This window comes from Phaseolus vulgaris, chromosome 4, assembly GCF_000499845.2.
Source record: "Phaseolus vulgaris cultivar G19833 chromosome 4, P. vulgaris v2.0, whole genome shotgun sequence".
Classification (NCBI taxonomy): domain Eukaryota; kingdom Viridiplantae; phylum Streptophyta; class Magnoliopsida; order Fabales; family Fabaceae; genus Phaseolus; species Phaseolus vulgaris.
In genome coordinates this window covers 41,635,901-41,707,989 of record NC_023756.2, presented here as the reverse complement: position 1 = coordinate 41,707,989, position 72,089 = coordinate 41,635,901, and the positions used below count along the sequence as shown (strand labels likewise).

The following is a 72,089-nucleotide window of genomic DNA, read 5'->3' as shown; positions in this document are numbered from 1 at the left end:
GGGGGATGCAAGTGTGTTGGCAAGGGATATATACAATACACCCATAAGGGTAAGACAAATGCGATCACTATGGGAGGCTGGGGAGTCCCGTGTGTAGCAAATATGGAGACCAAAAGGGGGTGTAGGGTCTCTTCATATGGGTATCAATTCTTCATTTAGATTGAGCATTAATTCTAATACTCTCACCGATGGGGATTTCGGCATTTGCAATGACAAATTCTGGAATGTTGAGTTCACAGACGAACCTTCTAAGTTGTGGGAGCTAGGTAAAATTCTTGGGGTGTCTTGTTGTAGGGAGGAGAATGCAGTTATTGAGGAAATTGAACGTATAGAAGATCGGGATGCTGAGGTTAAGAAGAAGGATGAGGAAGGTAACGAAGGTGGGTATTGATGATTATTGTCAACCTTAATATTAGAGGATTTTGGTAGAGACAAATATGGTTATCTCAAACAAATTCTTGCTAAGGAGGGAGGGGATATGTTATGCCTTCAAAAGATTAAAACGTCTGTTATGTCCGATTCCAAATGTTTTTCTCTATGGGGGATTGCAACGTTGGTTGGGTACATAATGAGGATCTAAATGGGACTGAGAGTTTGTTAACTACGTGGCACAAAGACATGTTTCAACTTGATGATAAAGTGATGGGAAAGGGTTTTATAGCTTTGCTCGACCAACATATCAAGTCATGCTTCAAGTGTGCATTGATCAATGTGTATGCAACTTGTAATTTGAATGATAAGGTGGACTCTATGGGAGGAGCTGATGAATATCATAAAAGAACACCAAAACTTTGCGTGGTGTGTGTGTGGCGATTTCAATGTTGTTAGACATGCGTCTGAAAGGAAAGGAACAAAGGAAAAGGGTGGACAAAAGAACGAGATTACTAGCTTCAACAACTTCATTGCTAGAAACTTCTTGTTGGAGTTCTCGTTTGTCGGTATGAGGTTCACTTGGTTCAAATCAAATGGAACTGCTAAAAGTAGATTAGACAAGGTCTTAGTTACAGAGGAGTGACTTCAAATGTGGCCTATGAGCAAGCAATATGTCCAACCAAGAGTGGTGTTGGACCACTGCACGTTAGTGGTTAAATCAATGGTCAAAGATTGGGGCCCAAAGCCTTTTAGGTCTATTGATGCTTGGCTCTTGGAGTTGGGGTTCAAGGAGTGGGTCAGCAATAGATGGAACTCTTTCTCTATACAGGGAAATAATATTTCTAAGCTTAAAGACAAGTTGAAAATGTTTAAGTTTGATCTCAAAGTGTGGAATCGTGAAGTGTTTGGATTCAAGTAAGAAGAGATTATTGAAGGATATTGAGGCTTTTGATATACGAGATAATTATAGTGACCTCAACAAGGAAGCACAGTTGAAAAGAATGGAGCTTATTAGTCAACTGAAAGTGACTGACAACAAGATTGAATCCCTATGCACGCAAAAAGCTAGAGCTTCTTGGCTTATACATGGAGATTCCAACTCTAAATATTACCACTCGGTAATAAGATGGCAAAGACTTAGGAATGAGGTCAAAGGGGTTGAGGTAGGGAATCAGTGGTGTGAGGATACCCAGGTTGTGAGGTGGGAAGCCAAAAAGATGTTTGAAGGAAGATTTGTGACTTCTAATGACCTTGGTGTTAAGCCTACTTCTGTAGACTTCAAATCTTTTTCTCTAGAGGATAGTTTGAGCTTGATCACTGGTTTTTCTAAGGAATAAGTAAAAGAAGTGGTGTGGCAATGTGATGGTTCCAAAAGCCCTGGTCCGAATGGGTTTAGTATCAGTTTTATTAAGTCTTGATGGGATACTCTCAAGTCGGATATCATGGAAGTTGTGCTTGCTTTTCATGAAACGAAGGGCTTTCCGAAAGGATATAATGCATCCTTCATTGCCCTCATTCCTAAAGTGAATGACCCTATAAGCCTGGACCAGTATAGACCTATCTCTTTAGTGGGCGTGTTGCATAAAATCAGTACCAAGGTGTTATCAGGTCGTATCAAGAGGGTTCTACCCCTGGTCATTGATGATTGCCAATTAGTTTTCTTGAGGGAGAGGATATAGGATTTTCATCTTGTATTGATTTCAGATCTGTTCTGTAACAAGTGTAATCCTTTGTAACTTTGAAAAAAAACTCTGTGTGTATACCTGAGAAGTGTTGTGTGTTCTTGAGGTTGTCAAGATCAGCATTCTTAGTGGTGTTGTGCTGAGCCAAAGGAAGTGTGTGTCTTGAGGGGATCAAAGTCACTTCTCTGGTGGTGTTGTAAGTAATCTAGGGTTGATTGCTTAGTGGATTCCCCAGTGGTTTCTGGGAAGACTGGATGTAGCTCTTGGTTAAGAGTGAACCAGTATAAACCTCTGTGTGCATTCTCTCTATCCTTAAACTCTTTAATTTCAGTTTTATATTTGTGAACTGGTATAAACAACCGATTGTTTTTCTGGTGTTGTGCTTATTTGCTTTGGGTTTTTTGCAAACTGAATTTTGATTCAAGTTTTCTCGAAGTAATTTCATTCTAGACTTAAAAGTTTACGAAAATCCTCTTTAAACCATTCATCCCCCTCTAGTTTAAAGTCATACATTCTTACAATTGGTATCAGAGCTTGGTTCTTGAAATTTATTCAACTGTGATCCTAAACTGTTTTTAAATGGCTGATAGACTACCTTTTGGGGAAGGTGCTTCAATCAACAGACCACCTCTGTTTTGTGGTTTGAACTACCAATTTTGGAAAGTCAGAATAAAAATCTTTGTAGAATCATTTGACAAAGGTATTTGAGATGCAATTGAAAATGGCCCATTTGTTCCAAAATTTGAAAAAGATGGATCTTGCATTGAAAAACCTTGGTCTCAATGGACTGATTCTTAAAGTAAGAAGGCCAAATTTGATTGCATTGCTAAAAACATAATAACTTCTGCCTTGAATTCAAATGAATTTTTTAGGGTCTCTCAATGCAAATCAGCAAAGGAAATGTGGGACACCTTGGAGGTAACTCATGAAGGTACCAATGAGGTGAAAAGATCTAGGAAGCATACTCTAATCCAAGATATGAAATGTTCAGAATGCTCAAGGGTGAGACAATTGCTGAAGTTCAGAAAAGGTTCACGCACATCATCAATCATCTCATGAGCCTTGACAAAACCTTGAAAAAGAAGAGCTAAACATCAAGATCCTCAAGTGTCTTGATAGGTCTTGACAACCTAAGGTAACTGCTATATCTAAATCTAAAGATCTAACATCATTGAGTATGGCTTCTTTGCTTGGCAAGCTTAGGGAACATGAGTTAGAAATGAATCGACTCAATGTTCAAGAAAGCGCAGACAAGCATGTAAGGAGTATTGCCTTGAAAGCTGTCAAACACAAAAGCAAGCAAGAATCCAGTGATGATAGTGATGAAGAGAACCTTAGTTTGCTATCCAGAAAGTTTAGCAAATTCTTGAAAAGGAACCGCAACAAAGACACCAACAAAGAAAGGTATGGAAACAAAAAATCCAATGATTTTAATTCCAATAACTATACCTGTTTTGGTTGTGGTGAGCAAGGGCACATAAAGGCAGATTGCCAAAAAAAGAGAGCAAGGAGAAGAAGTCAAGCTACAAAGAAAAGAAGGGAAAGACAAAAAGGGCCTACATAGCTTGGGATGAGAATGAAGTCTCCTCATCAAGTGAAGAAGAAAAAACAAACATATGCTTGATTGCTGAAGGAGATGATGAGTCTTGTAGCTCAAGTGAGGTAAGTTCATGTGCTTCTTTAAATGAACAAAATTATAGTGAACTGCTTGAAGTTTTTCAAGAAACACATGATGAAGCTAATCGATTGGTTCTTTCAAATAACCGATTGAAAGATCTTAACAACTGGCTTGAAAAGAGAGTGAAGGCACTTGAAGAAGAGCTGGAAAAATCTAAAAGGGATTTTGAAAAACTAGAAACACATTGCAAAAACTCTTCTTGCAAGTGTGACACTCTCATTTGTGAAAATTGTGAAAATCTTGAAAGGAAAGTGCATTATCTTGTAAGTACTGTGGATAAGCTTTTTAAAGGAAAATTCAACTTTGAGAATGTCTTGGCATCTCAAAACTGTGTTTTTGGAAGAGTTGGATTAGGTTTTAATCCCCAAAACAAGCAAGATAAGTTTTCAAAAAGTTTTTCAAGAAAACCAGTAAAACAACTGATTGTTAAGTCGAAACAACCGGTTGTTACATGCTTTTATTGCATGAAGAAAGGTCATTATGTTAGATTCTGCAAAATAAGAAAATTTTCAGTTCCCAGAGACTTTATGAAATGGATTCCTAAAGGTTGTGAGGTTTCAAATGAAAACAGTAAACCAAATGGACCCAAATTTGTAAGGGGCCAAACCTTGTTGCTTGAATTCATGTTTATGCAGGGAATCTAAAGGAATATGAGGAAGTCAGTCATCTGATCAAGTTCTTGGAAGAAAAAGATTAACATTGAAGCTGAATCAATATTATGTATCAGTCCAAGGCTCTCAATAGTCAAAAAAGGCTTCTTGATCAAAAGGCATATGACTCATTGAAGGAACATCACAAAGGATAAGACCTTCCTTATATCTATCTTTAATTCCTTTTTTTAATTCATATTCATGCTTAAATATCTCTTTTAAAATGCTCATATACATCTGTTTAGAATTCTTTCTGCTCATGATTAAATTTTCAAAATCTGTTTTACTGCTGCAGAAAAACAACCGATTGTTTCCTCAAAACAACCGATTGTTTTGTGTCTGACAGCACTGTGAAGGAATGAATTTAATTTCCTTTTGATTTTTGGGTGTTGCAGATCACAATTATGAAAGAATCCTTGGTCAATGAAGCAGTGTTGAAAGTTGATTATGTTCTGAAAGAAGTTACAACATGTCATAAAGGAATATATTCCAAAATCTTGAAAATTTAAGAGCTTTTATGACTAGTCAAAGATCACATGTGATGACCATGTGATTTTCTGACGTTTTCTGTGCAGGTCTTGGTCAAGTCTTTTCTCTCTGAAAAACTGAAATCCACTCACGTCATTGAATGCAGTTTGGTTCTGTTTCTTCTTTAAATTATGTTGCAGCTGTTCACTCTCACAAGAACAACGAGTTGAGCCATCTCTTGCAACATCTCTTGTTCTCCTTGTGTGAGTTTTCTTTGCCCCTTTTTCTGCTGTCATGGAATCAACTCCTCCTACATCAAAGAGGGTCAAAACCAGAGCAATGAGGTCTGGAGGGAGATTAGAGGGCTAGTTTTCTAGAGACAATGAGCTCATTGAAAGGTATAGGTTTGAAACTAGCACAAAGGTGATAAACAACCCCAAAGTTGTTTCCTTTGATTGGCTGAAAAGCCAAAAGCTAGATAATGTGAGGAAGCTGCTCAAAGATCAATCTCTAAGAAGGTTCTTGGAGATGAAGGGAAACATCTACCTTGATTTGATTCGGGTGTTCTACACCAACCTCAAGTTTGAGGGAAACAACCTTGTTTCTTATGTAAAGGGGGGTGACATGGAGATCACCTATGATGTGTGGACTGTTGTTGCTGGTCTAAAGTATGCTGGCCTAAGGATCAACAAGGGAAATCTTGGAGTAATGGAGGATTTCAACAAAATCCAATACTACAAGATTTGCTTGAAGAATCAAAAATGCCCAAGTAAGAACTTGTTCGGTTGGAGGCTTAAGGCTAGATGAGAGATTGCTTGCTCTTATTGTAACTTGGATCCTTACTCTAAGAGGGAGCAATCATTCTGTTCTTACAGAAGAAGACCTAGTGTACATCTACTGCATCATGAAGAAGATCAAAATCAATAAGATCCACATCATCAAAGAGCACATGCAAAAAGCCATGAGGTTAAGTGATTATCATTATCCCTATGTTGTTTTGATCTCTAAATTTCTACTTTATTTTGAAGTGAATCTGGAAGATGAGACATCTGACTTGGTTAAGTCAACTCAAGAGATGAACAATGGTTCTCTTAGCAAGATAGGATTTACCAAAATAGGTGGCAAATGAGTGAGCAAAGATGGTGATCATGGTGCCTCATCAAGTGCTGCAGCTGCTGATTTTGATGAATAAGATCAAGCTGCTGACATAGATTTTCACCATGAAGAGCAACCTGAAACCAATCTAGGAGTTGGAACTAGTGCATAGAATCAAGGAGATGAAATGCCATCCATGTCTTCTTTTGAAAGATACATGGTCAATAGGCTTGATGGATTTGCCGAGAATCAAAGAAATCTTCATGATTTGTGTGTAAGCAACTTCCAAAATATAGATAACAGGCTCAACAACATGGATACATGGTTCATGACCTTGGATGAACAGATAGAAGTTGTTCAGAATCAAATCTTTGAACTCCAGTATGACAAGGAAGATTAAAGGAAAAACAACCGGTTGAATTCACGAGATAACCGACTTTTTTTGGTCTTGTATCAGTTTAATTGTTTTTGTTTTAAATTTTTGTATGATCTGGAACAATTATCTCTTCATCTCTTCTTTTTGTCTATTTGTGAAGACAAATAGGGGGAGATTTATGTTGTGTTGTCTTTCATTATCCTTTAATTTCTGCAAAACTCTATGTGGTTTATGGATGTTTTAAGTAAGTCTTATTTCTGTTGGTTTTAGAACTGTTGATATACTGTTTCTGTTTTTACTCTAACCCTATATCAGAGATATTGTGCTTTGCTTAAACTTTGTCTTGCAGGAACTGCTTCAGATTCAATCAAATCCAACACAAGCAACCAGGGATTTGTCTTCATCAAATAGGGGGAGATTGTTGAATCAAGTGTGGTCAAGCTTTGAAGAATCCAAACCCTTTGAAGGTTGATGAAAGGCTGGATGTGCTTGTTGTTGATGAGTTGTCTTTAGATAGGATCTGGGGTAGATTTTATGTGTAAATCCACTCTTGATTGAATCCAAAGCTTAAGCACTCTCAAACCTTTTAATTGAAAAGTGTTTTTCAAACTAAGTGAAAAACAACCTATTGTTTTGTCGAAACAACCGATTGTTTTATACTTAGGTATTTTTAGAAAGGTTGAAAACTGTTTTTGATGGTTGACTTGCTGTCAAACCAAAGCAACCGATTGATTCGTGAAAACAACCGATTGTTTATTTTGGGACCATAACAGAAAACTGTTTTGTGCTTTGACTGAGCATTAAATGATTTTATAACTAAATACGCTCCAGTTTTAAATGCTTTGATCAGTCTTTGAAAGCAATAAATAGTTTGTTCACTTAATGTAACAAACAACTAAGTTTTAATCAAAGAAAAACAAATTTGAGTTTTTCACTGATTTTGCTTTTGAAAGAGTTAGAGATTGCTTTGAGATTGCTTGGACCAAAGAGAGTGTGATATAGGATTTTCATCTTGTATTGATTTCAGATCTGTTCTGTAAAAAGTGTAATCATTTGTACCTTTGAACAAAACTCTGTGTGTATAGCTGAGAAGTGTTGTGTGTTCTTGAGGTTGTCAAGATCAGCATTCTTAGTGGTGTTGTGTTGAGCCAAAGGAAGTGTGTGTCTTGAGGGGATCAAGGTCACTTCTTTGGTGGTGTTGTAAGTAATCTAGGGTTGATTGCTTAGTGGATTCCCCAGTGGTTTCTGGGAAGACTGGATGTTGTTGAACCAAGTGGTGTTCAAGCTTTGAAGAATCCAAACCCTTTGAGGGATGTTGAAGGCTTGACTGTGCTTCTCGTTGCTGAGCTGTCTTAGTTAGGATCTGGGGTAGATTGTGTATGTAATTCACTCTTTGATTGAATCCAAAGCATAGGCATTCTCAATCTTTTTAAAAGAAAAGTGTTTTTTAAACTAAGTGAAAAACAACCGATTGTTTTGTCGAAACAACCGATTGTTTTATACTTAGATGTTTTTAGAAAAGATTGAAAACTGTTTTTTAAATGGTTGAGCTGTTAAAACCAAAACAATCGATTGATTCGAGGAAATAACCGATTGTTTGTTTTGGTACCATAATAGAAAAATTGTTTTATCTTTGACTGAGCTTTAAATGTTTTTAATTGATTACGCTCCAGTCTTTAATGCTTTGACCAATCTTTTAAATGCAATGAATAAGTTTGTTAAGATTTGATAACAAACAATATCTTTGAATATATTCAGAAAAACAGATTTGAGTAATAAGATTTTGAACACAAGTTTTTGAGTTTTTCAAAGAATTGAGATTTCTTAGAGATTGAGATTGATCAAAGTGTGTGATATAGGAATTTTGCTTGTATTGATTTCAGATTTACTTCTGTAACAAGTGTAATTCTTGAATTCTGTTGAACATCTGTTTCTGTGTGTTTGCTGAGGATTGTTGTGTGTTCTTGAGGGGATCAAGATCAGCATTCTTAGTGTTGGTGTGTTGGCCAAGAGAAGTGTGTGTCTTGAGGGGATCAAGATCACTTTCTTGGTTGTGGTGTAAGTGATCTAGGTGTGATTGTTTAGTGGAATTCCTCAGTAGTTTCTGAGAAGACTGGATGTAGCTCTGGGTTTAGAGTGAACCAGTATAAACATCTGTGTACATTTTCTCTATCCCTAACTCTTTAAAATTCAGTTTTGATATTTGTTAACTAGTATAAACAACCGATTGTTTTACGGGTGCAGTGCTTTAAGCTGTGTGTTTTGAAAAACTGATTTCTTAATCAAGGTCTTCTCGAAGTAATTTCATTCAAGGCTTAAATTTTTGCGAAAACTCTCTTTAAACAATTCACCCCCCCCCCCCCCCTCTAGTTTAAAGCCATATAGTCTAACAATTGGTATAAGAGCTTGGTTCTTGAAAGTTACTCAAGTTTATCCAAAAATCTTTTTTCTATGGCTGGAAAACAATCTTTTGAGGAATGTGCTTCAATCTACAAACCACCTTTATTCTGTGGATTGAATTACAAATACTGGGAAGCCAGAATAAAAATCTTTGTGGAATCTATTGATCAAGGAATTTGGGACTCAATTGAGAATGGTCCTTACATTCCAAAGTTTAAAAAGAATGGTTCTTTCATTGCAAAACCTTGGTCTCAATGAACCAATGATGAATGTAAGATGGCCAAGCTTGATTGTACTGCTCAAAACATAATAGCTTTTGCACTAGATACTAATGAATTTTTCAGGATATCAAAATGCAAAACTGCTAGATATGTGGGACACATTCAAAGTTGCTCATGGAAACAATGAACCAAAGGAGGCAATGTCAAAGAGTCAAGCAAGAAGAAAAAGAAGTCAAAATAAGAAGAGCCTCAACCTTTGCTTCATGGCCAGAAAGGAGGATGACTCAAGTAGTGTAAGTTCATCAAACTCTTCAAACTCTGAAAATTATGGTCAATTACTCCAAGCCTTTCAAGAAATGCATGAAGAAGCCAGCCGATTGGCCCTCTTGAACAATCGGTTTAAGGAAAAGAATAACTGGCTTGAAAATAGAGTAAAAACATTGGAAGAGGAATTAGAAAATTCAAAAACAGATTTTGAAAACCTTGAAATCATCTACAAAAACTCCTCTTGCAAGTGTGATACTCTTGTTTGTGAAAATTGTGAATATCTTGAAAATAAGGTCCACTATCTTGTTAAAACTGTGGATAAGTTGTCTAAAGGTCAATCCAATTTTGAGAATGTCTTGGCATCGCAAAACTGTGTTTTTGGAAAAGCTGAATTAGGTTTTAATCCACAAAACAAGCAAGATAGATTTTCAAAATCATTTTCGAAAATGTCAGAAAAACAATCGATTGGACCATCGAAACAACCAATTGTTACATGTTTTTACTGCATGAAAAGAGGTCATTCTGTGAGGTTCTGTAAAATAAGAAAATATGTTGTTCCTAAGGGTTTTATGAAGTGGATTCCTAAGTGTAATAAAGATTTAATTGATGAATGTAAATCAAATGGATCCACATTCATAAGGGGACCAAATCTTTTTACTTGAAAATCTTTTTTGTAGGAAATCTTGGAGGAAAGCAAGCAACAATGGTACTTGGACAGCGAATGTTCCAAGCACATGACAGGAGATAGATCAAAGTTCCTGAGCATCCTCTTTAAGCAAGAAGGATATGTCACCTATGGGGACAACAACAAAGGAAGGATTCTTGGGAGAGGATCCATAGGAGACAAAGACATCTTGGTCATCCATGATGTGCTTTATGTAGAAGGCCTAAAACATAATCTGTTGAGCATTAGCCAATTATGTGACAAGGGATATCAAGTGATGTTCAAGTCAAACACATGTGAAATCTGTCTACCCAACACCAAAGAGGTAATGTTGGTAGGTAAGAGAGTTAATAATGTGTATCTTTTAGATATCTCTTCACCATGTTCAATTGGATGTCTTCTATCCAAGCAAGATGAATCTTGGCTTTGGCATAGAAGAATTGCTCATATTCACATGAATCACTTGAACAAGTTAATTTCAAGGGATCTTGTGATTGGGCTACCAAAACTCAAGTTTGAGAGGGGTCACATTTGTGAAGCATGTCAAAAAGGGAAACAAGTGAAAAGTTCTTTCAAAATCAAAACGTTGTTTCTTCTTTGAAACCTCTTGAACTTCTTCACATGGATCTCTTTGGACCCTCAAGAACTATGAGTCTTGGTGGAAATTATTATGCTCTTGTTATTGTTGATGACTTTTCTAGGTACACTTGGACTCTTTTCTTGGAATCAAAGAGTGATGCCTTTTCTGCATTCAAGAAGCTAGCAAGAAGGTTGCAGAATACAAAGAACAACAACATAGGTTCTATTAGAAGTGATCATGGAGGAGAATTCCAAAATGAGAAGTTCAGCAAATTATGTGAGAAGATGGGGATTCTGCACAACTTCTCTGCTCCAAGGACTCCACAACAGAATGTTGTGGTAGAGAGGAAGAACAGGTCTCTTGAAGAGCTAGCAAGGACAATGCTTAGTGAATCATCTCTTCCTAAGTACTTTTGGGCGGATGCAGTGAGCACTTCTTGTTATGTGATGAATAGAGTGCTTATTAGGCCCATCTTGAAGAAAACTCCATATGAACTCTTCAATGGAAGGAAGCCTAACATCAACCATCTCAGAGTGTTTAGCTGCAGTTGCTTCGTTCTCAACAATGGAAAAGAAAACTTGGGAAAGTTTGATGAGAAAGCGGATCTTGGCATCTTCATAGAGTATTCACTCACAAGTCATGCATATAGAGTCTACAAAAAGAGGTTGATGACTGTAGCAGAATCAGTTCACGTTGTCTTTGATGAGGTAGATCGCAGAAACAATCAAATCCCAAAGACCAGTGCTGAAGAAGATGAACAGAGCATCAGTTTGGAGAAGCTGGAAATCTGTGCAGAAAAACAACCGGTTGATTCGCAGAAACAACCGATTGAAATTCTGCAACAGAGTGAGCTGCCCAAAGAGTGGAGGATTCCTAGAGATCTGTCAGTGGAAAACATCATAGGGCAGATAAAGGAATGTGTCTCCACACGTAGCTCCATCTCAAACTTCTGCAGGCACACAACTTTTGTCTCTCAAATTGAACCAAAGTCAATTGAGGAAGCTCTCAAGGATGAGAAGTGGGTTGAAGCTATGCATGAAGAGTTGAATCAGTTTGCAAGGAATGAGGTATGGTTTCTTGTCCCTAGAACTGATGTAATGAATATTATTGGTTCGAAATGGGTTTTCAAGAACAAGTTAGATGAAGATGGTGTGATCACAAGGAACAAAGCAAGGCTAGTTGCCAAGCGCTACAATCAAGAGGAGGGCATAGATTATGGTGAAACCTTTGCTCCTGTTGCTAGATTGGAAGTTGTAAGACTGCTGTTGGCTTTTGCTTGTATGAGTGGTTTCAAACTCTTCCAAATGGATGTCAAGAGTGCCTTCTTGAATGGCTACATCAATGAGGAAGTTTATGTAGATCAACCACCGGGCTTTGAAGATCATAACTATCCCAACCATGTCTTCAAGTTGAAGAAAGCTTTGTATGGACTGAAGCAAGCTCCAAGATAGTGGTATGAGAGGCTTAGCAACTTTCTGCTATCTCATGGTTATGAAAGGGGAATGGTAGACAAGACTCTCTTCATCAAAAAGTCAAATGCAGAAATAATTCTTGTGCAAATCTATGTTGATGACATCATCTTTGGTGCTACACAAGATAGTTTATGTGAAGAATTTGTGGCTGCAATGAAAGGTGAGTTTGAAATGTCTATGGTGGGAGAACTGTCTTTCTTTCTTGGATTGCAGGTTAAGCAAACAAAGGATGGGATCTTTCTATGTCAATCAAAGTATTGGAAGGAGATTCTCAAGAAATTTGAAATGAAGAGTTGCAAAGAAGCAAGCACTCCAATGTCATCAAGCTGTTACATGGATGTTGATGCTGCTGGAAAGAATGTAGATCAAACAAAATACAGAGGATTGATTGGCTCTTTGCTTTATCTAACAGCTAGTAGGCCGGACATCATGTTTGCGATGTGTCTATGTGCAAGATATCAAGCAAATCCTAAAGAGTCGCACTTCAAAGCTGCAAAAAGAATTCTGAAATATCTCAAAGGAACATCATTTGTTGGGTTATGGTATCCTTCTCACTCTCCAATTCATTTAATTGGTTATTCAGATTCTGACTTTGCAGGTTGCAAGCTAGATAGAAAGAGCACAAGTGGCACTTGTCACCTTCTTGGCTCAAGCCTAATCTCATGGCATAGTAAGAAGCAAGCATGTGTTGCTCTCTCTACTGTTGAGGCTGAGTATATTGCTGCTGGGAGCTGTTGTGCACAGATTTTGTAGCTCAAACAACAACTTGTAGACTTTGGATTACAAATCAGCAAGGTTCCTTTGATGTGTGATAACACAAGTGCCATCAATCTTACCAAAAATCAGATTCAGCACTCAAGGACCAAACATATTGAGATAAGACATCATTTCATCAGGGATCATGTAAACAATAGGAACTGTGAAGTAAAGTTTGTGGAGACCAAACTGTAGTTAGCTGACATCTTCACGAAACCATTACCAAAAGAGAGGTTTTTCTTCTTAAGAAATGAGTTAGGTATCCTTGATCTTAATAATCTCTCCTAAATTTGTTTTGATACATACTAAAAGTCTATTTCTGAAGACAAATAGGGGGAGAATTAATTGGTTCTTGTATATCTTTATCTAAAACTGTATAAACTGTTAAAATCTCTGATTTAAAGTTGTTTTTTGTTGCTGCTGATAGAAACAACCGATTGTTTCGTGTAAACTACCGATTTTTTATCATGTTTTATGCTTTGAATGTATAAAAATCTGACCTGCTGCTGTAAGAAGCATTGGATAGTATAAATGCTACTTTTGCAGGTACTGCTTCAGATTCAATCAGATCAAACACAAGCATCAGGGATTTGTCTTCATCAAATAGGGGGAGATTGTTGAACCAAGTGGTGTTAAAGCTTTGAAGAATGCAAACCCTTTGAAGGATGTTGAAGGCTTGGTTGTGCTTGTTGTTGCTGAGCTCTCTTAGTTAGGACCTGGGGTAGATTGTGTATGTAATCCACTCTTTGATTGAATCCAAAGCATAGGCATTCTCAATCTTTTTAAAAGAAAAGTGTTTTTCAAACTAAGTGAAAAGCAACCGATTGTTTTGTCGAAACAACCGATTGTTTTATACTTAGATGTTTTTAGAAAAGATTGAAAACTGTTTTTCAAATGGTTGAGCTATTAAAACCAAAACAACTGATTGATTCGAGAAAACAACCGATTGTTTGTTTTGGTACCATAACAGAAAAATTGTTTTATCTTTGACTTAACTTTAAATGTTTTTAATTGATTACGCTCCAGTCTTTAATGTTTTGACCAATCTTTTAAATGCAATGAATAAGTTTGTTAAGATTTGATAACAAACAATATCTTTAAATATATTCAGAAAAACAAATTTGAGTAATAAGATTTTGAACACAAGTTTTTGAGTTTTTCAAAGAATTGAGATTGCTTAGAGATTGAGATTGATCAAAGTGTGTGATATAGGAATTTTGTTTGTATTGATTTCAGATTTACTTTTGTAACAAGTGTAATTCTTGAATTCTGTTGAAACATCTCTTTTTGTGTGTTTACTGAGGATTGTTGTGTGTTCTTGAGGGGATCAAGATCAGCATTCTTAGTGTTGGTGTGTTGGCCAAGAGAAGTGTGTGTCTTGAGGGGATCAAGGTCACTTTCTTGGTTGTGGTGTAAGTGTTCTAGGTGTGATTGCTTAGTGGAATTCCTTAGTAGTTTTTGAGAAGACTGGATGTAGCTCTGGGTTTAGAGTGAACCAGTATAAACATCTGTGTACATTTTCTCTATCAAGTTTTCTCGAAGTAATTTCATTCTAGACTTAAAAGTTTGCGAAAATCCTTTTTAAACCATTCACCCCCCCCCCCTCTAGTTTAAAGTCATACATTCTTACAGGTTTAAAGAAGCTCTGGTATGGAAAGTGGGCGTTGGGGATAAATTCAAATTCTGGGAGGATGTCTGGGCAGGTAATAACATGCTTATGTCCTTGTACCCGAGGTTGCATTCTATTTCTTTGGACCAGGGGTTGATGGTGGGTGAGGTTGGAGAGTGGGAAGACTCTATATGAAAATGGCGACTCAGATGGAGGAGAACCAGATACGAGTGAGAGTCCTTACAAAAAGAAGAAATGTTAAGGCTTATTTTTCCAGGTTTTCTGAATAGGGAGGTACGAGACCTTTAGGTGTGGGGAGGTAACATCACATGAGAGTTTTCTGTGAAATCAACTTATAAACGCTTAGGGTCTTGTGTTAATGGGGTCCAAACAGGTATTTTCAATCAGTTGTGGTAGGCTAAAGCATCCCTTAGGGCTTTGGCAACAACTTGGAGGATTTTGTTGGACAAAATACCTACTGGAAGTAGCCTGATCAAGATAGGGGTGTTGGTTAGTTCACCTTATTGTGTCTTGTGTCAAGTATCATAAGAAATTACCTAACATGTTTTCCTAGAATGTGTCATTGCTCAACGTGTTTGGTCCCTATGCTTGAGATGGATAGGTATTTTGTTCGTCCAACATAAGGACCTGAGGTGCCACTTTGAGAACTTTTATTTAGTGCACTTGAGCCCTAAGCAGAATAAGGTGTGGACAAGTTTGTGGGTGGCTGTAGTAAGGAGTATATAGGAAGACAATTCAAGAAGGAGTCCCTGACGCGGAAGAAATTTTCAAAATGGCACAACTCAGATCCTAGCTGTGGTTGGAACACAAGGTACATTCTTCTTCATGCTCTTTTTTCGGATTGGCATCTCAACCCCAACCTTTGCATCAAAAGCTATGTGTGAAAAGGATCTAGAACTTTTATGAGTAGTATGGTTTTTGTTGGATAAGAGGACTGAATCCACTAGAAATTTAAAGGGAAATTTGAGGTCTTGTGTGTTATTTGTTTAGCTCTGCTAAGGCTGTTGGTATATTATAATGTAGAAGGTATTTTTTCTATATGAATGGGAAGAAGTTTTGTAACCACTTGTTGTAGTAGGTTAAGGAGTTTGTGATGCCTTTGGCAGATCATCTACTTTTAGTGTGAAGGCGCTAGTTCAACTGCATTGGATTGGTGGGAACTGGACAGGTGTCACACGTATAGGTTAGGTGTTGTTGATGTTTGGAAGATGAAGGAGGGCAGATATATTTGCGATCATTTTAACCAGTTTGATGCTACCTTATATGTTGATTTTGATGCAGGACTAGTATGCTTGTCGCTATAGGAGGATTTGTTGATGAACCAAAGGTGCATGGGGGTTAAGAAAATCACTCACAGAGGAATATCTGGAAGGGAGCCACATTTTGTTGTAGAAGACATCATTTGTTACTGCATATTTGATGCAGAAACACTGCAATTCTGGGATCTATTTGTAGTCTTGCAGACGAATGTTGAGCTCCTACAACAAGCATAGAAGCGGTTGGTTGAAGTGAAGTAGGGGTGTTGTTTTGGTGCAGATTTTTCCTACATATTTTTGCAGCATCCATTGCAACCCAATTACATTTATTTTGTTTGTTTTTGTTGTTCTAGCTACCTTTGTTATTTACGCAATACTTGGTTCTTGTATAAGGGTTGGGACACTTCTGAAGTGTCCCTCTTAATTTAATTTTATTCTTTGCCAATAAAAAAAATATTCCTCCAAGCTATAGATCATTAGCTGGTCGAAAAAAGTTTTTTGTTAGTAATACATGGTACAGTACATGGGTAGAAAGGCGTGATTTGGTGGTTCGAACTGGAGTGCAAGATGTGGTACTGTAGTTATCTTTGCAAAATTATGCAATTCATTCACATATGTAGAATTGGGCTTGGACATTATTCTTATGGATGAGTTAAGTAGAAGTTGTTCCTCATATGATATTTTTATTTTTTAGAAGTTTAAGCATATTTACAGTCTTAATATGATTGTATTTTGTATACATATCTCTTGTAGTTTGTGTTTTTGTACTATGGAATATATATGTTTTGTACAAGGTTGTGTGGTAGCTAAGTATATTTGAAATAAAACTTCTTAGGAGTTGGTTCTTCATGTACTTATTAGTGAAACAGGGTTTTAAAGGAACTTTTCTGATGATGTTGGTTTTGAGATACAAGAGTATGTAGTTCTCTTGGATCTTGTAGGCTTAGTTAGAGGTTCTTTTTGTTGGCATTTCTCTTTGTAATAGGATTGAAACACCCCTCAAATATTCTATATTATTTTATTTATTATTTACCAATAAAAAATAAAAATAATTGAATTATTTAAATGAGATCAATTTAAAGTCAATATTTAAATGTCTTAAAAAGTGATGAAAAATTATATTTAAATTAATGATTAATTTTTAAATCATAAAACAAGAAAAAAAAAAAAAAAAAAAAACAGGATAAGAGCAGGAATGCATGATCATGTCCTGTCGTGTGGTCTTATCCTTATTCTAGACAATAGTCCCCATGGCACATACCTTATCAAGCTGGAAAATCCATACACTCATTCATGTCAAAGCTTACATTTTCTTATCAATTTGGTCATATTTGTATCATCCCATATATGGTTTTAAAGAAAAAAAGTTATAAAAAAGAAATTAAATGAAAAAAAAATATAAAAAAAGTGAATATGTTGTTTTTAGGTTTTTCTTAAAAAATAAGATAAAAAAAAATATGTATTCCCTCTTGTTTAACAGTATAAAAGTAAGAGAAAACGAAAATTTAATATAAGGATAATTTATTATTTTAACAAAAAAGGATAATTTTATATTTTAATTACATAAAAACAGTTTGTCTATATTTTCATCTGAAATAAATGGATTAAAATAAATAACAAACTCCATTTAGTTTACTATCACCTTTCATTTCTAACATGTTACCAAATAATTCCTAATATATTTCCAAATGAAGGAAGAAATATTTTTAAAATCTGTCATTTCATCAACTTTCGATCTTTGTCAATTTAATCGTTCCAAACATACACTTAGAGTACTAAAAGTAACATGATAAAAAAAAACTCATAAAAATCTAGTAGATTTATAAGAAGACATTTATTTTATCAGAGTAATCTTTTGTTTGTTATTGAATTATAGTCATACATTTTTATGATATTTTTTGGTTTAATTAAATTTCAAATATTTTATAAATTTGAATATTTATAATTAAGTTTTTATAAAAAATTGTTGGTCTATTAAATATTTAAAAAAATTTCATTTAATTTAATTCACGTTATTTGATTTTTCCATGTGACGTAACTATCAATTTATCTGTGTTATCTTGTTTATTTAGTTTATAAATATTAAAAAAAAAATGTGTAATATAAAATACTATTACGACATATGGAATAATAAATAATTTGTACTATTTTAATTAAAAATAAGTCGAATAACGAGATTCTCATCTTTTTCATTAACTTTCATGTCATTAATTAAAAACAATTAAAGAATTATCGTTATTATTATCATTAATATACAAGTCAACAATATGATAATGCAAGACAATTACTACGTCATTTAAAAAAAATAAACAGTAAATATTTAATTAAAAAATATAAAAATAAATAGTAAATAGTCCAATTTTCTTTAAATAAAGACTCGTTGAAAACTAACAAATTTACAAGAGATTTAAAATTTAATTAATCCTATATTTTTCATTTAAAATTAAATTAACTTGAGCATAAATGCTCTTTTTATTTCTAGTTCCGCTTGTTAATTATCAACTCATAGCATAGTGCATACCTTTGAAACCACTTTTGTTTTGAAAACTACTCCACACTATTCAAATCTTCCCCCATTATATATGTGATGTAACGTATACTAGAGTTAAGTAATATGATGTAAAGAAAAGTATATATATATATATATATATATATAAATTAATGTCGATTAAGTCAATTTTAATTTAAATAAATATAAAAATACATATTATATTAATATTGATCTAATTGACACTAACTTAAATAAATAATAAAATAAATAAAATTATTATTGATTTAATCAATGCAGACTGAAATAAACTTAAATACTAAAAATAATTAAGTGTAAAGTCAACTAAATCAACATATTAAATAATCATTTTAATTTACATAAACTAAGTTAACTTCGTATTATGAATATTTTATTTATTAAAAAAAATAAAAATATTAGTATCGTTTTAAATTTACTAAACTTACTTTATCAATAACTAATATTAAGAAGATTCTATTAATGTTCCACATTGTGGACTCTATTAGCATAGATTAAATTAACACTAATCCAACATTAATAAAAATATTTATTTATTATGAAAAGTTCAAAATAGTTAGTATTAACTTAATCAATTAAAAATAATTTTATACTTTCTTATTTTATTTTTTTTAAATATTTTAAAGTCGACTGGTAATATATATATATATATATATATATATATATATATAACTTTTATCTTATATCTTACTTTTGTAAAAAATATATTTTTTAAAATAAAAATAAATTAACAATCAGACTACATTGAAAAAAAAAATAGTTACATATTTAAATCTTTAACCTTTGTTTTCTTATTCGAGAGCCTATAGTTATTTATGATAAACATTGATTAGATAAATATAAATATCTATTTTTAAGAAAAAATAAGGAGAAATTTTGTTTATATATAAATTTTATATAAAATTATAATAAAAAAAAGGTAAAAAGATAAGATGAAATACAAAATAAAAGGATTGATATAATAGAAAATATAAAGAAGAAAAAAAGGCTTAATTAAGTTTTTACGTCCGTCGTAAATTTGGATATTTTTTATTAATTTTTTTGTCTATTAAATACTCAAAATTTTATATTTTTTAATCAAGTCTAAATCATTTAGTTTTTGTCTTTAATTGAGTGATATGGTTGTTATTCAACATATTTTCAATTAAATTAATAAAGTCACTTATTATTTTATACTAATTTATATCAAATATATAATTTCACATTTCTTAATACAGGAAAACAAGTAAACAAAATGAGAGGATAAAATGACACTCAATTCATTTAGTTAATGAAAAAATTAAACGACAAACACTTAATTAAAAAATATAAAAAATTTAAATACTTAATAGATAAAAATAAAATAATAAAAACTCAATTAAAAATACTAAAATTTATAAAAAAATTTAAAATTTAATTAAGTAAAAAATATGTTTAAATTAATCTTAAAACACCATCATAAAATGAGTTTTTCTATGGTTCTTTTAAGTATTAATTGATGAAAAACTAAAATAAATTGACTTGTATATAAATTAAAATTAACATATAAATAAATTTGAAAGGTGATATAGCTCATATTTTTATTTGTATTACTTAAATAGAAATGACATAAAAGATTAAATTATACTCGTTTAACTTTTACTAAATATTTTATTATTAAAAACTGTATATATAACATCAATTTTGTTATTGTAATTATTATAATATAATTTCATATATTTTTTAAAATTGAACAACAATAAGAAGTGATAAAATTCTTATTTTAAAATATTTTAAAGATTATACATTAAATCCAGTTTGATATATATAAACGGTTATTAAATAATATTAAATTAATATACATTTTTTTTAAAGTAAAAAATTATTTAATTAGAAAATATTAAATAATGCAATAAATAAGTATAGGAAGAGACCTAAAAGTTGAAATAATTTAGTGGCATATATGTAAAAGGTTCCATAATGATAGTCGTACACGCTGTTCCCACATAAGGCGGTCGGAAAGCTGTGATTGGCTAGTTTTTAGATATGGAAACCTCACCTATCATATCATCCATCAACATCACAATCTAACCCTTTTACATGTCTTTTCTATTTTCAAAAAATATATTTTTTATTTAATTTACCTTTTTAAAATTCATTTTCCAATTTTAAAATCATACATTTTAGATTATAAAATATTTTATATTATCTTTGAATAATAATTTCTTTTGTGTGTAAACATTTTTAGCATAAAAAAATTATTATTAGAAAGTCACATTTGATATTCATACTTTTAAAATTGAATATATCAATTAGTATTATATATACTTATGTTGTTATTATATTTACATCTATTATATTTTATATTTTTGAACTTTTTATTTGAACTGAAATTAGATTTTTTTATGTGTTTTAATTATTTATTTTATTATTATAATAATATTATACTAACTAACATCTTGACTATTATTTTCTCAAATCATTTTTTTACACTCAATATTGTTTTTTTAAGTTATTATTGGCTAACACTTAATATTATTTTTTCAAGTCAATCCAGACTAACAGTGAGTATTCTTTGTTCAAGTCTTTCTTGACTAACATTGAGTAATTTTTACTATTTAGCCACTCCTAGCTATAGGAAATGTTGGTCTAATCATTTTTTCTGACTAAAAGAGACTACTTATGTCTTTTGACGAATACAAAGTTTTTCTTGTCAAATAATTTCTTATTCTAGGAATGGGTTACATCTTTCGAAGAATAATGATAGTTCACTCTCTTTGATAACTAAAGAAACACATCTTGTATTCTATTATAAGCTCTCATGGATCCATACATTTCGGTGTACTCTTGCTTTAAGCTATAGGATTCTTTTATGAAGCTTTTGAGGATTGCATATTATCTTGACATCATTTTTTCACAATGCATCATTTGCTCTTGTATTCTTCTTCTTAAAGGTAGGTTTTATATAGTCGTGGGAAGAAGATAGTTGTTGAGAGACTATTTATATTCATTGATCAACTTCAGTCTTTCATGATTTCCTTGCATCTGACGAGCTTTAAGTTGACTGTTGAATTTAATGCACCTTATGTATATTTAAATGTCCTTTTCTTTATAAAATCTCCTCAATGATTAGTAGTATATACTTTCCTCAGTAGAAGATTCTTTTGTATCATCACATGGTAAAAATGAAAATCGTACATGGCAAGTAGTTGAACCATAATTTGAAAGTAGTTTTGTCAAGAGAGTTGGTGGTCCTTGCAACTTTAACTCATGTCCCAAAAAATATTTGAATGTTGATGTTTTGCGCGAGTCTTCTTAGGGATACATGTAGGAGGAAATATCTAAAAAAGTAGACTCAAGCTTTAAAAATATTCTTTGACCTTGTGTTGGCTTGAAGTCTACATTGAGCTTATCATATGAAATTATTTCACTTCTTTATTATACATTTTGGTTGGTCTTCGTAATGTTCCTTTGTCTGACATTCATCAATGCTTATCAAATGAAGTGAAATGTTTGCTCAATGTTCTTTCGTTTGTTCTTCATTATTCAATTGACAGACGTTGTTGTTGATCAACAATTTCTTATAGTTTGACAGATGATGCATTGATATGATCTGATCTTTGTCTTATTTGACACATCTTCGTGCTTTATTGGTTTAAGCACTTAATCAAAATTTCAAGGTGTTGAAATTTTTTCTTAACACTTATGTTATGCATGTTGTGAGTCAATTTTTTGTTTCCTCTAATAAAGTACATTGGGCAGCTGCATTCCACATTCTTAAATATTCATGATGTTAAGCTTCTTAGTATTCTCTCTCCTTCATCATTTCTTGGAGTTGTGTTCTTATTCTAATACTAATTGGGTTGGTGAACTTAGTAATCATAAGTCTACTACACATTTTTACATTTTTAGGAGATTCTCTTATCTTTTGGAAGACCAAGAAGCAAGATATTATTTTTCATTTCTCTTCAAAAGTTGAATATCATGACATGACTTTAACCATTGTTCGGGTAGTTTGGTTGCATTGGTTTCTTTCTAACATGAGTTTTTTTCTTTCTAGACCAACTCCTATTTATTGTGATAAGAAGAGTGTTATTCAAATAACTCAATCTATCATGTGCACATAAAGCATATTAAGCTTATTGTTATTTCACTCGTCATCATCTTTACAAGGAGTTATTGTATTGCATTTCATCTCTTCAGTTATATAGACTGTTGATTTATTTATAAAATATCTCTTTACGAAGCGTTTTCATTATTTAACTAAGATGTTTCATGACAATATATCATAAATTTAAAAGAGAAGGTTAGATAATGTTATATATATATATATTAATATTAGTTAATGAAAATTTAATTTTTATGCTATTTTCATATTCATATATTTGTTTTTCCTTATATCGTTAGACTATCTATTTAGATTAATATTATAACTCTATTCCTCTTCTTTTCTACATATTTTGATCATTTGTTTTATTGTTATCATACTTTACTATGAAAGACATTCACTTAAAATTCCATAGTGCAACCTAAATTATTCCCAACTATTTTGTTCATACAAAGCAATTCCTATACTACAATATATTTTTGTTTCTTCTATGATTCGGTGCTAAGTAAAGTGTTAAACTCATTAGAGGTTTATCATAATCATACCTTGTAATTGAGACATGACCCATGAGAAGAAATGAACCCACTACAGAAGGAAAGAAGGACGTAGAAGAAAGGAGCAAGTGGTGGAGAATGAAAGCACATCACACAAAATGGAAGAAAATAGAACTCAATAAGCATTTCATTGGAGAAGACAATTAACTCAACAAAAATCGGAATATATATGGTTGTCGGAAGAGATGAATGCAAGAGAATTAGCATTGCACTTGCCTAGGGTTGTTTCTCTATATATATCTTTAGAATGTCACTCGGGTAGATAAGGGGAAAGAATTTGATTTTTTTTTTTCTTTTAAAAAGAATTAAGTAAAATGGAATGAACCATTCAATAGCCAATTCTACCAATTTAGCAATGATTCAATGTCAAAATGATTTTATGGGTGAAACAGATTGAACAAATAACTGATTACCATATTTGATATCTTATTTGAAATACCATAACTGATTACCATAATATGATAAATACTATTATTAAAAAATTGAAAATTTAAATTTAAAAAAAAATTAAAAAACATACATGTTTACTATTAAAATAAAATTTTACTTCAAATTAATTCTCTTATATTTCCTTAATTAGAATGTCTATTTGATTTTTTTTAAAAGTGAATTAAATTGTTTATTAAAAACAACATTTATTTGTTAACCTAATCTAATTATATTATAAATGCTTCTTATTCAAATAAAAATATTTTTACAAAACATACATAAACCAGAATGAAACAAATCCATCTTCATTTTAATTATATTAATATTAACCCTTATTATTTACATTTTCTAATAAAATTTTATTTATGGGGTTTGATTTATTTTTTTAGATAAAAAATGTTACCTAATATTTTAGTTCAAATTCATATTGGATACATAATGTAAAACAAATAGGCCGAATCCCATTCTATAGCCTTTTTCTTTCTTTCTTTTTTTCTTTTAACAAAACTTCTCGCACTAGTTTGGCTTTTGTCACATCTCTCAAAATTTATCACTTCTATTCTCATCATTTTTCGATTAGATTCTATCTTCCAAAACTTATTTCTACTCAAACAAAAAGTAAGTGTTTTTTTTTTAAATATTTTAAAAATTAATTTATATTTATATTTAAGTTTAGTATTGTTTTAGTCACCTAAGGAAAATAATTCTCTTAGCTTATTTAATATTTGATTAAAGCTTAGTTATGTTTAATGATGTTGCTTTGGATTTTTAGATTTACGGTGCTCTCCAAATCTTTCCTAACCTTTTCTTAAAATTCAAGTCACTTATAAATGAGGGAAGTTATCTCTAATAAATTATTTGAAATTAAGTTATGTTATAATGGAAATGAAATGGAAAATAGATAACCAAACTCAAGTATGTGTAATTTTTGGAAGTTAATAATATGTGTTTATAAGTCCTTAAAGGGATGGATGCCCAATTTAGGTTATTACAATTGAAGGGTTGTTTGACTTAGTATATGTATGATTTATAATTTTTTAACATGAGATTGATCACTATAAAAAAAATTGAATTTATCAAGAAAAAATTCATAGGTAAATAAATATTACTCACAGATTATTTACGAAAGAAAATTCATAGGTAATCTGGGCATAAATAATTTATCTATGGATGATGTGTCCGTGGATAACTAAAATGTGGATTATCCATCAACTCCAATTTGTAGGTAATATCCACAAACTTCAATCCATAAGTAATATTTACCAATTTCAATTTATAGGTAAAGTTGTAGGTAATTTAAAATATAAAATAATTAGTAACTAAAATCTTAATAACTAATGTTTGTTACCAATTTAGAAACTAATTTATAATATTTTATTAGTAATAGAAACTAATTTAAATACTAATAAATGTTTAGTTTATAAAATGGTATGTATAATGTAATAATTAATTATTTTTTATCTTTAAAATTAATTAATATTTAATATTTTCCTGTTAGGATTAAGAGGTGGAGTTAAAGTGAAGTCACTTAAAAGGAAAAAGAGTGAAATGTTTAAAATAAAAGGAGATGCCCCAGTTGATTTGAGTATGAATGATTCTTCATGATTAATTTTCTTTTCTTGAGTTACTATGAACAGAACTTGTCAATTAATGTTCATTTATGCATAAAATATTTGCCCTAGTATTCAATTGCAATAACAAATCTCATTTCACATTCTTTCCAAATTTTATTGTTTGGTTTCTCATTTTAACTTTTATTTTTAGAAAGAAACATGCTATATCAAGCTATTATGACTTTGAATTAAAGTTTATGAAAGATAATGATAACCAATCTTTAATCTGTGTGAATTTTATTAGGCTGTAACGTGGTAAAAGGATGAGTAGGAAAGAAACACAGTAAAACCTGAAATTAATTATGTGAGAGTTATTTGAAACAAGAATATTTTGAATAATATTGCATCCAATATTTCTTCGACTTCTTTTTATCTAATTTCTGGTTTTCTTTCCTCATTTTATATTTTAATTGCATATTAGTCTCATTTTGATTTTAATATCCACAGAGTTACGGAATTGAAAATATTTGATTTTTTTATTAAAATAGTATAATTTTATAAGTTAATAATTAAAATAGATAAAATTTTAAAATTTTATAAAATGGATAACTCAGGTCAAATTAACATAATTTCGTTGGAAATCGTGTGAAGTATTAAGTCATCTATTCAGTATTAACTGAAATTCAATTAAACTAAAATTGTGTCATTATATTGGTAACTTTTAAAATTTTATCTATTTTAATAATTAATTTATAAAATTACCATAATTTTGATAAAAAAAATCGATTTTTTTCCCTAAATCAATATTCTCAAATTGCAGTGAGTATACTATGTATGTTTTTCATAAATATGAAAATTGCAGCTCACGGATCATAATTTACTAAAACAAGTGCAAATTTTACACTAATCCAAATTCCAAACTCGATCACTGCATAAGATTGGGAGAATTAAATAGCACGATTTAAAATTAAAAAAAAAGTAGAAATTGCTCTAACACACAACTTCCATAAACATAATTAAAAAAATTAACTATTATAAATTATGCTTTGAAATATAATTTTAAAATGGAAGAATTCATCCAACTTAAAATGTCATATTTAGTGGTATTTAATGACTTATTTAAAATATTAAATTAATTTTTATAAAGTTATTATTTTTTAATTAAGTTAATACTTTCAAATTATTATTGATAAATGTTTTTTAAATCTTGACTCAATTCAACCCAATCCACTTATAAGAAAATATAGAAACCTAACCTAAAAAAAGCATGATATTTTTTTCATGAGTTGAGTAATAAGAATAAGTTTCAAAATCCAATTCGAAAACATCATTACTCAAGTTAACATATAAAATTAACTAATTGTTTTTACATATATCTTTTAACAAAAGCTTAATGACAATCTAATATAAAATGTGAATATTTTTTGCAAATAAATATTTAAATCATGGTTTGTGATCATGTTAAAAAAATTAATTAGTCTCTTTCTAAATCTGACCTTGCTCACATAATCATTCCTAATGAAGCAATTAAGTTTCATTACATAGCTAATTTATAAATTAAACATTAAAATATTCCACTAGGTGATCTTGTAAAATATGATCATGAATTCCATTTTGTTTTTGATGATGGGACAAGTGCCCCAAATTTATCACCATATTACGACATTTTTTCTACACTAAAAAAGCAGTTGAATTCAGATATATCATGATGCAAGAAAAAGTAATAGAAAGATATATTATATATTGTGGTCGTCACAAAGACTAAGGCACATATCCTCACAAAAGTTCTAAGTTGAAACTAAACCCCAATCAGAGTCTCCACCTTTCAAAAAGAAACCCTATTCATATACATATTGTGACGCACTTCACATCTTATTTTGTTATATATCTTTCTGCACATCTTTTCCTCTAATGCTGCTAAAGGAACGACCAAAACAGGGTGCCTCAAAACTAGTGACCCAAAAACTAACCCCCATTCACACAATCATCATACTTTAGAATGCTACTCAATAAATATCATCTTGAGCATAAACATTGATTAGTTAAACCTTCAAACATAACACAAAAATACTGAAAAAAAAATCAATTTTAGAGAATAGAAGAATGTAAAACAGAGTGGAACAAAGTATTAAGAATCACACACAAAACAGTTTCTCTCAAGTTCCACGATAAACTCTCAACTCTCGCGTTAAGGAATAATCGTCAAGTTCAAGTTATCTTACAAGTTCTAACTAAGGATGTTTCTCACAAGAACTTACCTCATGTATAGTTATTTAATTAAATAAACATGAGACACTATAGTAACTACTGGAAAGTTTTAAAAACAGACATATGATCCAAGATTTAATCTTTAGGTTCTTCGTTGATGAAGACTCTAATTCCTTAGACGATTCTGACACTCATCAAACGAGATAACGAACCACTAAACTATTTGAGACCAGTAAACGATGACGAATTGATAGACAATCTAACACCTCTAGACGATTTGGAAACTTGAACTTATATTTTATCTTAAAAGAATTGAATAATATAGAAAATTAGGAATAGGTTGGATGGGTGGAAAGGGAGATTTTTATCCTTTGCAGGGAGGATCTGTCTTTTGAGCTCGGTTATTTCTTCGCTCCCACTATTTTATATGTCTTTTTTAAGATGAAAATAGCAATAGTGAAGCAAATACAAAGACAATTTTTTTGGGGATGGGGTAGTAATGGTAGGAAGATAGCATGACTAGCTTGGGGGAAAGGTTTGCAAACCAAAGAATCAGGGAGCATTAGGGGTGTTAAATATAAGAAATTTTAATTCTTCCCTTATAAGAAAATGGATTTGGAGATTAGGAACGAAGAAGGAGGGTCTTGAAAAGAGATACTTGACTCCAAGTACAAAGGGTGAAGAGAACTAAGGAACTTAAAGTCCAAGCCAACAAATTCAATTTGGTGGAGAGACTTGAGAATAGTGGTTGCCATGGAGGAATGAGGAAAATGCTTTGAGGATAACATCCTCTGTAATGTTAGGGAAGGGAAAAACATTAGAGTGTGAGATGACAAGTAGTTAGGAAATAATCCTCTAAAAGAATCGTTCCATAGGTTGTACTCTCTATCTAACTGTAAGGAAGCAATGATACATGAGGCAAAAAGCTGGATAGATAACATCTGACATTGGGATTTAAAATGAAGAAGTCCATTTCAATGGGAAATACAACAAATAAATGAGTGGATGAGCCAACTATACAATACATGTCTTAGTAAGGGTAAGAATGATAAATGGAGATGGAAAAACGAGATCACCCAGATTTACTCTGTCAAATTAGCTTACAATGTGTTAGTGAAAGAGGAAAATGTGGAAATTAGCAACACTTTTGATTTTTTTTTTTAAAAATAAAGGCACTTCCCTCAGCAAAGATTGTGGGCTGGAAAGTAATGCTAAATAAGATTACAACAAAAGTTAACTTACATAATAGGGGGATAAATATGGTTAATTCTTTGTGTGTTTTGTGCAATAGGGATATAGAAACCGCTAACAACTTGTTCTTTGAATGTTACATTTCTCGATCAATTTGGAACCAATGTTATAAATGGTTTGGTGAACTCACAGTTCAACATCAAGACCCCAAAAATCACTTTAATCAATTTACTAGTTTAAGACTAACAAAACTTTGGAATTTGGTGTGGGGCTATATATATGTGGATAAATGTTGTTAGTGAGATTTGGAGATGTAGGAATAATATGGTGTTCAAGGATGTCACTCTTGATCTAGTAAATTTTTTTTATGTCGCACAACTAAAAACTTGGACATGAGTAACAAGTCATTATAATTTGGTCGGTTTCTCTTATGCTCAATGGTGTATGGATCCGATTACTTGTCTAAAATCTGTAAGAAGTTGCAAAAAACTATATAAGTCGGGTTAATAATGAATTTGTTGGATTTTCACATCATGAATGCAATAACTTGGTCTTATATTTTTTTGGTCAAGTTGGATGTCTCTAGGCTTGGAAGGAGTCTCTAACCATGGTTGAATGAGGGTAGATACCATTTTCATCAAGACAAGGACAAATGTTTTTTCGTTGCAGCACAACACCATGTAGGAACTGATTCTGTTTCAAGCTATTATATGCCACAATTGTATTTTGATGTAGTTTTTTTGTATACATTTTTTTATGTAGTATAACAAACCAGTAGTCACTTTGATAATTGTGATTTTCAGAAACACACCTGTTTTAGGTTGTGTATTTTTTGTGTGCTAATTTTCAATAGGTCTCTACTTGAAATGATATTTTTTTATAAGCTTGACAAAGTTTGCTACTAAATTATGATAATCGTGGTGATGATCTATTTATTATATAGAAGCGTGGACATAGACGTGAGCATGTCTTTGTATATGGATTGGAGTACTCTTAATACTCTATTAATTTTATTTTTTTTATCGATAAAAAAAAATTCTTCTCTTATCCAAATTCATCATTTTTAATAAAAAAAATATATGAGGTAATACCCTACTTTGTATTTTTCTTAAATACATATTTTATTGGATCTATTTCTTTTGCAATTATTCGTGTTCAGCCATTTAGATCATGTTTGATTAGTCCTTTTTAGCATGTACGATCAAATTTCAGCCTTCAAACGTGCTTCGGATTTTGTTTCCAACATAATTGATAACCTTAAAATATAATTGCCTTCGCACCAGAGTCATAGTTTTGTTACTCACACACAAAACAAAACAAGAGCAATGATATCATGTTTTTGTGGCAAATATGTGAGCACTTTAGAAAAATATATAGTTTAATAGTTAAGATTACAATTGGACAACCTTTTTAATGAGGATGTTTAGGGAAAAGTAAAATCAATTTATTTATAAATTAAATTTTTTTATTTTCAAGCTATAATTTTGTTATAGAATTTGTTTTATATAACTTCTCTCTCGTGTATAAATTAATTTTATATTATAAAAAAGTTATTTTATTTTATTTTATTTTTATCTTTTAAAGTTCTTTGAAAAATTTCTTTTAAGCCTATCTTGTAATTAATAAGAGCACAATTGTTTGAGGCTATAGTAACTCTTTTAGGTTGGTTGGACCATATTAAATTCTCTAACAAAGTTCCAAATCACATTTTTAGGTAATTATTTTTATTGTTTTATTTCTTTTACTAGGAACCACTAATTGAAAAGCAAGGGAATCATTGTGATAATATAGCTGTATTTTCAACCAAATTTTCATGTAAAAGTTGAAGAAAAAAGAAAAAAAAAATGCAGTTCCTAAAAAGCATTTAATATTAAGAAGCAATGAAGTTTTGCTTTAACTTACATTATTATTAGTTTTATTCAAACTTTCCTTAACAAACTGAAATGGAACTATACTTCTAAAAGAAGAAGAAGACTAAAATACTTAAGAAATTATATCATGTTTTGACAAAGATTTTTTTTAAGTAATGTTTAGAGTTTAGAATTTAAAATTTAAGATTTAGGTATTCAGCATGCTTATATTCAAAATTTGTAAATATAAATTAATTTAGAGTTATACAATAGCGAGTGTGCTAGTAAAAGGTTTCTACGATTTCAACAAAGAAATAATAAAATCACACTTTCTTGCTCTGATCAATGAATGGATTGTAAACCTCAAATGAATGTAAGATAACTATTTGATAGACATTATTTAATAACATTTTTTATGACAAATATAAGATTTTTTTATTTTTTGCTTTTCATACAGATTATCCCTATCTAATGTAATGATACATAAGTATGATACTCCTTTTGATAGATTTTTTAGTTTTAGAAATCAAAAAAGAAAAATCTGTGAATATTTGAAAATAAAAAATTATTTAATGGAAAAACAGAAAAATCTTTTAAGCAATTGGGAGTTGTAGTGTTGTTGAAGTATTGTATGATTTGGGCTTTTAGGTTTGATAAAAAAAATTTCTTCCTGCACTGCATTTTTACTAAAGGCACCCTATGATAATAGAAAAAGATAAAATTACCTTCTTTGTCTGCATCAGGCTACTGTCATCGCTGTCGCCACCATTGCTGCTCTGGCTAACGTACCTCTATTTTTCATTGTACTCTTTGAGAAGATGAAGAAGATAGAAAACTCGTTTTAGAAATTATGGCCTGCAGTTAGAAATTATGGGATGTAAAACAAATGCTCATGTTCTCTGGGCTCTAAGCCCTTGGGTTTCAGTTAGAGTCAACTAAATCTGTTTTGGAAGTTTCTTTCTGCACTCCTACATTTTCCTTCATACACCCCAACAAAGATAAAATTGTCTTTATTATTTACTAAAAACCCTAAAATGTCCTTAAACCTAAACTATTATTTTCTTCTTCATTTGCTTCTCAGCAGCATGTCCCATTCCTCTTTCTCATAGCAGTGTTGTTTTGTTGCCTCTCCATGGACCCCATTCCTCTCTCACAGTTTCATGTGGCGTTTTTGTTGGTGGTTTAGGATTGTGGCTCATAAACTTGATGGGAGAATGGTGGTTTCTTTTGAAGATAAGTAAAATTTTTGTTTTTTGGATCTGCAGTTCCACAATATAGTCTATAGTTTTATGGAATAGGAAATTTGTATTTATTTTTTTGTATTCTGGATTATAGAATCTAGTAAAATTTCATATTGACGCATTCGGTAACCTCCCGAACTGGTGCTTCTGGTAGTGCATAAATGACAATGTTAATCCAAAAAACTGTCACTTCCCAGTTTTGAAAAACCTATGATCCAACAGTGTGAGAAATTAAAGAAAAATGAATAAAAGCTAGGGTTCAAGCACAAAAGGGGTTAAAAGGGAAAGTCATTCAGTGTCCATAACAAACATAAACATGTTGCGATTTAAGGGAGAAAAGTTACAAAGCTGAATAAAGAAACCTCAATTAATCTGCAAATTGACGGTATTACAGAATACTCTTTTCACTAATGCCAACAAAATTTGGTTGCTTTATGCCAAGTTGTAAATATTATTTTTAATCTTAATGGAATCCGAACTTTTGAAATTTAAATTCAGGAAATCTTATTCTAACCCATTAAAAAATAAATAGGAAAAGGTGGTAGATTGATGAGTAATTGATTTTATAATATATGAGTTGTCTCTTTGATGAATGATGAGTAAATAAAATGCAAAACATTAATGCATTCTCGATTCAGATATCCATAACTAAAAAAAAGCATTATGGATCCACCAGTAATAAAAATTAGACTTTTAGATTCAGCAATCCAGAAATCAACAATTTATGCAAACTTTACTTTCAGAACACCCCTCATCCAGAAAGCAACACGATTCACTTCCGGATTGATGAATCCATAGCACACTCCCAGATCTGATTTCCGGTAATCCAAAAAACTCCAATTTTTCAAATAAAAAGTGAAAGTCAGTTTCGGGATTTACAAAATTGTGGAGGTGTAGGAAGAAAAATGTAAGGGTGCAGGAAGAAGAAGAAGAAGCCATCTGCTTGGTTTTCAGAAATGACTAAATAAATAAACAATTTTGCTTAAACTATGATTTAAATTTTTGTTTAAGATTTTTTTTTAAAACTCATGCTAAACATTACATGAAAAATAACATAAAGAAAAAAATATAGAAATTAGATCTTAAATGAATTGTAAGGATTTAACGTTATGTTATCTCAAGTTTTATGTAATTTGAATTATTGTTTTAAATTTAATTACTTTTCTTTGTAATAAAATTAATTTATGAAATAAATTTCTTCTTTTCTTTTTTCACAAAATAATATTGATATGTGAATGTGATCAGTGAGCTATCACCCTCAAGTGTTTTTGTGAGTTGAAGAAATATCTGCGTTTGCTATCATTATTAAATAGTGATAAAATAAGTTGAAGAAATATTTTTGTAAGAAAAAGTGTGTATTTTTATGACAAAAACTTTGTTTGACTGAAAGGTAGTAAAAACCACAAGTTATCTTGATTCTTTCTTATTTTAAAATTTTTATTTTTTATTTTTTTAAATAAAAGCTTCCATGTTAGGTATCACTATGCAACTTAAGATCTCAGCTAGGTTGACACCTCAAGTTACAACAATCATTTACCATCACATGAAAAAAGTATTATTGAACAAAAGAAAAAAGAAAGAAAATACAAAAATACGGGGGACTAGACCAAAACCCATATGTTAACAAAAACGATACATAGGTAGACTATACATATTCATAAAGAATTCTAAGAATAGACAAGGTGGAAGCCTATTATACCAAAGAAAAGGCTCTCTATGAAAAAAATCATAAATTAGCCAACTTATCAGCACACGCATTTCCTTCACGAAAAATATGAGTAACCGTAAACCTAATTTTCCTACAGTAATTAAGACAAGCATTCCATCGATTACGAAGCATCCAAGGAACAGTTGTTCTAGCAGTAAACGCAGCACAAACCAAAGCAGAATCACATTCCAACCAGACATTAGTAAGTCCCATCTTTTGAGCTTCCTCCATAGCATGTATAACCCCATAAAACTCAGCAACCAGAGCAGTCTGAACTTCAAGAAATGCAGAAAAAGCTCCAATAAATTTCCCCATACTACCACGAAAAATACCTCCGCAAGTAGCAAGACCAGGATACCCCCTAGCAGCCCCATCAGTGTTAATTTTAACCCAGCCTGGTGAAGGAAACTCCCATCTAACAGGAAGAGGACGTAAAACTTTACCAGTACGAGTGTTAATACCAAAAAACTTGAGCACATTGAAATCGAACATATCATTCTTCATTGAAGCTTTAGACGAATTACCCACTAGACAAGTTAAATCTTTAATAACCAAAATAGCCCTAGAAACCTTAATTTTATCCTGAAAACGAGCATAATTCCTCATACGCCATATCATCCAAATAGAAGAAGTTATCACAGCTAGCTTAATCAATTTAACCAACGGACTACCATCACTCTTAATAAAAGAAAGAAGATCATCCTTATTAGAGAAATGATAAGTAGGAAAAATGTGTTGAACCCAACTCCAAATACGTAAAGCATTAGCACATTCAAAAAATAAATGTTGAATAGATTCCTCGTGCTTTTCACAAATAGAACAAATATGCAAACCTTTATTTTGAATATGCTGATCTGTAGGAAGCCGCCCATGAAAAACTTTCCAAAGAACAAGAGTTTTGGAAGGCAGAATATATGAAGACCAAATAAATTTACCCCAACCACAAGAAACCCTTGGATCCAAGAACAAAGTCCTAGCTGATTTAAGAGTGAGACGACCAGACTCATCTAGAATCCAATTAGGAATATCCTGTACTACCCTAACCATGATATGACTAAAAAGATGAGGCATATGCTGTAAAGACAATGGAATATTCCAATCACCACCTGTCCAAAACTGAGAGATTGTATCCGAACTACTAGCACCATCAGATAATCCTGCAATATTTGCTAAAGAAATAGTAGCACACCATTTATCATTCCAGAAATTAATAAGAGAACCTGTACCAACAGTCCAAGAAGTATAATCAAGTATAGTAGAATAAAACTGCTTAATTCCAGGCCAAAGAGATGACGATCTATAAACCATTCGAAACTCGTATTTTGATTTAAGGACCCTGGCTTTCAAGTGCAAAGACCAAGGCTTGTTGCTATAAGCAAAGTTCCAAGCAAGCTTAAGAAGATATGTATTATTTTCATGGTGAAGGTTAATAATTTTCAAACCTCCATTCTCAAGGGGAGAACAAATCGTATCCCAATTAACAGTAGCTATACCTTTTTTCAAAATATCACTAGTCCAAATAAAATTTCGACACCACTGCTCAACTTGCTTAAGAAGAGAAACATGCCATTTATACAAATTAAAACTATAAGCTAGAAGACCCGTAATCACCGTATTGACTAACTGAACCCGACCCATCATGCTAAGAGATTTACCTTTCCAAGAAGCTAACTTCAATTTAACTTTATCAGCCAAAGGTTGAAGAAAACGACCCCTTGGAGCACCAACAAAGATAAGCACTCCTAAATTAGTGAAAGGCAAACAACCATGACTACATGAAAGAATACGCTGAATTTTGGTGATAAACCTTGTAGAATTATCTATGGTGAAAAAACTACTCTTAGAATTATTAACATATTGGCCAGAGAAATCACCATATGTTTTAAGAAAATTACTCAAATTTCTAAGAGACTTATTATCCCCCCTACAAAAAATGAAAATGTCATCCGCATATAAAATATGAGAGGGAGTGAGAAAACCTTGTGGACTAGCCATATGTAGAATCTTCTTATCATTCACAAGCTTTGAGAGACCTCTACTAAGAACTTCCTATGCAAGACCAAAGGATCACCTTGTCTAACACCTCTACTACAAGGAAACCCACCAAACTACCATTTATTCTGATAGAAAGCATAGCTGAACGGAGAATAGTACTAATCCAACCGACAAACGAGGGGTGAAAACCAAAGCGTGACAAAACTAATAGTAAAAACTTCCAACTTAGAGTGTAAAAGGCTTTGTGAATATCAACTTTGTAAGCCACATTGCCTCCGTGAACCTTTTTAGAAAGCAAGTTAATGGCTTCAGAGGCAATACTAATACAATCTTGAATCTGTCTGCCCTTCACAAACCCATACTGATTAGGAGAAATAATTCTGGCAGCCACAAAAGCAAGCCGATCTGCCAAAATCTTGGAAATAATCTTAAATTTAAAATTAGCAACAACAATCGGCCTGTAATCTTTAATAGATTCAGCACCCTGAATCTTAGGAATAAGAGATACCACATTATTGTTCATTCCAGGGAGAACCCAGTTTTGTTTAAAAAACTGTTGGACTGCCTTACAAACATCTGTCCCAATAATATCCCAACAAGAATGATAAAAAACACCACCAAAGCCATCAGGACCAGGGGCACTATTACCATTAAGGTTAAAAACAGCATTCCTGATTTCCAAAAAATCAGAACACTTAATCAACATCATATTCTCCTTAGAGGAAACCAACTCAGGAATATAAGTACCAATAAAATCTTCCATATTGTCTATATCCTGATCATGAGAAATAGACTCAGCATAAAGAGTTTTATAAAAGTCCAAAATATGTTCCTCAATGAGTGTAGGATCCTCAGTAACAACATTATCAATTCGTAGACGATGAATCCCACTAGAATTATTCCTCCTCTTGACCACAGCATGGAAAAAAGCAGTATTTCTATCCCCATCTTTAAACCAAAGCATTTTAGCCCTTTCTTTCCAAAACAAATATTGACAGTGAAGAGCATGATCAAGCTCCTCCTTAGCGATCCTTTCTTGATAGAGAAGCCCGTCAATATCAGACATACTAGCAGTCTCTAAGGTTTGTTGAATACCAAGGAGAAGACCCTGTTTAAGAAGAACTGTATTGTGAACATTACCAAAAGAATTTTTATTCCAGTCACGTAGCTCAACTTTCAACCTTTTTAACTTATGATGTAAAATAAACATAGGACAACCAACAACCTTATTAGCCCAAGAATCATGAATAAGCTTCATACATGAAGCGTCTTGAAGCCACATAGAAAAGAAACGAAAATTGCTAACCTTCCTCAAAGAATTACTAGCAAGACTAGTAAGAATAGGGGAATGATCTGAACAATTTTTAACAAGAACCTGATAAGTACAAGAATCCCATTCATCCAAACACACTCCGTTACATAACGCCCTATCCAATCTTCTATGAATTCTATGGAGCCCTCTCCTTCCATTACACCAAGTATAGCAAGTTCCAGTAAAAGGCATATAAGAAAGGTCATTAGTATTAATCCAATCAAGGAATTCATTACAAGAAACTTGATTAGGAGTCACCCCTCCTTTACAGTCATCCGTCGAGAGCACAACATTAAAATCACCCATAATACACCAAGGCCCTATGAAGGAACTAAGATCCCTCCACAAAACCCGTCTAGCCACGTATGTGGTAGCACCATAAACACCTGCAAAACTAAAACATTTATCATGCAAATGACAAGTTACAAAAATAAATTGTTCATTTACCAAGAAATTCCGGACCAAATTAGGAACTGACAAACACCAAAGCTTAGCGGCTTTATTAACAATAGGAGACGTAGCCACCAAATGCATATTAAGAAATTTGAAAATGACTTCAAAAGCATCAGTGTACGGCACCATAGGTTCAGCAAGAAAAACCAGAAGAGGTTTATGTAGTTTGAGTAAACTAATCAACATCTCCACAGTTTTGTGGTTTCCCAATCCTCTAACATTCCAGAAAAATGAAGAGACTTTCATTGCGACGTTGTGGAGAGAACTGCCTTAGCAGTTTTTTTGGATTTACCATTCTTCTTAGGTGGTCTCCCTGGTTTTCTTTTAGTGCAAACTATTTCCTCCCCAGTATCACTGTCATCCTCCTCCATCTCGTTGGGATCAGCCCAAAATTTTGAAAGAACATTTGTATTTTCCAAACCATCAAGAGAGGAAAAGTGATTTTGCAGGTCCAACGATAGTGCTTTAACATCCACAGAAGATTTAGCCTTCTGAGGTTCAACAATGGCAGTAGACGTACCAATATAAGGATCACCTCCCACATCTGTAGTGTCTAAACCATCAAGAGAGGAGAAGTGATTTTTTAGCACCAACGATGGGGATGGTACAATCACAATAGCAGAGACCTCCTCATGATGACCACCAATTGGAGTATTGGGTAGGTTTGTAGTATGAACAGGTGATTTTTCCCGCTGAGGAGAGATGGGACGTAACTGAGGTGATACCACCACTGGAGTCAAGACCTCCACATGATGAGCATCAAAAGGAACATGAGACTCGGAGCCCTTGGCTTGCATAAGGCCAGGTGAATTCCTTAGCGTCCCCGTTTCTGGGAAATCCGAAGTGTGAGTGGGCAATCCCTGCCTGGATTCATGATCCGAAGCATCTTCAAGAGAAGGCATATAAGCAAAATCATCCTCCACTCCACCTTATTTATCAAGAGCAGTATGACCCAAGAGTGACCCTGCTTTAGCTCCGCTAGAAGCATTAATGGTCAATTTATCAGTGCAACCTTCCACGTGCTTTGGCTGCGGATCTTTTTTACGATACTCTTTACGTTGTTTTGGGACCTCAGTCCTCCCCTGATCTCATTCATAAAAAATTATCTTATGAGAAGATTTATGTTGAGACCCAGGAGCACGACCCTGATCATGAAGCACTCGGCACTGAGCAAGCTCATGGCCTATCACCTTACAGTGAGAACAAAAAGGTGGGAGCCATTCATATTTTTATTTAAATTTTATATAAAGTTACTAATTTTTTTATGTTTCAAATGTACATATAAGAAATGGATAATATTTTTAAGAAGAATGAAAACTTCAAGCCAATACAAAAGAGTTTCAAATATTGCTCAATACAATATTGTTTGAGTGAAAATGTTTTGGTCAACAAATTCCTTTGAAACTCATAGTTAGCTTGAAGCGAATTCATTTTCTCAGCAAATTGCTTTATTGTTTTAAAGAAAAATTGAGATGTATTTAAAAGAGGTAATTGCAATTAATGTATTATTTTGAGTTGAAAATATGAGATAACAAAAGTTTATTGTTCAGAACTCTTTTCTAGCTTATTCTTTTTTCTTTTCCATTTCATAAGTAGCTAATCTCTTTATTATTCGGGTTATATGTAACCAAATTCAAACTTTACACTATTTTTTTATAATATATTAACATAGTGTTTCTATATTACTATTTACTTCTTTTAATGCTTTGAAATGGACTACCATGACATGATTTATAACATTATTGTTGTCGGAAAGTACTTTCAAAATACCCAATTAACTTGTTGTCTAGGAATTTATAATATTATTGTTGTCGGAAAGTACTCATTGTTTTGAATTAAAGAAAAATATCCAATGAACTTGTTGTCTAGGAATGGAACATAGTTTTTATCTTAAATTACTTTATGTAACATTAGTTCCTTTATTAAGTTTTAGAAGAATTGAAGCTTAATTCTAAAAGAGTGAAAATTTTAAAAAAATTATGATGAATTTACCGTTGAAATCTAACCCTCATGAATATTTATCTTTGTTAAGTAATATAATTTAAAGTTTGATTATTTTGAATGCTTTCCATTTATAATTACCTCACTTTCTAATTCACCCAAATTTCTTGAGTCATGACGTATGTTAAATCTTTTGTTAATAGCTTTATTCAGTAGCTAATATGTTTTGATAGTTGTATTTATTAATTATAGATTAATCTTGATCAATGAAAAATGTTGTGGTCTTATTCTTGAATTTTCTTTGCTTAAGAATGTATGATAATGAGAAACACTAATTTTCTTATCATCTTTTCAACATAATTGTTGGAGATCCACATCGACTAGAGATTAAGACAATTTATTGTATATAAGTGGGTGCAAACCTCACCTTATGAGCCGGTTTTATGGGATTGAATTAGACTTAAAGTTCATTTCGTAATATGATATCAAAGTCATATTGTATATATGAGCTGGGATTAAATTAGACTTAAAAGTTCACTTCATAATAATAACAAGTTTAATTAAATCTTAAACTAAATAATTTAGCTTTATGAAAGTAAATATCCTTCTACGTTACTCAATGTAACTTTTATGCCGGGTCACACTAAAATTTTCTTCCAAAATTATGAACAAGTAAATACAAATTAAAGTTTGGAAAACATAATTATTATTATTTTTTCAGGTTTTTTATATTTTATAGTAATCTCAATCAATTCAATCCGATGAAAAATAAATTAGTTAAATTTAGATTAATATACAAATGAGTTAAAATTGATTTATGTATACGTATATATACATATATATATATATGGTTTTATAAAAAATTACACATAATTCTGTTATTAAAAATATAAAGATTATGTGTAATATATATTGCATAAATTGATCTAATTCTCAAATTTTTATTTATTTATTTTATATTATTTTTTATATAATAACACGTGCAGTTTAGCATGAATTTTATAAAAAGAATCATAATAATTAGTTGTAATTAAAATTACATTATTAATTTAGCTCAGATTGATCGCATTTATAATTAAAAAAATATAAAGTAATCATTATTAAATTTAGCAAACTTTATAAAATAAAGTAAAATATTCATCATCCTTGTTTGAATTCATAAACACCTCACTTTGTTGCACTCCTTTCCTCATCATAGTTTAACCTTTATAGACTTGTAAAATAGTCACATCATCCTCCAACATTTCTAACATAGTGGACCTCCATAAAGAAAGTTATTATTTCACACTTACATCAAATATAATATAGCACTAATATCAGTTAAAACGATAAAAAAAAATTTAAAACAGATCCAAGTTTTTGAAAATTGATAAAGTTTATGTTTTTAAAAAGAAAAATTTACTATTTTTTCAACCCAACAGTTTAATTTAGATTTTAGATTAAAAATTTCAAACTAAATAAAAAAATCACTTATAATATTTAAATATAATATTTATAACTAATAAATATACATAAGCATGTCTTTTTAAAATTATTTTACGGTTTGATTTTATTTTACTTGTAAATTTATACTTATTGAAATATGGTGATAAATTTATTTTAAATTTATAATTGTAGCATCTCAGAAATACATTTAACTATTACAATACAAATCTTACATGTTTATATACAACCTTAGAGTTTTTTAAAATATTCCTAATACATGATTAGGACTTACAGAAATACAAATATTTACAACATTGTATGATCATATGCTCGTGTACGTAGTACAATCATCGCAGGTCAAACAGAACAAGAAATTGAATGCAATATCATTCAAAATGTGATCCAGAACATTCAAAAGTCTTTTTAACATAAAAACACTTAAATACTAAACCATCAAAATCTAATTTCTACAAGTTTAAATTTAAATAATATATTGACAAACAACACAATATATAAACATGCAACCTGCAAGAAAAATTGAATATTGGGATCATGTCCCCTCCACATCCAGATCTAGCCTAGGGTGTTATTAAAAATTAAAGTTAGTTTCCCTTACCTTCATTGTTTGTTTTCCAAGCAACTTCTAGAATTTTATCCCCTCAGTCTAGATAAGTTTCAAGATTTAAGGGCCTAATGCATGTTATCCAAACAGAACAAAAATTTAGTATATAGTAGAATAGGTTGAGAGAATTACTCTTCTCAGCTGACCCCACCAAGATTGATGACTAAATCTTAAGGAAAAACAAAGAACAAAGGGTTTTTAGAACAAAAATGAATTTACTGTGTTTGAAAATCTAATCGGGTAGAAATGTTCCTTAACTCCTCAGCTACAACGTGTTCCTTAACTCCTCACCTTTATCTCTAGTACCCTTACTCTGAACTTCAATTTCACCTTCAATAAATTCAACTTCCCTTAACCAAGAAGAATCTTCTGACACTTGTCCACCATCATCATCAACACCATCATTATCACATTCCATGTCTTCATGAATAGGCGGACCAATACCCTGACCACCATTACCTTCGTCCTCTTCATCATCTTCCTCAACCACACCTTCCATACCATGATGCTCACCAATGTCCACACTACCACCATCCTCAACAACAGCTTCAACACCTTCAGATTCCACACCATCACCATCCTCAACATTACCTTTAACACCTTTGGCTTCCACACCATCACCTAAAGCCAAGAACACACTAGTACAAAATATGAAAACAACGACCCTTTATTTAGTGCGACTTTGCGCTTAAACGCATTTGTAAAAAACGCGGTGACATTTTTGAAATTAAATTGTTTTACAAATGCGGTTCTAGGGTAAGACCGCATTTGTAAATCAATTCAAATGATTTACAAATGCGGTCTTTACAATGCCCGCATTTGTAAATCAATTCAGAATGATTTACAAATGTGGTCTTTACTATGACCGCATTTGTAATTAATTTCACATTGATTTACAAATGCGGTCATATTAAAGACCGCATTTGTAAATCATTTGAATTGATTTACAAATGCGGTCTTACCCTAGAACCGCATTTGTAAAACAATTTTACCCTAAAAATTGAAGCGCGCCACTAGTTTCACTTTCACTTTCCTCTTCTCTGCTCTTCGTTTCAACGTTCTCAGTTTCAGTTCTCTCTGCATTGTAAGTTTCAGTTCTCTCCGCTCTTCGTTTCACTCATTTGTTTTCGTTTTTCGTTTTCGCATCATTCATTATTCACTTCCTTGGCATTGTCATTTTCGTTTCCTAACTTCGTTTGTGGCATATAGGTTACTGTTCCATTGGTGTTCGCTGGTTTTTTCTGCACCGCCACCGCCACAGCTTCCGCCACCGCCTTCGCCTTCGTCTTGTGCCTCTGCCACTCCGATCACCATCAACCTAAAGGTTGGTGTTGTATTTAATATTTATTTAATATTTTGAATTTATATTTAATATTTTGAATTTTTATTTTTCTGTATTATAATATATATTTAATTAATAACTAATACAACTTGGAATTTATAACTAATAACTAATAATTTATATATTTGTGTGTATTTTGAATTTTTGTATTATATAATTTCTATTTTCTTAAATTTATATTATATATTTAGTTAGTTGTTAATTACATTTTAATAAAAGTTTTATGTTATGTTAGTTATTGTTACTTTTAGAATAGAAATATCATGTTTGGATTGAGTCCGGGGGTGTTCGACCCTCGGCAAATGTATGAGATTGAATAGAATACTAATTATTAGAAAATCCTAACTATATTCCAGAATATATAATGGATCGAAGTTGGATTAATGATGTTCGTATAAGTGATGAGTACGAAAGGGGAGTAGAGGAATTTATACAATTTGCGCAGCGTAACGCGATTATTAGTGGTCATGATTGAGCAAAGATCAGGTGTCCGTGTGTTAACTGTTTGAATGGAAGGATACTGGATGTGAATATCATGAGGGAACACCTGCTATGTGATGGGTTTCTTCGATCTTATACAACTTGGACATGGCATGGTGAATTATTAAATTTACCACGTGTTTCCGTAACTGAAGAATATGTGGGTTCTACCATGGATGAAGCAGTACACGATGATGGAGATGATGATCGATTGGAGGACATGATTCGTGATATGGGAGCTGAGTGTTTTGCAAAAGCGCATGGATATGAAAGTATGTCAAAAGATGCAGAGACTCCTTTGTATCCTGGATCAACTAACTTCACACGGTTGTCGGTGGTGTTAAGATTGATGAATTTGAAGGCAATAAACGGATGGACTGATAAAAGCTTCACGGAATTGCTCCAGTTGTTGAAGGATATGCTTCTAGAGGGAAATAGTCTACCTAATCGTAATTACGAGGCCAAAAAGATTCTTTGTCCAATGGGTATGGAGTACAAAAAGATACATGCATGTCCTAATGATTGTATATTATACCGGAAAGATTTTGATTTGTTGAAAAGTTGTCCGAGGTGTGGGTTATCACGTTATAAGTTGAAACAAAAAGATGATGATTCTATTGATGACATGGAAAAGCATGGACCCCCAATGAAGGTTATGTGGTATCTTCCCATCATTCAAAGGATGAAGCGTTTGTTTGCAAACCCAGACGATGCTAAGAATCTTAGATGGCATGCAGATGAGAGGAAATGCGATGGCATGTACCGACATCCAGCTGATTCTATTCAATGGAAGAAATTTAATGATGACTTTCCATAATTTGGTAAAGAATCAAGAAATATCCGACTTGGTTTAGCTACAGACGGAATGAATCCGTTTGGTAATATGAGTACAAATCACAGTTTATGGCCTGTATTACTAGTTATTTACAACTTACCTCCTGGATTGTGCATGAAGCGAAAATACATGACGTTGTCTATGATGATATCCGGTCCGAAACAACCAGGGCATGATATTGATGTTTATCTAAGTCCCCTAATTGAAGATTTGAAGTTAATGTGGGACCAGGGTGTCGAAGTATTTGACGGATTTGCTAATGAAACTTTCAAGCTTCATGCCATGTTATTTTGCACCATCAATGACTTTCCGGCATATGGCAACTTATCAGGTTATAGTGTTAAGGGTCACAAAGCGTGTCCAATATGCGAAGAAGACACTGCTTCTCAACAATTGAAACATGGAAGGAAAACAGTATATCTTCGGCATCAGAGGTTTCTTAGAAGTCATCATCCTTACCGGAGGTTGAAAAAAGCCTTTAATGGACACCAAGAGGGTAGTGGTCCACCAACTCCATTAACCGGTGTTGAGGTTTACGAAAAGGTAAATAACATAGACCACACCTTCGGTAAGTAAAAAAAAAGTCATCTGTGACAAATATTTGGAAGAAGAAATCAATCTTCTTTGATCTTCCGTACTGGTCGAGGTTAGAAGTCAGACATTGTATAGATGTAATGCATGTTGAGAAGAATGTGTGTGATAGCTTAATTGGTACACTTCTTAACATTAACGGGAAGACGAAGGATGGTCTAAATGATCGTTTAGATTTGATTGAGATGAACATACGCGACGAGTTGGCACCCATAGAAATGGGTAAGCGTACATATTTTCCCCCAGCCTGTTACACAATGTCAAAAGATGAAAAAATTAGTTTTTGTCAATGTCTAAAAGGTGTGAAAGTGCCACAAGGACATTCCTCAAATGTGAAGAGCCTAGTGTCAATGCAAGATTTGAAGTTAATTGGGTTGAAGTCTCATGATTGTCACATCTTGATGCAACAGTTGTTGCCGGTAGCTATCGGTGGGATCTTACCAAAAAATGTTAGACATACCATAACCCGTTTGTGCTCATTCTTCTCTTCCATCTATTGTAAAGTCATTGATCCCTCAAAACTAGATGAACTTCAAAATGAAATTGTTGTTATCTTGTGTGAATTGGAGATGTTTTTTCCTCCGTCTTTTTTTGACATCATTGTTCATCTAGTTGTGCATCTGGTAAGAGAGGTTAGATTGTGTGGACCAGTGTACTTAAGATGGATGTATCCTGTTGAGCGGTATATGAAAATTTTGAAAGGTTATGTGAAAAATCATTATCGTCCAGAGGCTTCAATGATTGAAAGGTACATAGCTGAAGAAAGTATTGAATTTTGTTCAAAGTACATGACAAAAGCAAATCCAATAGGTGTTCCAGCTAATTCATGGCACCATAGGCGTTCTACAAGTAAATGTTTACGTGGTGTGAATATTGTAAGCAAATCTCGATCAGAAGTCTTGCAAGCACATTTGTACATATTGAATAACACAGATGAAGTTGTACCATACATAGAAGCTCATAAAGCCATTGTGAAGGCAAATAACCCAAGACAAGCAGAGAAATGGGTCTTGATGGAACATAATAGAACTTTCATGCCTTGGTTTAAAGACGAGGTGTTCAAGGATTCAACGGCATCAGAGACCTTGACCTGGTTGGCTGCTGGATTGAAGTTTGATGTCATCTCATGTACAGTGTACAAAGTGAATAATTGTATATTTTACACGAAGTCCATGGATGAAAAGAGTACATTTCAAAATTTTGGTGTTACTCTTGAAGCCGAGTCAATGCAGTTTTCGACTTCGAAAGATACAAATCCAGTACTTGGATCAATGGCATACTATGGGTTTATAGAAGAGATATGGGAGATTGACTACACTAAGTTTTCCGTTCCAGTTTTCAAGTGTAAATGGGTTGACAATAAAAGTGGGGTTAAAATTGATGATTCAGGATTCACACTAGAGGACTTTCGAAAGATAGGGTATCGAGATGAGCCATTTATAATGGTTCAACAAGCATCTCAAGTTTTCTACGTGAAAGATCCTACGTCAGAACATTGGTATGTCGTTTTACACGGCAAAAAACAAGGGGAGACCATAGATGATATTGAAAATGGTGACCCCTGTTCATTCACACCAAAGATAATTAATAAAGATGACGATGTAGTTGATGATGTACATGCAACCCGTAAAGACCACAGTGAAGGAATTTACATATGAACTTTCAACCTCCATGCAACCTGTAAATAAGCATTTTTTATTTACATTTTTATGTATTATTTTTATAAGATTTTAATTCGATGCAGATTAACTAATGTTTGTTACCTAATTTTTTTAATAGAGACATGGATGACGATCAGACCCCAAACAAACCTCGATCCGGACGAGGCAGCAGAGGACCTACTAGATTGAAGCGTCTCGCATTGAGACGTGCTGCTGGTGAGAAGACACGTGTTGACATTGACGTTAACACTGGAGTGGCTTTTGGTCCTAAGGCAGATGAGTTTATGAGCTATCTTGGAGTTATTTCTCGTGAGAGGCTCTCCATGCTGATTAATTCATGGGATGAGGTGTCAGAGGCCGACCGGAACATGATCTGGGAGGATGTTCTGGTAAGCTTTACATTTTGATATAATGTTTTTTAATATTCATTGATTAATTTTAATTTGTTGATGTTATTTTGCAGGCAAACTTTGAAATTCCTGATGTGGAACTGCTTCGATCAAAGATTATATCCAATATCGGACTCAAATTTCGTACCTTTAAGTCAAGACTGACTTCGAGATACATTTTTGGCGACCTTAAAGACAAAAATCCATGTTTAAAGTACCAACATATTGATGAAGAGACATGGCGTCTTTTTAGAGAAAGCCGTGAAAATGAGGCTTGGATGGTAAGTGAAGTAACTTTTTTGTTTATATAACATTAATAAGTTTATCTTATTTACTTCAGTTTGTTTATTTCAATTATGACAGGATCGTCGGAAGAAAGCTCAAGAGATAGCTTTGAAGAATCTTACCCCGCACGTTATGTCTCGTTCGGGGTATCGAAAACTTGAGCAAACACTGATGGTGGAAAAGGAGAAATCTCAATAGGGGACGTTGTCTGAGAATGTGGAAACAGGGGTCACTTCTCCTCCATCACCACTTTTTCGCCATGTAAAATGGAAGAGGGCCCGAATTAAAAAGTCGGGTGCACCAAGTTCTGAGCAATCCGGGGTTATAATCGAAAAAATTGTAAGTTATTTTTTGTTATTTTCATTTTTTTTAAAGCATTAATTATATTAATGATTGAAAATATGATTTTTGTGTACTCTTGCAGGATTCCTTGGAATCCGACGGTAAATTTGTTGCTGAAGGTTGTCACGATATCCTAGTTGAAGCAATTGGACGACCTGAACACTCTGGTCGTGTTCGTGCAGCTGGACAAGGGGTCGGAATTAAACTTTATTTTGGAGTTTCAGAACGACAACCATCATCCTCCTCCAAGAAGGAAACTCAAATGAAGACTAAGTTACGTGAAGAAATAATGGAGGAGATGAGAAAGGAGACTGATTTGATGTGGCTGGAGATGAAAAAGGAGAATGATCGAATGCGACAAGAGTTTCTATCGCAACAAGTTTGTGCTGAGCCGATTGAACCCCTTGTTAGTCCCACTCCCAAGAGCACAAAGGGGAGTTGTGCGGCTCCTCCAACATCAAGGGATGATATCAATGGGCAGACAGAGGATTATGAGCTACTGGTAGTGGGCGGCAAACTTCCTCGAGTGGTGGCACTTGGAAAAGTCTATAAAAACGCCACCACCTTACATAACGTTCCTCTCTCCCCTGATGTGACGAAGGTAACAGTTGAAAAAGTACGATTTCCTGATGCTCGTGTTCCACTACCTTCAGATGAGGTAACCACTGTGGCCGATGCATTTCAGACATTCGTTGCCTGGCCCAGAGAGCTCATTCGATCTATGCCCGAACCTCATGGAATAATTTCGTTTCATTATATTATTTTTTATTTATATTTATATATTACATATAATTTAATACAAATGTTGTTTATCTTGTAGAAACCTTTTCAGCCACCAAGTCCGGAAAAGAAGCGTGAGGTTCCAGTTGACGATCCTATAGCTTCCCTACGTGTCATTGCTAGTCAGATTGACAATGATCCTTTTCCAGTTCCGTGGGATAATACATTTTTTCAAATAAACACTTAACTGCCACTGATGATTTACAACACAGATTTATCAGAATTTATATCTGGGAAACAGGAGTTCAATATAAGTATAATTCAATTTTTTATGATGTAAGTATCTTTACCTATTATTCAATTTACTTTATGTTAAATTATTATTGATTATGCTTTAACTAAAAACTTGTAGGTTTTTGCATAGAGTCTGTATCACTGAGGGGAAGGAAAATATGTATGGATTCTTAGATCCTGCATATACTAATCCCGTTGGACCAAACTCAACTGAGACTCAAGCATATATGAGTAAGTTTAATTATATGTCATCAATTATTATTATTTCATGTTTTAAATATTTACTAACTCTTTTCATTGATCATATAGGCATCATTGGCAGTTACTTGTCTTATCAATGGTTGATAAGACTGTTGTGTGGTTCTGTTCCCTACACAAGAAGATTCCCACAAAATTTAAGGATATCATTGATACGTAAGTATAGTATAAACTTAACTTTGTATGTTACTAATTAACCATCTACTAACGAGGTTTTTTGTATTAACCAGTTCATGGCGTGGATATAACATCCTAAAAGGTCGATCCAATTCAAATAATTTGAACTACATAAGAGTAAAGGTTTGTAATTTTTTTCTTTCTCTATTATCATTGTTTATCAATATACTGACATATTACTTTTTATTGAATTATAGTGTAATAAACAACCTGGAAGCTATGAGTGTGGCTATTACTTTATGCAATGGATGATTACCATTATAAGACTAGGTGTTAAAACTGGTTGGAAATAGGTACTATATATGTTAAATCATTTTTATAATTCTTGAACATATATATATCTAAATACTAATTTATGTCAACTTTGCAATGCAGTTATTCACAGAAGAAACACCAATGAATGAGGAAGACATTTCATATGTTAGAGATTCTTGGTCCACATATTTCATTAATTTTTATAACTCTAGCATAGGTAAACAATAGTGGTTTTATTATAACTTGTAAATGTACATTTTGATGATTTCAATTGATTACTATATTTCTGTATTTGTCTGGCTGGGTTTGATCATTATGCAGGTTATTAAAATATATGGTTTCTGCACAAAATAAACTGCACTTAAAAAAAAACACTATTTACAAATGCGGTCATTTACCAAGACCGCATTTGTAAATAGTGATTTATGAATGCGGTTTTTACCAAAACCGCATTCATAAATCCTAAACCCCAAACCCACATCCCTCATTCAGAATAATATACAAATGCGGTTACTTAAAATAACCGCATTTGTAAATGTGATTTATGAATGCGGTCCTATGACCGCATTTGTAAATGCCAGATTTACGAATGCGTGCTGATCAAATGCGATTCTATGACCGCATTTGTAAATTTAAAATAGCCGCATTTGTTTTACATTTCTGCACTAGTGACACTTCTGCCTCTGAAACAACATGCACTAAAAATAAATGAACTTCACCATGTGTATTTGCAATTTTCAACATTTCTATTGCACCACCATCATCAACCATAACCTCCAATCTATTTTCCAACTCTTCACAACCTCCACGTGAATACCACATCTCCTGTATTGTTAAAAACCCCATCTCCTTTAGGATGCCAAGTATTTCAAAGTAACTCAATCTATTATCGTCACATGACCATGTTGATGTATCACCACTAACATATCTCGCATCACAAAATGTCCCACTATGGTGGACCATAAGCTGAAAATAACCTTCTGCCATGATATGGACTTTATAAAAGGTATCCCTGTAATATAAATATACATATGACCACAAATAACAAACAAATTACAAAGCAATTATTCACTTAATTATATCAAAAACCAAATGTTGGACCACACATAGAAAAATCTTGCACATGGTGGACCCTACATCATAAAATACTTTGTAAATGTTCTCTCAAAGTAATCACAAACAGAATCACTCTAAAAGTAAGTCAAAAACTACTAACCTTAATAACGACAACCCACGAAAATGCACCACGCTCAACAATGCCTTTGGGTTCCACAAACGCTGCCTCACACAATCGCACTTCACGAACTCGGGATCGCACCACAGGATCGCACCTCAGAACGAGCTCAGGATCGAACCGCAAAAACGCACCTCACAATCGCATCTCAAAATAGCGTACCTCACAAACCCTCAACCTTGCTTACAATTACAAATTCGTAACCTCCAATTCAAATTCCAGAAACCCTAATCCCTAATTCATTTTTCACTAAACTAATCTAACCATCCACGTCATTGACACCTCACACCTCACCTTAAACCCATAACCTCTTCTCTCTGCCACATAAGCACTAGTTGACGCCGTGCAACTTAACAGAAAATACCATTTTGCATACATTTTAAAAAACATAGGGACCAAATTAATTTTTTTAAAAACCACTATACTAAATTGAATATTGCCCCAAAATGTAAGGACGAATAAGGTAATTATATCTAATTTTTTTTCTAGCTTTCATTTTTGCGTGGGTCAGGTCCACACAATATTTTTATATATATTTTGTGTCGGCTAGGTTGACGTCAATTCTAATTTCAATTTTTTTATGTCAGCTTGGTCAACGCATAAGGATGTTTCTAATCCATCTTTGTCGGTCTGGTCGACAATATTTCATCCTTGTTTATGTTAGCGAGACTGACGATACTTGCGTCTGGTTCACGTCGGCTTGGCCCACACAATTTACATTGTCGTTGGGCGACGCAAAATGGAATTTGCTTCTACGCTTTTCTCGTTAGCTTCTTAGCCAACACAAACCCAATGTTTTCTTCTCAGTTTTTGTGGGTTTGCATCCATTTTTTATCGACAAAAAATGTAATTTTTATTATAAATATAAATATATATATATATATATTAAAACTATGATTATAAATATATTAGAACACAAAATATTTAGTACTACTTTATAAAAATATTTTGATATAATTTAGTTATTTATGCGTATAATATTTTTTTTTCAAATTAACTTATAGATTATTTATAAAAATACTCAATATTCCAACTTACAAATTTAGTTATATAACAAAATTTAATAATACTGCATAAGGTAGTTATGATATTTTTTTATTTTATCGCATGCTTAAAACAGTTATATTTTTTTAATTATATTTAGCAAATATAATTTTTAGTAGTGTGGTTCCTTATAATTTACTTCTTTTAATGAGGCATGAAACTCACGTTAATAGATAATATTGTAACAAGACTACTCTAATAGAATATTTGTTTAATTGTGTCTACAAAGTTTTACATAAAGCTACAAATTAAGATTATCATCACTTCAACAAACTTCATAAAAACACTCATTGTTAATGAAATAAAAGAGATACTATGATTCCACATACTTATAATCATATGAGTCCGTTTGACTTTATATTTAGTGTCCAATATGCACACATAATCAATTAATTATACGTGGTTGTTTCTCGAATAAAAAAAAGACATAATTTTTGTTACATTTAAGTTTTTTATTTTATATAAGTATTGGTCTCTGTTATTTTGTTTAAGGTTTAGATTTTTATTTTTGTAGAAGTTATTTGTTTTTCTGTACCGAAATAGAATATTTGATTAATTTTTTTTAAAAAATGTGAATATTAACTATTAACTTAATTTCTATTTGTATAAAGTCTAGATAGTATTGTTACCGATGATACTCTTTCCTCGATCGTGCTTTCTTTTCTTTCCTTTTCGTATTTGTTCCTTAGTTCTCGGTCGGGAGTATACCTGCAAAAGACTCTTCGAGAATCAAATAAGAGTTATTATGAATATGAATATGGTTAATATAATGATAAAATGTACCTTTTTATTTTATAATCATACTTATTCATACTATTTATGAGTTATCTCGTTTATAGGACGTGAAATTATCTGACTTTTTTTTTACGTATATCCTTAATTTATTTTGGTGCATTAATTCTATGTGGTCAGACAATATTCGATACGGGATGAAATGGTTCGTCCATCCCGACCAGTAATGTAAAATTTGTATTTTAATTAACTCAATTTCATAAATTGTTTGAAACATTTATATATTGCATTTTGTTGAGAGTATTGGGATAACTTAAGTACAATCCTACCGTAAAAGTAGTAAAGTATTATTATTCAATTTTACAAAACAAAATACATATATTGAAGTTTAAAATTATATTTTGATAAACTTAAATTATAAAAGAAATAGATTCTATTTTTAAAAACAGTACAGAGACATAGTAGTGATGTATTGCTGATTCTCTTGGAAAGTGTTTTCTCCACCGTAGGACCCCTTTTTCTGTCAGCAGTTTTGTCCTAAAGAAATTCGTCACCCATTTAACCTACATATCCTCTTTTTTCCAATCCAATATATATAATTTCAAGTCCATTTATGTTTTAGGTTTAAACACCTTCTAATTTTAGTTTTCATCTTTTACTTTAAAGGTTTAGTTTCACTTATTATCACATGTGATATTTATTAATCCATGTAATTTAATTTATTTATTATTGATACAAAAATTATAGTTTACAGGGTTTTCATCCTTAATTTTATTTTTTTATTGGTTCTTATAAATTTATTCTATTTTCTATCAATTAATTTTTCCAATTTACATTCGTTCAATTCATTGCATCTCATAATAAGGAACATGTTTTGGCATATTGCACGTAACAAACTAGATATTTTTTAAACTAGAGATTTAAAATTAAACTTTTGATACATTTATAGGAATCAAAACTTGAAATAAATTAATTATAAGGAGAAAAGATGGTTAGGAATTCAATGGTCGTGAATTCATTTTGAAACAGGTGAATGTAAATTTGGCCCCAAAAAAATTGTGTTATTTTAATGCGAAATCATAAATTTGTACAAATATGTTTCCAAAAATATTATAATATGTTAATAAGCTTATTATAAAAATACCAAATTAAATATTAACTTTATAGATAATTTTATTTCACTACTAAAAAAATATTAAATAAAAATCAATTTTAAAAATTAAATTAAATATTAAATTAGGTATTAATTATTTATATTTTAAAATTGGTAGCTAAAAATATTAATTTAAAAATTATTTATCAATAATAAAAACATATTAGTATTTTTTTTTCAATAAAATTATATATAATTTAATCAATATAATAAATAATTATTTTTATCTTATATAAAAATATTAATAATTAAAGCAAATAGAAACTGTAAGGCCAAATGATATATTTATGTCAGAAAAATAAAATGTGTATAAATATAATATTTTCTGCTAAAATCAAAATCATTTTTTAGCTATTTATTTATCCTTTCTTTTCTAAAGGACGTACTATAAACAAAAAAATCCAACTTTATTATTTATTGATATATTTTCATTGTTAGATAACCTTAATGAACAAAAAAACTACAATAATATTATTATTAGTAACTATACCAATCGAAACTGGACGAAACATATCATATGATATTGAAGATAACTTTTTTTTATTGGCAATAAAAAATAAATAAATGTGAACTATTTTAGAAGTGGTTCAACCCTTGTACATAGAACGCAACCACAAACCTCTAAATTAACTAAAAATAACCTTGTCCTTTCTACACCTAACAAACAACTTCAAGAGACAAACCTCATACACTCCATAGGTTTCAAACACCTATCAGAAAAGGAAAACGAAGCAAATCGAATTTTTGCGAAAATAAAATAAAATTGACGGAGTGAATACACTAAGGTATATGAAGAAAATATGTAACAAATCATGTAATTCTATTTAATGTATGATACACATTAAATACAGTTCATCAATAAAAGAGTATATTATAAATTCTTATTTTTTTACATAAATAAGCATGATTATACAATAATAAAATATATTTTTATCAATATATTAATCATATTTAAATAGAAATCTTATTTTATTGTTTGAAAGTCTTTTACCGGTGCACTTTCGATCGAGAATTCAAAAAGAAAAGAGAGGAAAGTATGACTGGAAAAAAAAATATCAATTATTCAGCCGATAACAAGTAGTGTCTAGACTCTATACTAATAGAGTAACCTATCTTTTTGTCTGTGAGTTCTTTGTACTACCACCATCAAAACAAAAAAAAAACCATCTAGTCATCTAGTGGATATATACATTTTTTTTCTTAGATTCTTTCTTCTTTCAGCCATTGATTTACTGAACGAAATTATGTTGCCAATCAAAGTGATGTAAAATGCCAATACAAATGGAATTCTTTTCTGCCGAGCTACTTTTCAACTACAATCATTCAAATCTCAACCATTATTGGTTATTACAAAATTAATTTAAAAAATAAAAAATAATGTGATCGATAATCTAAATCTTTGCTGGAGAGAGAATTATTCTTTCTTTCACTCCACTCAAGTTTAATAAGAACATGCAAGAGTACTAACTCAGCTTAGCAGCATATTTTGCCTTTGGCTTCTTTTCAAAAATATATTAACTTGTGTGAAAAAGCATGTTAACTACATAGTCACCATTAATTTATCATGTTACAACGTAATTACAAGTTAATTATAGTAGTAAATTTCTCACTATAAAAAAATCATTAAATATAAATTAATTTTAAAAAATAGTCATTCAATAAATTTAAAAAAAATATTATTAGTATTTAAAGTAATTTCTATTATTAATAAAAATTTATAAAATATTTTTTAAATTAGTATCAAATATTATCGACTAAAATTTTAACTGCTAACTACTTTCTACTTTAGATTCTACATTAATTACTAATTAATTAAAGACTAATTTAAAATTTAAAGTTATTTTTTATCTGCACATAAAAAAATAAAGGTATTTCATGATACCTCAATCCTTAAACATGAAGTCTCAAAAAAAAAAAAAAATCATAGAATCTTAATAAGAACTCTTGTGATAACAAAAAAGAAAAATTGTCTGAGAAAAAACAACAACAACATTCTATCATTAAAATCAAACACAATCAACAAAATATTTAAACTCATACCAATATTCTCATCCAACCTTTATTAAAGTTGTTAATAATTAAAATCTTAATAGCTAATGTTAAATATCAATTTAAAACTAGTTTATGAAAGTTTTATTTATAACAGAAATCACTTTAAATATCAAAAATATTTTAATTTATAAAATAATATCTAATTTAATCATCAATATAATAATTAACTATTTAATATTTAATTTTTTATATATTATAAAAGAATTAACGACAAAATATGAGACAAGAAGCATATTTGGTACAATTTAAATTTCAAAAGTGAAGGCTGGTCAAAAACATATAAAAAACTTTATTTTGAAGTTGTTAAAGATAGGTGATTGTTTTAACAAAGGGAAATGTATAAAATGTTAACAAAAATTAATGCAGTAAAATATTTTACTACTTAGTCTTTAAAGTTTTCGAGGTTTCAAAATGTGAGAATAAAAATCATATACAGAGAATAAAAATTGCCAAGTGTGGGTTCTTGTGCCAACTTTCATCTACAATATAGTATGTGAGAACAAAGTATAAACATAATTTGAAAATAATGATAAAGAAAAATAGAATTCCCCTGCTCTGTTACACTACTTGTGAGCCTGCAAGGTGTCGATTTGCAGATGGATGAACATGTTTTACATAGAAACTGATAAAAGGTGAAGTGAAGTTCAGCTTTTGTAGCATGGGAAAGAGCCATTAGGGTTCTGAAACGTGTCCAAGTTCAGTGGAATTGAATCCAAGTGATAAAAGTCTCTCTGGTCCAACAACATCTAGGGTAAAGTTGAAAAAGAAAAAGAAAGTAGAAATTGCCTTATAGATTAGATGAGATTGAAGTGACAATATGACTGAGAATCGATCACAACAAAGATGAACATTGTTAACCAAATGGAAAACAGTCACCATACACATTTTCAATGGCTATTATCACTGAAAATGAAGCAAACATCAAAATTTATATTCAGGTTGATCGACACGTATTACTGTACCACCTTTTATTGCCTTTCTTTCATACAAACCACCTTTTCTTGTCTTAATTATAGTGAATATGGTGAAGTGTTAATTATGTCTCTTTCCCTTGGTTTTAAGATGTTTTGTTTGTTAATAACTATGTGATTACTTAATTTAAACAGTCATTTGTACATTCTAACCAAGAGCAAATCATTAAATTATTAAATAAAAATTATTTTTTTCATTTATTATTGATTAAAAAATAAAAACTAATTCTAAAGATAAAAAATAATTAATTACTATATTCACTATAGTATATATTATTTTAAAAATAAAAAATTATTAATATTTAAAATAATTTCTATTATTAATAAATTTATAAACTAATTTTTAAATTAGCATCTAATTAGTTATTAATTTTAAAATATAAATTATTTGATAACTAAAATTTTAATATCTAATTAAATATTAATTTATAAATTTTATTAATAATAGAAACTATTTAAAATATTAATAGTATTTTTAATATTTAAAATAGTATTTAATTTACTTAACAGTAACTAATTATTTTTATTTTTAAAATTAGTTTTTATTTAATAATTTATATATATATATATATAATCAAACAATAATTTATTTATGAAAATAACATTAAAATTTGTTGAAAATATTAATATTTTAAGAATATAAATACAGATATTTTGGCTCTGCTGAGAAAGTGGATAATTTGAAAAAGGAAAAGCATCATCATGGAAAAGAGAAAATCCAAGGTTACCATTTTGTCTCATGCACATTCCTCAGACGATATTTTTCATTTCTCCAATTCTCTTCTTTTCTCTAGCATATATTCTTCTAAATAATACACCTAAAGTTTTGGTGTGCTACCAAAGATATTTAAATGCTATGGAATGAGAATCCAGCAGATTTCTTTAGCCAAGTTAAGTTCCTCAGAACTCAGAAAACCAAGGGTGAAGCTGCTAAATAAACACGTCCTTGCAAATTTAATTCTAATGACAATATTATATATGGCTCTGGTTGCATATTAGTCCAATTCATTATTCAGAATAAAGTTACTGGAAGTGATGGATAAAGTGTTCCGCACTTCACTGCAATATTATTTGTATTCCTTCTAATACATGTCTTGTAAAATAATTAAGATTTTGACTTATACCATTCAAAAATGTTACATCTTATTTTCTCCTTTTCAACTATTTTTTGTAGAATCACATGCATTAATTCTTTCTGTTAAAATTACTGCAAACATAAACACAGTTTTGGTAGTATTCATAACAAGATTACATGCTTAATTTAAAACTAACTGGTTAAGGTGAAGCAGTTTTATGTGATTGGTTTAAAGAAGCTGAGTGGTTCTCGTTTTCAACTTTTTGTTTACACTTTACACGAACGCATTTCAACTTGAAAAGCAATAATGCTAATTAGCAGTAGTTGGTAAATCACAAAAACTTTAGCTTCACGATGAGTTCTTGACCTGATAATGCGGGGAAAAGCGTGGTCATTAGTTTGGGGATAGAAGTAGAATATGGAATCTTGATCGTATTATCTTCGCTGTCCCTTATGCATGTGCTTATCCATTACCCCTTCTGCAGTAGAATATATAAATACAGAAAGGAAAATGCAATATAGAACCATATAGTTATTGTTTTACTGTGTGAGTGAGAGTGAGTGAGAGAGAGAGAGAGAGAGAAAGCATGGGAAGAGGAAGGGTTGTTCTGGAGAGAATAGAGAACAAGATAAACCGTCAAGTAACGTTCTCAAAGCGCAGAAGTGGGTTGCTGAAGAAGGCATTTGAGCTTTCTGTGCTTTGTGATGCAGAAGTTGCCCTTATCATCTTTTCTAGCCCTGGCAAGCTTTTTCAGTACAGCAGCACTGAGTAATTTTTCTCTCTCTTTCGTCTTTCTTTTGCTTTTTCAATTCATTTTGCCAACACCTGCTGTACATGCATAGTTAATTAGGGCATGGAATGATGCAAATTTATGTCTTCAGATGTACATGGTCATATTAGTTCAAGAGTAATTCAAACCTAAGTTTGAATGCTTGGTTTAAATTTATGAACCTACAAAATCAGAAGAAAAAAAACTCAAAATTAGAAATGAACCTCAAATAAATTTATAATTTTTCACAATTTTCAGCTTTTAGTAGAGCTTTCTCATAAATGTTTTGTTAACCTTTTATTTCAGCTTACTTTATAAACTAATTGTTGGAAATAGTTGATCTTTTCATGTTACTAATATGTTTCGCTTGATTGATTTCTGGTCTATCAGATTTTTTGTTGTTGTTGAATTCATATTCTTCCTTCAAATCTGTCATGGGAAATGATTACACTTCCGAATTCTGTAGTTCGATTATCATAGTGAGTGCTATGAATGCATGCATGTTTTCAACTCATGATCATTTAGTAGCCCAAGCTAATAATTAATTTGAGTTTATTAATAACTAACTTCCTTCTTTATTAATATTAATTTGAGTTTAATCTTTCTCAATTTTTTCACTATAAAAAACACATTTTAAATTGATTATAAACGAGTTTTTACATTAGTTCAATCATTGTATGTCAATGATATAGAAAGTGTAACACATTTTACATCAATTAAAAAACTCATTAAAGTATACAAATATGATCTCGGATTAGACACTAACTATATAAAAGAATTAAATAAAAAAAAAAAACAAGAAACATATTACATTAATTTTTTTTGGAATTGTACCATTGTCGTGTGAAGAAAAAAGTCATCTATTAGATTGATTCTCTCTTAGAACCAATGTAAAATCTCTTCCTAATGTAAATTTGTGTTTGAAAAGGTCACATATTATACCAATTCCCTCTTGAACCAATGTAATATCCTATTTTCGTGTAATTTTGTGTTAGCAAAATGACACATATTGCATCAGTTCTAGCCACAACCAATGTAATATGTTACGTTATTTTTAAATAATTTGATCAATTTTATTATTTTTTCCACCTATAATTGTAAGTTGTAAGCAAACATACCATATTGCTAGTAAAATATAATATTACTATCCAAACTTTGGAATAACAAAATTTGTCCAAATCAAAATAGAAAAATAAATCAAACATAACATAACCAAAACTAAACAAACAATATGGAAAAAAAAAATGTCTATCCACAATTCTAAATCATACAAGTTTTTGACTTCTAATCGTATATAATATTTTGCTCATTCATGACATATTTCTTCTTGTGTGTGTCCATTGAATCGTTATACAAAAAACTAAAATGCGAAATAAAGTTTAGTTTTCATAGTGACATATATGAAACCTATAATCAAGTGTCCATCATTCGTCTTTCCCTTAATGTTTACCAATGTGTCAATTATACTACCACATACATTCTTTTTCAAATGCATTGCATTCATGCAATGTCTAACATCTAACTTGGACTAATATGGAAGTTCAAAGAATATTGATTTCTTTTTCCATATGTTTTTCACACCACTATTCTCATGTGTTTTCCCAAAAGTCACTTCGATTTGGCAAACTCAATTGTACGCTTCCTCACCAGTTCGGGGTGAAGTTTTGTCCTACTGACATTCATTGAAAGCCTTTTTTAACCTACGATAAGGGTGATTACATTTCAAAAACCTTTGATGCTCAATGTAAGATGTCTTCCTCCTATGTTTTAGTTGATGGTAACTTGTGTTCTCTTCACTTATTGGGCAATCATGATGTCCTTTAACATTATAACCGCTCAAATTTTAATATGCTGGAAAATCATTAATGATACAAAATAATAATGCACGTAAATCGAAATTCACCTTCTGATATGCATCAAATACCTCAACTCTTTCATCCCATACTAACCTCAACTCTTCTATCAACAGACTTAGATAAATATCTATGTCATTTTCGGATTGTCATGGACATGATATAATTATAAACTACATCTTATATTTTCTTTTCATACACAACCAATACGACAAATTATAAATAATTACCAAAATGGATCATGAATTGTGTTTGCTACTTAAGGTACAATAAGGGTTCATCAATTGCAAGTCCAAGTCTAGATTTCTTGGATCACTCCTAAACTTAGGGTACAAACAATCGGTTTCTTCCACTATGATGAATCGAAAACATGTCGTAATAGTCCATTACATTTTCTTCCATTTGCATAAGGTTCTTGGCATCATTAACATTGACAAAAAAATGTTTAAATTACAATGTGATTGGAAGATACCATAATACCTTTGCAAGAGAACATTTTTTCATGTTATCTTCATCATTATCATCATCCTTCACTTTGTATCGTGATAGCTGCATCTTGGACACTTGTACAATGTTCCAAACTCTTTTCTATACAATGTACAATCATTGGGACGTGCATGTATTTTCTAGTACTCCATACCCATCGGACACTATCTTTTTTGTCTCATAACGACGGGTCGACAATATATTATCTTCTGAAAACATTTCATGCAACAACTCAAGCGATTCCGTGAAGCTTTTATTGTGCGCTCATGTCTTGTTATGATATTAATTAATCTTAGTATGACAAACATGTGAAACTTGTATAGTCGATATACAATGATTTTTCTAAATCATCTTTCAACGAATCATACATGTGTGCTTGCTGGAAATAATGTGTCCAATATCACGAATCATGTCCTCCATGTGATCCTCATAATGTATATTAGACTATTGACATTGATATACAAGTGGTAGGTCTACAACTTCACCACGCCAAGTCCACATTGTATAGCGCTTCTAGAAACCATCACAAAGAACATGTTCTCGTATCAACTGAATTTCTAGTTATCTCTCATTCAAACAATTAACATAGAAAAATAATATCTTCAATTTATACCTCCCCTATTTCTTTGAGTAAACTGTAGAAACTCTTCAATGACATTCTAATACACATCACTGATTTGACTTGCATTTATCTAATTTTGATCCATTACTACGTAATAGAAGAACATGGTTTATGCAAGAAGATTCAATTTATTATATTTCATTTGTATGTAAACTTTTAATATGCATTATTTATATCTCACAAAATTTTGACAGCATTTTGGATTGGTTTTCGGGTAACACAAAATGGAAGTGGTGACGTTAAGTCAACCACAATCAAATATACACCCGAAGATCAATACAAAATGCAATGAACCAAAATTTCATGAAATATACATAATATCATTAATTATATGTACTAATGAGTTATGAAAACATGTATTTAATCTTTCCACCATAAGAAAATCATTAAATAAAAACTAATTCTAGAGACAAAAAATAATTAGTAAAGTAGTTTTTAAATTTATAAATTAATTTCTAAATTGGTATTTAATTAGCTACCAACTACTTTAGATTCTAAAATTGGAAACTAACATCTTGGTACCTAATTGGATACGAATTTAGAAACTAATTTATAATTTTAGAAACTAATTTAGATACCAATAATTTTTTAATCTATAAAATCGTAACTAATTTAGTCAATATAGTAACTAATTATTTTTTATCTTTAAAATTGGTTTCTATTTAATGTTTTTCTAGTAGTGTTCTAAATTGTCGACATGAACAATTTCAAGTCCAAAATAATGATTGTCATTACTATTTTGTTTTTTTTAAACATAATGAAACTTATATATATAATTAAAATTAGACGTAGTATTCAATCTTTATATTAAATTTCAAAAAGAGAATAAGATTCACTGAATACACATTGTTAAGGATTGAACATTCTCGAACTCAATACTAATACATTTAACATATAACAATGTGATATATAACCTGTAAATTAAAATTGTTTAAACATCTTTTCATTTTAATCAAAATTAATACATTCATTGGTTCATAGTCTCAGCCGACATAATATATCACACAAAATAAATTTTAAATTTTTTACTATTATAAGACACATTTTACAGCGGTTTTTTTATATAACTAATGTAATATATAATTTTTTTAGTGATATTTCTTTTACATCGTTTCGTATTTAATCCAATCCATGTTAGTTGTATATTATTGTTAAATCACTATTTTGCAATAGTGTTTGTTTTATCATAAGAGGGTGGTATTTTATTGGGTAAACCTAAAAAGGTGTATACAACTCAAAAGAAAAGAAAAAAAATATGGTCCAACATTTTGATGCTTTGTTTTAAGTTCCTTGGCTACAATATACTATATATCATGCTTCGTACACATGCATGCGTAAGCATACCATATGCAGGGTTCTAATATTCGGATCTTATTCATATCATATGAGATTATATTAGGTTGAGAAAAACAGAAATTTATTGTATGATTTTATTTTATTAAGACTAAAAGTTCTAAAACCTTATACTAGAGAACTATAGCCATTCCAAAAATGAAGTTTTTTCTAATAATATTTGTTCATATATTATATCTCATTACTCTATCAAGCACTACTAAAATTAACCAATATTAATAATGATAATGACAATATTTTATTTTGTGATCAGTATTAACAAAATCGTTGAGAGATATCGTCAATGTCGTTACAGCAAGTTACAGACTGGTGATTCATCGGAACTCGAATCACAGGTTTCTTCTTTTTAACAATTTTTTTTAAATTTTATTTTCTTATCTTATCTCATTATTATAAGTAGTGTTTTAAATAATATTTTTTTAATAATCTCTTACATTTTTTTTTTATAAAAATACTTCTAATTAGTTTAGTTTGTTAGTAATAAATAATTTATATGAATGAAAATTGTAGATATAAAAGGTAAACAAAGTAACTTTAATACACATTTATTATCCAATCAACATGCCATGTACTGAAAACAACGTCAATTATTAAAAAACAAATGTATTAGAATGGATTTGTCAACTGTGCCGTCATAAATAAGCAAAATTAAGAATATAGTCCCGTGGTTATATCTTTTCTCTTTCAAAACGAAAAATCAACTTTTGCATGTAAATAGAACATTAATACATATACAAAATGAAATATATGTACACATAGTGAAGTTTTCTTATGGGGTGTATCAATATAAACGTATCCTAAAACAAAACAAAAATTATCAAAAAAAATGAAACATTTGAAATCTTCACTCCAACCCTCTGTTCCGTCAGCATATGCTTGTTCATTTATCAGTTCAGCTGACCAAACCTAAGTGTGCTTTTACATTTATTAGGGTAAATATGCCCCATCTTTTGTATCCTTGCTTAGGTCTCCTTTTTGTGACAGTACCTTTTTATGATCCTACCATAAACACTGATGCAGTCAATATTTGTTCTGCATTCAGGGTTTTAATTTGGAAAACCACTTCATTTCTCTGTTTCCATAAGTTCTAGAAAACCCAACCCATGCTCCTTTCTAGATCAGCTGGTTTCCTTTCAGGTTAAGTTGGACTAGTCCAAACTGATTAAAATTTTGTTGTGGTTAATTGTGTCCATCACATGATTGTCATACATTTGGTGTTATCTTATAATAAAAGAACATATGTTGTAAAGTTTCACTACTTTCAGAGCACATTGGGCATGCTAAGTCACTGTGATGGACTCCCCTCCTATATAAATTGTCTTTTGTAGGTACTCTCTGTTTAAGAACCTTCCATGCAAAGCATTTAGCAATGGGTAAAGCTTTGATTTTCCAGCTAAGTTCCCATATTATTTTTAGTATTCAACAACAAGAAAAAGTAGTGTGTGTGTGCTAGTTTTTGTGACAAGATTTTGAGGAACTAACTTACGAAACCAAAAGGATCCATAATGTGTTTGCAAATATATACTCATAAATTCAATACCATTTCAAACGTGTTGAGTAAAATAGATGAGCATTGAGACTTTTTCTTTTACGGATACACGTATTCATGACCAATAAGAATAAGTCATTCTGATTAGTATAATTAGTCGTATAAGTGATTATAACATCATTTTCAACTCAAAATTTTAGTATTTATGAATATTTTTTTACATGACATTTAATTTTTTTTTTATGTAAATTTTTTAACTCACTTAAATGTTTAAATATAAAAGTATGTTGGTTATATTCAAACTTTTTTTTACCAGTAATCAAAGAAAAAAAATTATTTACTAATAGGAAAGGAAATAATCACTCATAGTTTTTTTTTTATCAACAATAAAAATAAATAAATGGGAACCACTTTAGGGGTGGTCCAACCCTTTTACAAGAACACATAGAATCCAACTCCTAACACGACACGCAAAACTGCCGGACAAAGGACCAACCAAACTAAGCGCTAACTAGCTTTACCAAATCAGCCGTATACAGGCCAAAGGATCAAGAACCCAATAGGGGTAGGAAAAATAAACTTCGCGGGACTTTGCAACAATCCAAGATCACACCTTTACTTGTGCTGAGGCAAAAACTTCTAACACATCTGTCACTCCTCCATTAAAGACGACCGGGTTCCTATGCTTCCAAATTTCACTCACAATTCCAACCCAAATTGCCCCCCCCAAACATCATTAACCGAAACAGATGCCTGACTCAACCTGAATTGGATAAAATTTTGCATAGGATCCAAATGAATTACGAACGACACTCCAAGCCACTCAAAGCAAAGACACCAGACCCTCCAAGCAAAGTCACAAATGGAGAACAAGTGACTCGACGACTCTTCAACCTTCCCACACAAGCAGCATACAAGGTTTTCAACCACCACCCCGCGCCTTACCAAATTAACCCTAGTCGCAATCCTATTTTCCAACACCCTCCAGGCCAAGAATACAGCAGAAGGCAAGGCTTTACACCTCCATAACCTACAGTAAATCGGAGAGGACTCCCCATCACTAACCCTCCTTACCTTAATATAAGCTGAGTTAACAGTAAAACTTTGAGATCTCTCAACCTTCCAGACCCAGCTATCCACCCCTCCCACATCCATCTTCACCCCTTGCAGCAACTGACTCAACTGCTCCTCCAACAACTTCTCCCAGTCAAAGAGGGATCTACGCCAGCACAAATGCCAAATCCAAACACCATTAGACCAGTTCTCGATCTTGGCCACCTTAGCAGCTTTAGTTGTGCTAAGCGGATATAATCTCAGAAACATTCCCTTCAGGGCACCACAATTCAACCAGCTGTCCTCCCATAATGAAATATTCCCTCCATCACCAACTTTCCACTCAACCCCATCTTCAAAACTTCTGCCCCAGCCCTTTGAAGCCCAAACCTCCTTCAAGTCTCTCCACCATAGGGAACCCCTGCAAGGTTTACCTTTTGCTATCAAATTCCTCCATCCACCATATTTAGAGTAGAGAATCTCTTTCCACAGACCTCCCTTGGCCGAACCCCACCTCCAAATCCACTTGCCTAACAGGGCCAGGTTAAAAGTCCTTAAATCAATGATTCCAAGACCCTCGTAGTCCCGAGGCTCGCAGACCTTATTCCAAGAGGCCCAAGCGATCTTCCTTCCGTTAGAGCCCCACCCTCAAAGAAAATTCCTTTGGATCCGAACTAACTTGTCAGCCACCCCAGATGGCAGTTTGAATAAGGACATAAAAAATAACGGGACTGAGGAGAGGACTGACTTAATCAAACAGATCCTCCCAGCCATCGACAAACACCTGCCTTTCCACCTCGAAAGTTTGCCCTGAACTCTCTCTAACACCCCGTTCCAAAAAACATCGCGCTTGTGGCACCCACCTACCGGTAACCCTAAGTAAACAAAAGGAGTTACCATCACCTTACAATTAAGAATAACTGCAAAACGTTGAAGCGAACACTGATCCAACCCCATCCCGCCAATTCTGCTTTTTAAAAAATTCACCTTAAGCACAGAAGCAAGCTCAAAGCAAAGCAAAATAGCCTTAATATTAAAAACACTTTTGGTATTCGCTTCGCAGAAGAATAAGGTATCATCAACGTATTGTAACATATTAACCTTCACCTTAGCTTTTTCAACCTCCAGACTGTCAATCAAATTCTTCTCTTCAGCCATCCTAGACACCCCAGTCAACCCTTCAGCGACTATAAGGAAGAGGAACGGAGCAAGCGGGTCACCTTGACGAAGTCCCCTCCTAGGAGTAAATTCTCTAGTTGGGCTGCCATTCACTAATACAGAGACTGAAGCAGATTCTAAACAACACTTTATCCATCGAATCCATTGAGCACAAAAACCCAGCCTTTCCAACATATAATGTAGGAACTCCCAGCTAACCGAGTCATATCACTCATGTTAGTTAATGTCTTCTATGTGTGAAACCTCTATTCGGTGCAATCTAATGTCTCTCCCCTTCCATTCTTTGACACTCCCTCCATTCTTTGACACTCTTACATTCTGCACCCTCACATTTTTTTTGGATCAGTCATAGCTCCCTACTTAAAAAAACAATCTCTTTGCGTGATCTACATTATCATATAGGGTTTTGGGATCTTTACCATTTTGGATCTTGATTTAGGGTATCAGAAATTTTAGCCACAGAGAATCGGTGATTGAAAAAAATTAAGTGTCAGTTCTTTGGTTGGTGTGAGGTGTGTGGTGGGGAATAAAATTTTGCTTAATTTTGGAATTTGGAGGCATTAGAAAAATTAAAACTAATTATCCTTTCTTGATGTAGATACAAAATGAACACTTGCGAAAACAATAAGTAGACAAAATAAAAATAAAAATAGGGCAAATAGAATAATGACACTAGAAAATTTTAAGGTGGAAAAATCTCTTCAATTTGAGAAGTAAAAACTTGTTGGACCTAATAAAGAAAATATCTTCACTATGAAAGTAGAATTATAATATTGATTTTTCTCACTCTATGAGGATAACACTTAATCTCATCTAACAAAGATTGAATACAAAGTCGCTCTAGTCTTTCACTAAAATTTTTAATCTCACACTATGGTTGATATTTATTCTCTCATTTACTCTATGTTATTCTTCTTCCTTTTTTTTTTATCAGCAAAGAATAAAAAATATTAAAATGGATACTTCAGGGATATCCCAATCCTTGTACAAGAATCAACACCATTGTTTTTCTTTCTTCACAAGTTTTCTTTATATAAAAAATGAGAAGAATGAAAATTTCTTCATAAAGAGATAATGGATAATTAATGTATATCATATTTTCAAGATATCTTAAATATACTATCTTCAATTTTCAAGATTGAACTTCAAAATCTTTAAGAGAGATATACTTTCAAGACTTTGAAATGTTGAATCAATTTTACTAATATTCATTGTTCATTATTTCTTATTATGGAAGAATTTTGAACAGAAGGAAATAGAGGACATGCACTGCACAGGTCATTTTTTCGAAATCATGGTCTTGAGTTTGTGTTGCTCAATCAGTAGAAAATGGAGGTTTTAATGTTTCCGAATGTAAAGTCCAAAAGATGTAAAAGGCTTCTTTCTTTTCTATTTGGCTAACGCGCGGATTCTTTTCTTTAAAACTATATTATAATGGGACAACATTCACATCACTATAAAATATTTTAATATTTTAATCCACATTAAAAATCTACTTTAATATATAAAAAAACTATCTTAATCCATATTGAAAATTTACTTTGATATATAAAAAAACTCGTTCTTTATTACAATAATTTTGCATAAAAGTATATAGATAAAAACATATTTAACCTTTTTAATTTTTTTATTAATTTTTATTTTTTTAAAATTATTTGGAGGAGACAGGGTGTACACACCTTCTTATATTAATTATTTACACTTTTTTAACACTGTTTTAAGCTCTTTAAATTTACGAGGGTTTGCTTCTATCAATACACTATTTTAGCATTTTTTATTTATTTATTTACAATCTTTGCATGCATATTAATAGTACTGTGCCTTGCAGAGTTCATATCATGAATTCTTGAAATTAAGAGCGAAATACGAATCTCTTGAGCGGACACAAAGGTATACTTTTAATATATGTAGAAAATAAGTGTGAAATTTTTTGTCATATATATTTACTTTTAATATATTATTCAGTTGGTGAAAAAATCGAAAACTTACTTTATTTTTTTAACCTTATATATTTAAAAATATGTACTAAAAAGTTCCTTCTTGCAATTACTCTTATGTTTAGAAAGAAAAATGTTGTGTATATTAGTTTAAATGTTTCTTTACATTGTTTTTTGTGTGTTTTTGAAGGCATTTTCAAGGAGAAGAACTTGAGCCTCTTAGCTTTAAAGAATTGCAGAGCCTTGAGAAACAACTAGACATTACTCTTGCACTAACTCGACAGCAGCAAGTAATGTCACTCACTAATGCATGCATCATCATATATATATATACAAAACCTTAAAATCATCTAGAATATTTTCTTGTGTTCAAATATCGCACACTATTTTTCTTCTTACGATTTTTTTAAGGTTTTAAAAAAAAAATATTTATGGTTCTATAAAGTTATATTTATTTTGTTTTGGACTACTAAATTTAATTTCATTTGCTTGTTTGTGTTTCTATTTTTTTTTTAACTTTAGCCTCTGACATAGGATTAAAAATAATAACAAATGTAGACAAAAAAATAGAGGATTAAAAATGTAAAAAAAAGCATTATAAAGACAAAAATACATTTATTTATTTATTTATTTTGATTATTATTGCAGACAAAGAAACTCATGGCACGAGCTGATGAATTACGCGAAAAGGTATGCATTTAAACTTAAACTACTAATTAAATGAGAGTACTCCTATTATTATTTGTGTAGATGGTTGGAGTACTCAAAATATTTCTATTTATATTATTTTTATTATTGATAAAAAATAGAATATCTTATTATCTTAAATTATGTTATATAAAAAAATCTTGATAAGTAGATTAAAAAATAGTTTTTATTTATTTGTTCGTATTCTTTGTAATACAAATAGAAACCAATTTGTAGAAACCAAAATAATTAGTTGCAATAGTAACTAAATTAGAGACCATTTTAGAAACTAAAAAGAAATTTCGTTTCTAAATTAGTTTATCTTATTTTCTATTATTGTTAAATAGTTTCTAAATTGGTATCTAATTAGCAACCAAGATTTTTGCTACCAAATTTAGAAACTAAATAATTGGTAGTTAAAACCTTAGTTGCTAATTAGATACCAATTTAAAAACTATTTAATAATAATAGAAAATAATATAAACTAATTTAGAAACCAATTTTTTTTAATTTCTAAAATAGTCTCTATTTTAGTTCATATTGTAATTAATTATTTTGGTATCTAAAAATTGGTTTCTATTTCATGATTGTCTTGGAGTGATAACATTGTTTACCCTATTAATTCATTAAAACCCACTTTCCAAAAATAACAAAGTGCATATTTTTTTTTTCTTTCTTAATACTGTAGAAAAGAGTAAGAGATTTTTTTTAATCTGTGTTAACTTTTATTAACGAGACATGTAATTTATGTTACTAATTATATTAACTTTTTTTTCTTATTTTACAAAACGGATTATTGTAAGAGAAAAATTATATACTATTTTCAAGAGATGGTGTTAGAAATCCAATCCTCTATAAAATATTAAATAGAAAGTATATCCATCATAATTATTACTAAATTTTTTACTTTATTTTTTTTATCAGCAATAAAATAAATAAATAAATAGGGACCACTTCAGGGGTGGTTCAACCCTTATACAGAAATACTTGTCACCAGTCTCCTATTAGAACGCCTACCAAATTAGTAAAGGATAATTTTTTTTTTTTACTTTATTATATATATATATATATATATTTGTTTGAAAAAGATAAAAATTGTCAAATTATCATTCTTAAGGCTTATCAAAAGCAAACTTTATCTTCACTAAAAATACCTTCAAAAGGCTTCTCATTAATTTGTATTAGTTATATATATTGGCAGGTGCGCAAATTGGAAGATCTTAACAAGCAATTGGAATCCAAGGTTTTTCCTTTATTTAAATAATCATTTGCAAATATAGCTAAGAGAAGCCATAAAATATTCACATTTTTTTTTTATAATATTTCATTTTATGCATTTTTTTTCACATTTATTTTGTAGGAAAAAGATGAATTCTCAAGCCTCATCCTTGACAATAACAATTTTTTTCAATTGCATGCAACAAAAGCCGATCAATTTGAATCTGGAACAACACTAGACACATGGTATGAATTGATTTTCTTATCCTTTTATTTTGTTAATATAAAAAAATATTCATTAGTAAAAACATCTAAGGTACTTATGTGTTGAATTTGTTCCTCAAAGATTGTGAAATTCATTGCGTACTAAGAACAAAAAAGAGAAAACTTAAAAACTTTATGTATTTATTTTAAAAATATTTTAATTCTAAAACCTATTTTTTTAATAAACAAATGGCATCTTCTTAAAATATCATTAAATTAACATAATCACAAGTTTTATTTATATGTAAAACAAAATTGGAGAGAAAATTATCTACAGAAAGACACTCAATACTCCTTAAATGGTTAGTAATTTAATTTACTCCTTAATATTTTTATAACATTTATAGGAATAAACGACACTAATTCATACAAATTTTCTTCAACTCCGAAACTTACAAAATAGGATTAGATACAATTGTTTTGATATCTATTTTGATATCTATGTTGAAACAACAACACAACATAGCTTAGTTATGATAAAAACTAATAAATCATGATTAAACAGTTTACAACTTAGTCTCAATTTAGTAAAATACTATGATGAAAGTCACAAAAAATCACACATAATTATTTATGTAGTAAATGATTCAAATTTCTTTCAAAACATATATTAAGAAGAAACTTATGTTACATAAAAATCAATTATAATAAAAAAATTATAATCAAGCTATTACATAAAATGTTCTTATACAATTTGTACTCAACTCAATTGATTTATTTTCATTCTCAATGTAAAATTCCATAAAATGAACAATTGTAATTTCAAAATACAAGTTAAAGCTCTTCAATATGTCTTAGAAGTATTGAGTCATATTTTTATATAAATATATACTAATTTCTTGAGATTTAATAAAAATAATACATATTGTTGTAGTAGGTTTCAACACCAAGAAGTTGCATCGAAAGAAAGAGCAATTGATATGAGGATAGAGGGTAACCAAAGCACTCACAACAAGAGCAATGGATGGTTGTAGTGAATTTTAATTTACTTTACATTTTCCAAAACCACTTATTACAACTACTTGTAGGTACCTATGCATTGGTATTCACACAATGGTTTTCATAAAGTAAATGTTATTTCTTGTTAACACTCTCTCAGTGAGGGGTTATGCATTCTATAAGGGGAATATTGTATAAATTTTCCTTAGAAAATGTTTCCATGTCACTTTAATGTTTATCTCATTTTAATTCTAAATTCTAAATGTTTAATTTTGTAGTAGTATAAAAAATTTATTTATATATTTATATTATTAATAAAAATTTATAAAATAATTTTTAAATTACTGATATTTTAAATTTTAAATTTTAAATTCATCTCGAATAGTGTTTTAGAAACTAATTTAAAATCTAAAATATTAGTTGATAAAAATTCTGGATATTAATTTAAAAATTATTTTATAATTTTTTTAATATTTTTTTAATTTTAAAATAGTATTTAATTTAGTTAATAATAATTAATTATTTTAATTTTTAAAATTAGTTGTTTTTTAACCATGTTAAATTACAAATAAAGGTTCTTTAAAAGTGTTGACCTATGACAACATTTTTATTAGAAAATGTCACGCAAGGGGTCCCATAAGCACCACTTTCCCATGAAAGAATTATTAAAGTATCCCTAGACAACACTTTGTTTAATCTCATTTTCAAAAACTCGTTTTTAAGGTTTTGACTAAAAGTACCAAGAAATGTAATTAATATTTTATACGATTTTCTAATATACTTTTGATCTTTGTGATTCATTATTCATTTACTTTTATTATACTCTCATTAGGTGTATTGATTAAGGATAGTCCTATAAAAAATATTTAAGATCTCATTAATTTTATTAAATCCCAAAATTTAGAATAATTTTTAAATGTAGTTTAAAATGGAATAAAGATAGTATTACCTATTATGTTTTATGTGCATTAAATTTATACCTTTTTATACATATTAACAATAAAAATAAATATGTCACTTATTAAAATAACTTTAGAATAATTATTTTTTTAAAATAAAAACTTTCATATTAGGCATTACTATGTAACTTGACATCTCAGATATACTGACAACTGACAACTCAAGTAACAACAATCATTGTCATTGTATAAAAAAGTATTATTAAAAAAGAAAATAAAATAAAAAATAAAATAAATACATTTTATTTTTATTTTTTTACAAATACAACTATTCATGTAATTAATTTGACGTAATTTATTAATATTAAGAAAATAAGAACATAATTTTAAATTATTTTAAAAGGATAAAAATGTAATCATTTTAAAATAAAAATATATTATTTGTGTCTATTAAGGATGATTACAGTATATGATTACTGAGTTACTGTGAGTTTAATTATATTACTTTTATTTTTTATATAAAAAATTATATATATTTTTTTAAAATTTGATGGGTATGAATTTCATTATGATACAGTAGGTATACTTGTATTTGTCTAAATATTTACAAAAAAAACAAATATGATATTATCAACAATTTAAGATAGAAAAACACATATTTTCTTTCAAATCCAAATAATAATAAAATTATAATTACATAAATTTAAAAATAAAATATTAAAAAAATTAATATTATTTTAATAATTCAAAGTAAAAACGAAAACAAGTATGAAAACAAATGTAACATCCCAAATTTTTATAAATATAT

At 30.9% G+C, this 72,089-nt stretch overlaps 2 protein-coding genes across 3 annotated transcripts; both read left to right on the top strand.

Moving 5' to 3' along the window:
- Positions 1-1,021: 1,021 nt before the first annotated feature.
- LOC137838837 (uncharacterized) lies at positions 1,022-1,709 on the top strand. The gene is made up of 2 exons (XM_068648057.1): positions 1,022-1,168; positions 1,275-1,709. Exons 1-2 carry the CDS (start codon positions 1,022-1,024, stop codon positions 1,707-1,709), a joined length of 582 nt encoding a protein of 193 aa, XP_068504158.1.
- A 55,168-nt stretch (positions 1,710-56,877) lies between these two features.
- On the top strand, positions 56,878-70,614 carry LOC137837700 (MADS-box transcription factor 6-like). 2 transcript variants are annotated; one of them, XM_068646804.1, is made up of 8 exons: positions 56,878-57,301; positions 61,870-61,951; positions 67,166-67,227; positions 67,465-67,564; positions 67,923-67,964; positions 69,163-69,204; positions 69,322-69,425; positions 70,318-70,614. In XM_068646804.1, exons 1-8 carry the CDS (start codon positions 57,120-57,122, stop codon positions 70,415-70,417), a joined length of 714 nt encoding a protein of 237 aa, XP_068502905.1. In that variant the 5' UTR covers positions 56,878-57,119; the 3' UTR covers positions 70,418-70,614. The 2 variants fall into 2 exon arrangements, with proteins under 2 accessions (XP_068502905.1, XP_068502906.1); XM_068646805.1 differs by having other exon boundaries at positions 56,996-57,301; positions 70,321-70,614.
- The last annotated feature ends 1,475 nt before the right edge of the window (positions 70,615-72,089 follow it).

Coding starts and splice junctions, on each gene's coding strand:
- LOC137838837 (XM_068648057.1), top strand. CDS start 1,022: ATGTGGCCTATGAGCAAGCAATATGTCCAACCAAGAGTGGTGTTGGAC. Junction 1,169..1,274: donor AGTTGGGGTTCAAGGAGTGG/GTCAGCAATAGA, acceptor GGAATCGTGAAG/TGTTTGGATTCAAGTAAGAA.
- LOC137837700 (XM_068646804.1), top strand. CDS start 57,120: ATGGGAAGAGGAAGGGTTGTTCTGGAGAGAATAGAGAACAAGATAAAC. Junction 61,952..67,165: donor CATCGGAACTCGAATCACAG/GTTTCTTCTTTT, acceptor TGTGCCTTGCAG/AGTTCATATCATGAATTCTT. Junction 69,205..69,321: donor ACAAGCAATTGGAATCCAAG/GTTTTTCCTTTA, acceptor TTTATTTTGTAG/GAAAAAGATGAATTCTCAAG.